Source organism: Cinclus cinclus, chromosome 26 (genome assembly GCF_963662255.1).
Source record: "Cinclus cinclus chromosome 26, bCinCin1.1, whole genome shotgun sequence".
In the NCBI taxonomy this organism is placed as follows: domain Eukaryota; kingdom Metazoa; phylum Chordata; class Aves; order Passeriformes; family Cinclidae; genus Cinclus; species Cinclus cinclus.
Genome location: NC_085071.1, coordinates 2,521,427 through 2,590,927, shown reverse-complemented (window position 1 = coordinate 2,590,927; position 69,501 = coordinate 2,521,427). Strand labels below are relative to the sequence as shown.

The 69,501-nt window shown below is 59.2% G+C and overlaps 1 protein-coding gene across 1 annotated transcript; it reads left to right on the top strand.

The window, feature by feature from the left end:
* Positions 1-26,202: 26,202 nt before the first annotated feature.
* FOXO6 (forkhead box O6) lies at positions 26,203-58,567 on the top strand. The gene is made up of 2 exons (XM_062509082.1): positions 26,203-26,631; positions 57,152-58,567. The coding sequence occupies exons 1-2, from the start codon at positions 26,203-26,205 to the stop codon at positions 58,565-58,567; spliced, it is 1,845 nt and encodes a 614-aa protein (XP_062365066.1).
* Positions 58,568-69,501: the final 10,934 nt, after the last annotated feature.

Genomic DNA, 69,501 nt, shown 5'->3' with positions numbered 1-69,501 from the left:
GGTTTACCTCTCATTCACATCTTCCCCAGCCACAGAAAACAATTTCTTTCCAGCTGGGTGGAGGTCATCCATCCTCTAATCCCCATCTCTGCATTTTGGAGCCCTCCCCATTTTTGTTTCTCTTTCTGAGGGAAGGGCTTGCTGCATGTATCAGTGGCAGGAAGATGTGTTGGGTTCTGTTCTCTGGTCCTTTCCTTCACTTTGCCTTCTGGGCCGTGGCTGGGTTTTGTTTCACTCTCTGCCTGCTTCCCTCAGAAGTAGGGGGCAATTTGGAGTCATCACAGAATCGTGAGATGATTTGGGTTGGAAGGGACCTTAAAATTCATCCTGCCACTCCCTGCCGTGGGCAGGCGCACCTCCCACTATCCCATGTTACTCCAAACCCCATCCAGCCTGGCCTGGGACACTTCCAGGGATCCAGGGGCAGCCACAAGTTCTCCATCCTTGCATGAACTTGTATCCTTTTTCCTTCCCATGTGGATTCCTTGTCTTCATTGGTGCTGAATTTTACCTTCAGTTTTATTTCCCAGCAGCTCATGGCTGGATTCATCCTATAAACCCCAGCAGCTCTGTGATCTCTGGCCACCCAGGTTTGCCCATGAGCAGTGGGAGAGCAGCATATCCAAGGCACAGCTCAGCTTGTCTGGGGGAAGCACCTCAGGCAGGGCAGCTGTGCCACCCCAGGGGCTGAAGGGTCATGACCAGCTCGGGCAGAGGCTGCTCTGCCTGGGGGACTGAAAAGGGGGCTAGCATCACCTTCTCCTCCTCCTCCTCTTCCTCCTCTGCGAGCAAGGCATGAGGCTCAGGATGGGTGTGATGGGAGGACAAGTGCTGCAGTGCTGAGAGCAGATTTCCAGCTTTGTGTGCTGAAAACTCATTCTAATAAACTGATACTGCAAATCCCCCAAACTTTGTATTCCCCATCAGCACAGGCCAGGCCCCGCTCTACTCTGTCTGCCTGGGTCACCTCCCTGGCCGTTCTCAGGAGGTGCCACCTCTGCCCTCCCCACTCCTGTGGCACCACAGGCAATCTTGGCTCAGTTGTTCAGTGGTTTCACCACTGAGTTCCTCAGACCTCCAGAGATAAATCCACCTGGTTCTGGTGATTCTCTCCTGCTTCTGATGGATGTTTCAGTTTGAAATGCTTCCCAGATCCCCATCCCCAAAGAACTGTTCTGGCACTGGGACCTCATGCAGCTCTCCCTGTGAACGATGATGCAGATAATTCATCTGTGTGACCTTTTCCTCACCGAATGTTTCTCTTACATCTTCACCATCTCTTGGCCCTGCAGACTTTTTGGCAGGCTCTTTGCCTCTGATGTATTTGAAAAAGCTTTTATTACCAGCTTTTACACCATTAGCAAGCTGCTCCTCCAAGTCGTTCCTGGCAGGATCTGCCAGGCTTTAATTTTTAGCTCACTTGCCTTTGTGCCATCCCATTATATGCACATGGAGGGGGGGGGCTGATCCCAGCTAAGCTCCCTCCTAGGCCTGCTCTCTCCCCACATCCCTGAACCACTGGTGGTCCTGGAGTAAAAAACTATGAATAAAACCTTTTTATTCTGTTGCAACATTTGGTGCCTTTCTTAAAGATTCCATTTCTGGAATCAGGTAACTTCCAGGAAAATTCTGCTTTTGTTGTCACTTTTTCCCAGTCCAGAAACAAGGAAACAGGGAGAGCTGACAGGTGAGTATAACAAGAGCTGCCTGGAAGCTGGCGTGGTGACCCAGTGCCTGGGAGCAGGGGAGACAGGGATGCTCATGGGTTCTGGGCTGGGGATCAGAGATCAGCAGGATTCAGCAGTGGAGGAGGATGTGGTATGGGGTCACAGGTATCGTGGGACCAACTGCAGCTTCACAGTAATGGGTAAAATCCAGCTGCTGTGGGATCCCCTCTTCTCTCCAGGCAGGTGATCCCTGCTCTGTGTGCAGCTGAGCTATTTTTCATGACAAATCCCCTATTTTGTGCAGCTTTCCTTGATGTAGACCGGTTCACAGGTTCAGGGTGGAGTCCTGGTAGGCTTGGCCCTGCACGCATGGCTTTGGGAAGCAGCTCATGGTGGTGGTTTCCAGAGGACATTTTCCTTCCCTGGCAATAGGTGACAATCACAGGATCCCTGTGTCCCGTGCTCCCACCATGCCTGGGCTGCCTTCAGTACATCACCCTGGTCTTGAACCCCTCAGTCCACCTCAGAGGACACCCCAGCCCCAGACAGCACCACTGGATGAAGCCCGGCAACATTTCAGCCCACAATGGCTCCACAATCAGCAGGGAGGGACCACTTCATGTCCCCTCCAGAGCTGGGAATTGCTCCTGGTTTAGTGTGCCAGTGACATCCTCCCTGCTCTGCATCCCTCGCCACAATCCCTGTGGAGGGAGGAGAAGGGCTGGGGAGCGAGGGGGCCGGGTGCAGGGCTTTGTCTGGATGGCTGTGGGATGCAGATGGCTGATGACAAGATGCTCGAGGCAGGCGCTGGCAGGAGCTGCCACCGGCGTTTGGCAGCACTTGTGTGACACTGCACAGAGCCACTGATTACCTGAGTCCTTCGGGGCACTGGGGGGTGGGGGGCCACGCTGCAGTCAATAAGCAGCTCTGGATATTATTTAAGAAGTCAACAGCAGCAGTTTTGGGAGTTCAGGACCCTCTGATCAGATAGCTGCGTGGCTGGGAGAAGTGCAGATAACAGCAGGGGGACCAGCAGGTGACAAGGCTCCCAGCAGCACAGCCCTGTGTTATCTGCTGAGCTGCTACCAGGTATCACTGTCAGTGTTTGGAGATTTTAACAACACAGCTCGTGAATGAAAATAACCCCTTCAACCCAAAATTTGCTGCCCTTTACAGTCTTGGAATTGAACTTTCCAGTATTGGTGAGGCACTAATCAATTTTTCACACAAATGTAAAAATCTGGACTGGCTTGTGCTGGGATGTGGCTGAACGCTTGGGCCTGCCAGGGTCTTTATGTAACATTCAGCCTTGGGCTGGCAGCAGAACAGATGTCTTGGAGACAGCTGGCATTGGATCCATTGGACATGGTGGAAGCTTCTGGCAGCTTCTCCCAGCAGCCTCCTGCTACCCCATGGAGCACACAAACCCTATGGAGCAGTGGAGAGCCCAGGGGTGCTGGCTGAGATGGTGGCATGGGATGGTTTCCTCTGAACGTGTCCAGAGCTGGGGCAGCCCTGGTTTGCTCACAGACACAGGGCAAGTGCTGAGAGAGCAGGTGGGAGCCCCAAAAGGCATCTCTGACCTCCTCCACCCAGTCCTTGCCTTTGCTATGTCCCCTTTGCCATTCTTTTGCATCCCTCTCTGTGCCTCTGCCTTCCTCATCTCCCCCTCCTCTCCTTCCTCCTCTCCCCCTCCTCATCTCCTCCTCCCTATCCCAAACTGTGCCTTCCATTGTTTGGGGCATCCCAGTCTTGTTTCTGGTCTGCCTTACACCTTCCACTGGATCCTCATTGCTCAAGGACACCCCAGAGCTGCCTCCTAGGCCCTCAGCACCCGCTGCAGGAGGAGCACTCCAGATTTGTTGTCTCTTCAGATCCCCCACAGCTCACCACAGCCTGGCAGCTCCCACTCACCCGGGGCAGGGGATGGACTCCACTGCTGAAGTCTGCTTCCACTCTGCCTCCACTGCCAGCTCTGATTTCCCTCCTGCTCCCTCCTGCCTTGCCTGCCTGTTTCTGACCCTCTTTAGGCTGATGGGGAGACCACAACCCACAGCCACTTGCCAGTCAAGTGGCACCTTCTCCTCTCCATCCCCACCCTGGCCTTGCCTGTCAGCTCCCTGTGAGAGGAGGGTTTTGTCTGCGCCAGACTGGGCCCAGTGCTGGGATGTGGGTGATTGTAGGATCATCCTTTGGAGCAGCTCTGCAGAGCCCACTCTCCACTGCCCAGCAGCTCTGATGTGCTCAACTCTTCCCTCCCATGGTCTGTGCAAACCTCGCCCTTCTCCTGGGGTGATTCCTGCATGGAGGAAGTTTTTATAGGGGAGTTTTGATGTCTTATCTAAGCTAGCTAAAAACAGAGGCTAGATAAAATTAAGGGAATAAAAAGAGGTTATATTTATTGAAGGCCTTCAGGTACGTTTAGGGCAAAGCCCCCCAGGGGCTACACCCAAAATGAACAATGGCTCATGGGTTTTCACACTTTTATAAGTTTGGTCCATTTGCATTTTGGGGGTTAATCTTCCAATTACAGCTTCAGGTAATGAAGTCATTTACCCCAAATTTGCTCCCCCAACTCACTTTTGTTTCCATCTCTGGGGGCCTGAGGCAGTGAGGTGTCCTTGATTCCCAGCCTGGAGAGGAATTGCTGTGTCTGACCAAAGTGGGAAAGCAGCAGCAGCTCACACTGGGTATGGAGTTTAGAGTTATGCACTAAAGAATTGCAGGATTACAAATATATGGAAAATATAAAAGCTAAAATCCTAGGGCACCAGTTTTGGGATGGAAACGTACCCCATGCTCAGAGCCACCTGCTCCTGACCAGTTGTGCCATCTCCAGTGACAACCTCCTGTGCTGAGCTGGTGCTTGGGATTCCCTGGGATTGGAAACCCAGCACTGCTGGCAGCTTCTCCTGGTGCTTGTGGTAAATTCAGTGCTCAAAATTCCCTGGGGCTGTGGTTAAACCTCCATGGTGTTATTTAGATGCATGTCAGAGGTTCACAGGGACATATCCTGGAAGATGAAGACTTCACCTCAGTGCCCTCTGAAGGGAGATGCTGATTTTGGGCAGTGCTGTGAACATTCTTCATCTGGACAATTGAAAAAAGGGATGTTAAATTCCAGAGGTCCTGATCCATGTGAGATTAAGTGAACAATCACACACACAGATGTAATTTTTTCTTCTTGGGCCTTTTTAGACCAATTTCCTCCAGAAAACACCAAATTTTGTCCCCTGGCTGATGCAGACTCTGAAGCCACCAGCTTTGTAATCTCTGGTGAACTTCAAACTGTGTCCTTGGTCCTGAAGAAGGTGGTGAATCCCCACACACCCACTTTGTCCATTCCAATTACCCTTCCAACCTGTTTCCTTCCTTGTACCTTCCTCTGCACTGCAGCTCTCTGGGGCTTCCAGGGTTAGGGTGACCACACCTGGAGCTGCTCTCTGGGGCCTGGTGGTCTGTGCCCTTGGATACTGAACATTCTGCTCCAGCTTAGGCTGTCAAGTCCCAGGGAGCAGTAAATGAATGGATGAACAGGATATTCCCAGGAGGAGGAGGAGGAGATGAGCCTTCAGCACAGCCTGTCTTTTCCCAGCTTGCTCCCCCATCTCCTGCTGCTCAGCAGCTTTGGGTGAGATCCCAGAGCCCAAATCCCTTCCCACCAGCTGTCCCCTCCCTGGCTCAGGGGAGCCAGCACGTGCAGGACTGGGAGAGGAGGAGGTGGGAAGGGGGGATTTGAGACAGGACAGCACCGTCCAGCTGGGGGACCCCTGACCACAGCAGGATCCCCACCTTGGTTTCAGCCAGGCTGAGCCCTGCTTGGCCCAGGGAGAGCCATGATCTGCGGGGCTGGAGGTGCCCAGGTTCTTCCCCAGCTCCATGAACCCTCCAAGGAAGGACCACGGGAGCTGTGCAGCCCCCACTGCCTGGCAGCAGCAGGAAAGGTCAGGGTTCAGCCCCATCACTGAGAACAGCTCCAAGATCTGTGGTTCAGATCTCCCTGGGATAGAACACATGACCTGGAACACCTTGGTTTGATGTGGGGAAGGAGGAAGGTAAGAAACAGCATCTGAGCCAGCAGCAGGGTGAGCCTCCCCTGGGAAGGCAGGTGTGGAATTAACTCTCACCTTGCTGCCATTCCCCTGCCAGGTGTTCCTGCCTGCTTGGGCTCTGCAAGGGTGACAGAGCCCTCAGTTCAGAAAGAAGAACAATTAACAAAATATAAAATACCAGTGAGCCCTGAAAATCACCTGCAAGATAATAAAGAGAAAACAAATCTACCCTTTTTCATTGAGAACTCTTCTTAGCTCAGCAGATTTATTGTTGCCTTTTTAAATTTTAACAACTTGCAAGGCCATTGCGCTGGCTTCCATTACATTAAAACTTTTGCTTTTTATTCCCTAATTCGGAGCAGAAGGGAAGCTAAATCACCAGGCAGTGAAAGGTTTGCAGTTGACAGGTGCTGCTGTGAGAGGAAATAGGTTTCTCTTTCAAGGTGTCCCACTGGGCAGCAGGCAATGAGAGGAGGGCTGCCTTCCTCTGCTTCCCATGGGGAGTGGGGGGAGCATGTTCCCAGAGTCTTTGGGGTCCCTGGAGTGAGACTTTGCTCCGAGGATCAGTTCCAGCATTACCACATCAGACAATGTGCATTTTCCAGAGCACACGCTGGTCTTGGGGATGCAGCTGCTGAGTGGCTGTGGCTCAGTTTTTGGGCAGTGTTGAGTGTTTTCTGTGTGTGTGGTGAGATGGTTCCTCATGAGACATGGGCATTGCTCTGTGCTCCCATAGCTGTGGGCTCTGATCCCTCCCAGTGGTGATGGGGCCTCGGTCCAGCAAAGACAAAGCGATGGAAGATGTGCTTGGCCACTCACCCGCCACATGACACTTCTGTCATGCTTCATCTCCAAGATGAGCCAGGAAAAATCCTTTGCCTTGAGTGTCTTGCAAGCTTTGCTCACGTGCCACTGTTTGGGAAGGACCTGGGTGGCCTCAGAAGGATGCTCGTGGTAGCTCCCACACCCTGCAGCAAGCACAGGGATACCACACTCCATCCCCCTGTGTGACACTGCAGTCACTCTGCCTGTCCCTTACACACTCTGGTGACCCAGGGCCCCATGGGCATGTGCAGCATCTTCCATGACCTTCAGAAGACCTAGGCCATGGTAGTGCACAGAGATATGTGAGTGCTGGAGCAGGATGGGCTTTAAGGTTCCTTCTAAGCCAATCCACCCAGTGATTTTACAATTCAGTGCTCCAAGGGGCACAGCCATGCTTGGGGCAGCCAGAACCACACCGGGGCTGTGAGTTCTGTGCTGCGTGTTGCTGGCTCTGTGCACTGGTTTCCTGTGGGTAATTTATGCAATTTGCTGATCCTGGTGGCAATACAGTGATTTATTCGTTAATGAGGGACAAGGACCTGTCAGTCTCTGCCAGTCTTACAAGCAGGAGGCATCAGATCAGCAGCCTGGGGCTGGCAGATGTCCCTGCATGCAGACAGGGGGCTGGCAGTGCTGTGCCCCCTAGGCTGTCCTATGTCCCCCTTGCCTCTCTACACTGCCCATCTGACCAGGACACCTTGCTCCTGCCAGGTCTTTGCTTTGCAGGCCAGTCAGACGTGTCCAAAACAAGCAGAGATGTTCTCACCTCCGGCACCAATGAAGCTAATTCCTGTGGGATTATATTTGGCCAGGATTCAGGGGAAACTCCCAACAGGGCAGGTTCTCCATCCTCCTACAGCCCCCACACTTTTTCCATGTGCCAGACACCAATGTGCATCCTGACACTGCCTTGTCCTCCTCCAGGTTCTCCCGCCCTTCCCCATAACCAACCTGCAGCCAAACAGCTCTAGGGCTCATCTGTGGGCTCTGCTGAGGAGTGTTCAGAAACAGGTCCTCTTTCTTTATACAGCAAGGATATTTCACCAGGGAAACAGGTTTTCCTGACCTGGCAAACCTAGTGGCCCCAGTCCTGCAGGTGTCTTCAGTCTGGCAGTACCCGCATGCCACGGGGACCCGCCAGCACCAGCCGAGGGTGATGCCCAGGCTTCGGGTTTCATCAGGATGGAAAGGGAAGCGAGATGGCACAGGCAGGGGTTGTGAAACCATGTGGAGTTACTCATGGTCAGATGCAGCATCAAGAACCTGCTTTTCACGAGGAACTTGACTTGCTAATGAGGCCTGAATCTGGGTCAGGCATTTCCCACACTGGGGATGGGTGGACGCGGGCAGTGGCAGCGCACCTGGAGACACGGGCAGAGCACCGGCCTCGTCCCTGGCTGCCACAGCCAGGGTGAATTTCTGCAAGGAGCCTCTTGGCTTCTGTCTCTTGCCAGTTTCAGCAGGCTGGGGTGTGTGTCTCTGCTGCCGCTCTGAATCTGGCCCTGAGATCATCACAGAAACTTGGCTTTCAGCTGAAGGTGTCTGATGGGGACAAGTCCCTTCAGGCCCTGGCTCCTCCTGACGACCACGGCCGCCTTTCTCCTGGGAGCAAAGCAAAGTCACTTTGGAGATGATATATTATTTTCAGCCAGACTGGCTGCTGCCCTTCCAGAGGTCATCCTGGGGTGGGGAAGAGGTTGACACCCACCACACCATGGTCCACACCCCAGAAGTCCTGCCAAGAGCAGGTCCTGACCCAGGAGAAGGAGCCGACACCTCTGAGGTGGCTGCCTGGGTCACCCAGCACTTGTCCAATGGTGCCAGGGTGAGAAATTTTCCCCTGACACCTACAGATGGCTGCTTTCCACATGCTCCAGAGGATCTGCCATCCTGGGGAGATGCTCAGCAGATTTGCTGAGTCCCTAGTGCTGCATCATGGGGCAAACACCCTGATGGAGGCTCCTGTGTAGGATATGGTTTGGGTGTTTTATTCCAGTGTCGCTCTGTTCTTTGACCAAAATTTCCAAGATTGGGCCCAGCAGCATGTTTCATTTGTATGCATGCCTGGGCTCTGGATGTAAATATGAAAATGGTGCAGCAAACAGAGGTTAAAGCCCAGGCAAGTGGTAATCAGATCTTACATCCCATGTGCCGACTGGGATGCCCTTGCCTGATTTGCAGGTTACCCTTGTCTTGTAGTCCTTTAATTCCTTGATCCAAGCAGCACATTCCATGAAAATCAATGTAAATAAGACCCTGTGGTTCTGCCTCTCGCCATCAGAGCCTGACACTTGAATCAGATGGTCCAAAAACTGCTCTCAGCCACTTATTTATTTTTTAAAATGAATCCAGCCTAGAGCAGGATTACATGGATTAGCAGCTGAGCATTCCCCTGCCTACAGAACATGCCCAGCCAGACGGAGACGCACTGATGGGAATCCTGTCCTGCAAATACGACATGTATTTCCATGGCCTCTTGGCTGCTGACATCTGAGTCCATCTGCTTGGCTGATCCAGGGTCTGCCCAGCCGGCTTGGCCCGTGGCCCTGGGCAGGGGTGCCAGGCTGGGGCAGGGGGTGCTCCAAGCTTCTGCCTGCAGGGAGGTTGTCCTTGCTGATGGTGTGGATGATGATGTGGGTGATGGAGCAGAGAGGGAAACCTCCTTGGAGCAGGGGGTGCAGGGAGGTGAGGGCTCTGGCAAGCAGCCAGTGCCTTTACTGGTCAAGCAGGAGGTCTTTTTTAGCATGGGGGCTCTCCCTGCTGAAAGCCCTGCAGGTTTGGGGTGGGGGATGGAGCAGGAAGCTCCCAGGACAGGAGTCATGGACTGGGCTACAAAATTTGGCTACAAAATCTGGGTACAAAATTTGACTGTAAAATTGGGCTACAAAATTGGGCTACCAAAACTATGCTGGTGTTTTTCCAGGCCTCAGAAGACACCTGAGCACCTTGTGTGGGAGCATCCCCAGGACATGGTGTCCAGCATGAGTGACTGTGGAAATGGGTACGAGACTCCCCCACACACAGAAAAATCCCAGTGTTTCCTACATGGAGGGAGACACCTCAGCTGCTGCAGTGACAATCAAGAGAAGATTCTCAATCCTGAGCAGCCTGCAGGGCTGGGTTGGCTCTGAGCCCCAAAGAAAAGAAAAGGAGCTAGAGCTCTCCTTACGGTGAACCCATGTTGGGTGACCCCTGGGTTCAGAGCCTTGTTCCCTGGAAAGGACCTGTCATGCAACCAGGTTTTGGGGGGGTGTGTGTGATACTGGGGGACCCAGCAGCAAGTGCTCTGGTTCCTGGTGGTGCTGGGAGCCCCTCACTGAGCTGGGCAGGTGGGCAGGGTCTGGTGGGCACACAGGGCACTGCAGGGAGGACAGGCAGGGGGTGCAGAGAGGGAGAAGCTCTTGAAAAGGGCATTCCCTTTGCTCCCAGGGTGATGCTGAGCACTAGCTGAAACACTTGCACTTGATAAAAAAAAATAAAAATCAATAAGTGGCAGAGCAGGCTGTCCTGTGATCCTCTGTCCCTGTATCTGCTGTGGGGAGCTGCCTGGCCTCGAGTGTGGGTCCCACATCTCTGCCAGGGCCAGCTCCCTCTGCTCCCTTCTGTGCCTGCCTGGCACGGGCCGAGGACCACGGCAAAGTGGGGAGGTGCCCAGCCCCATCCTCGTGCCAGGGAAGCCCGTTTGGCTAAACGAGTTTTCACTGACACCTTTTTTTTTTTTTTTTTTTTCACTTCAGTGGAAGCCTTCCAGTGATTTTTCAATTGCTCTCCGCTGAGTGGAGTGTGGCCAGCTCCCTGCCCGCTCCTGGCTTGGAGCAGACAGCTGGCTCCTGCCCTGAGCTGGCCTGCCAGGCACGGTGCCAGGCAGGCAGGACATGTGTCCCACGCTCCCACGCATGCCCGTATGGCGAGCGGGTGCCAGGCAGCTGCACAGCTCTGGCATAGCTGCCAGCCCCAGCCCTGGGACAGGCTCTGCCCTGCCAACAGCAGGGTCTGGCCCACGCCCTCGGCTGCAGCTGCCCTGGGTCCCCTCTGTGAGCCCAGAGGCCAAGGAGATCCTAGTGCCAGGTTCTGGTCACCTCCCTGCTCTGCAGTGCTGACCAGCACTGGGGGTCTGCATCCCTCTGCCCACACATCCACAGCCCAGCACTGCCCTACAGCCCTGTCCCTCTCTGCACAGGAGTTTCCCAGCACCTATCCCTGGGATTAAAGACTCGTTTTCTAGAGGAAGATGGGTGGGTGGAGCAGAGGTGAGAAGAGCAGAGGCTGCATGGAGGAAGGCAGAAATAATTCTGACACATCTGATGGTTTCCCTTGTCAGGACAGAGCTGGGGGTTCCTACCTTGCTCATGACAAGAGTGACACAGGATCCTTCTGCCTGGCTCAGCACAAGGATGGAATAGAACTGGACAGAAGGAATGGAACACCCTGAGTGGAAGGGACCCACAAGGAACATCCAGTCCAACCCCTGGCCCAGGCTCCCCAATAACCCCCCTGTCCATCCCTGGAGCGCTGTCCAAATGCTCCTGGAGCTCTGGCAGCCTCGGGGCCGTGCCCATTCCCTGGGGAGCCTGGGCAGTGCCCAGCACCCTCTGGCTGAGGGAAGAACCTTTCCCTGCTCTCCAGCCTGAGCCTGCCCTGGCCCAGCTCCAGCTTGGGTCCTATCAAGGTTTGGACATGCAGGATCCTGTGATTCACTGAACGAGCACCAAGGAAAAGAAAGTGTTGAACAGCTTTGTCATTCCAGACACATCATTCCTCCTCCACCGAACCAGGCAGGAGTGCGTGCAGATAATCTGGGATCTCGTAATTAAATACCCTGCAGTCTGAATATGGATAAGAAGGCACAGTTATGGTTTTGTGGGCTGTGTCACTTGTGGCATTTCTGTGGGTTGGAGTTGCTTTGCTTTGCAACTTAAGTGCTCGTGTAGCTGCTGCATGTGGCACACTATCAATCATGAGTGTGAAAAATCCCCCAAGCCACCAGAAAATGGAAACAATCTTGAATGCTCCTGAAGTGAAAGTGCAAAGCCATTCCCAAGACATTCTTTCAACAGTGAAATGGCTTTTTAAGGAATTCAGACAGAAGATATAATAAGAGAAAAACTATACAGAGAAAGAAAGTCACCCCACCTGCAGCAGCATAGCACAACAGGAAAATTGAGGGTGGAAGGACTCTGAAAGTCTCTTGTTCAACCTTCTGCTCCAAGCAGGATCACACCAGGCTGCTCAGGGATTTTTTTCCATGATCAGTCAGGTCCTGAAGGCCTCCAAGGACAGAGGCTGCACAGCCTCTCTGGGAAACTTGCTGCCAAGTTTGACCTTCCCCATGGTGAAATATTCCCCCCATATCCAGCCCAAAGTTGTTCTGGTTCATGTCTACTGCCTTCATTCTCCTACTGTGGACAGTTGTGGAGATCCTGGATCTGCCTTCTTGAGATTCCCCCTTGATGCTTTCTCATCCTCAATCTGAAGAAACCTCATTGCCTCAGCCTCTGCACACAGTGAAACACACTGCAGCCCATGGACCACCTCAGCGGCCTCCTCTGGATTCTCCCTGCTCTGCTGAAAGACCCAGAACCAGATGAGTTATCAATGAGTGTGAGTGGAGGGAGGTTTGAACTCTCCTAAGCACCTCCAGCCCTGTGGTCTGGGTCTCCAGGAATGCCCTCTCACCATGTGCAGGGGAGGACGTGGCCACTGAGAGCCAAATGGGAGATCCTGAGGACAACTGATGAAAATCCTGGTAGGAGAGAGCTAAAAGCACTATCCTGGAGGCTGGATGAACAAAGCAGCAACCAAAGGTATCAATGCCACTTCCAAAGGAGGTGACAGCTTTCTTACAGCTCCTCCTGAGGGGCATTGGAAGCAGAGCTCCAATCTCTGCTCCCTGGGACAGGGACAGCACCAGGGAACGGCTGGAGCTGGGCCAGGGCAGGCTCAGGCTGGAGAGCAGGGAAAGGTTCTTCCCTCAGCCAGAGGGTGCTGGGCACTGCCCAGGCTCCCCAGGGAATGGGCACGGCCCCGAGGCTGCCAGAGCTCCAGGAGCGTTTGGACAGCGCTCCAGGGATGGACAGGGGGATCCTTGGGGGGTCTGGGCAGGGACAGGGGCTGGAATCCATTATCTCTGTGTGTCCCTTCCATATCAGGATGTTCTGTGATCCTCCGGCAGTCCAGGGAGATTATTTGTCCTCTCTGGGACGGCACAAATATCCACAGCACCTGCCACCCCCCTGAAAAAATGCCCTGGGTAAGTGGGAGGAGGCAACACCATCCAGGGTGGAGATGCTCAGTGTGGGGAAATCAGCTTGGCTGCAGATGCTCTGTGGCAGAGAAAGTGCAGCACCACCCTCCCGTCCCCGGGAGCAGGGCCAGCACATCCCGGCACGAACAGGCAGCTCCCGGCACACAGGGCTGGCGGTGTTTGCTGGGGGACGCTGCTGAAAGCACCTGAAGAGCTTCCCCACCCTTTTGCACCTCCTTAGAGGTGTCTGCCACCACTGTCATTGCACCCGAGGGACCATGCCCGCTGTGGTGGCCGGGGACTCAAACTCCAGTAAAAGTGTTTGGGCAGTGTTTGCTCCACGGTCCCACAGGTACCACCAGGACTACGCTTTCAGCAGCTGAAAAAGATGGTCCAGGGGGTCAATGAACAGCCTTTGTCATCAATTTAGAGTTAATTTAGAGCTACTGCTGAGATTTCAGCTGCGGCTGTAGGGGGTGAAGTGCTTGTCCCCCTCTTCACTGTGCCATACACTGCTATGGGACCCCAGTGACATTGTCCCCCTGAGCCAGCACAAACTGGGCTCCTGTAACTCTGCTGAGTCTGTGAGCAAAGCCCTGGGAGTCTGGTGGCAGCTGTGCTGCAGACAGGGGCTTGGGGGGTATGCGCAGAGCTCTGCAGGGTGGAACACACTACAGTACTGTTCCTATCCCTGTCTGGGGGTTTGGGTGCCACCTGCAGCAGGTACAACCCCTTGTGTCTTCCTCTGGTCCTCTACACCTGCTGAAGGTCTGCAGATACTTGCAGAGATTCCCACTGCTCTCCTTCAGAACCCTCTGGGTCTCTGTGTTCCCTGTAACCCTCACATGATGAAGCAGATGATCTGTAGGACCTCTTGTTCCCAGTGCTCACCATTTGGACCCATGAAATGGTTCTGGCCACGTGCTGGGATCTCCTGGGAGTGGGGCAGGTCCTGCTGTGTAGGGACATCACATAGGTGTGAAATGGATTGCAAGGGAAGAGGACAGTACCTGTGGGGTGGGGTTCCTCCTCAGCTGTGGGGTGGGGTTCCTCCTCAGCTGTGCCAGTAACCCTAAATAAGGCTGCACTGGCTCTGTCAGATCCATCCTATTATGAGAAACAGGGAAATGGGTGGGTTTTTTGCTGTGCCTTTTGTGAGAGAAATGTGGCAGTTCTCAGATTGTGCCAGAAGATGTTCAGGTTGGATACTAGGAAAAGTTTCTCCACTGAAAGAGAGGTCAGGAACTGGCACAGGATGACCAGGGTGGAGTCACTGCCCCTGGAAGAGTTAAAAAAAACCGCAGATGTGGCACTTTGTTACATGGTTCAGTGGGCATGGTGGGATTTGTTGAAGGATGGACTTGATGGTCTTGGAGGTCTTTTCCAACCTGAATGATTCTGTGGTTCTCCCCTGGCAGGATGAGTGACCTCTTGGCACGTGCCACCAGCTGGGAGCTCCCATGCCTGAGCCCTGACTGTTTCCCCTGAGTGAGGACAGAGTTCACAGCAACCCTGTTCACAGAGAGGGATTTTCCTGTGGATTCCCTTCCTGAAGTTGTCTGACACAAATGAGGGAGCATGTGGGTGTTGGGGTGGAGGCACAGGAGGTGGAGGAGTGCTTCAGCCCATTTGCTGTTGAGAGTAGGAGTGGGGATGTTGGACCTGCTTGGTCCACGGCAAGATCACCTGTAGAGCAGGGGCTGAGTGCAGCAGGCCCAGATGCTGTTACAGGTGCTGGAGAGGGCAGGAAAGGCTCAGGGGGATGCTGGGGCAGGAGTCCTGGCATGTGCCTTCCCTGCCAGCTTCCCATCTCAACTGCTGAACCAGTTTGTCCACAGCAGTCCAGTTCCTCCCTCTTTGTCCTGGGGCAGTGGTGCTGCAGTGTTTAAATCCGCATTTGCCTGGCACAGAAACAGTTCATCTCACACTTGCTGGTGCTTCAAGAGTTCATAGAATCACAGAACCTCAGATTGATTTGGGTTGAAAGGGACCTCCAACCCCCTGCCATGGGCAGGGACACCTTCCACTATCCCAGGTTGCTCCAAGCCCTGTTGACCCTGGCCTTGGACACTTCCAGGGATCCAGGGACAGCCACAGCTTCTCTGGGCACCCTGTGCCAGGGCCTCAGCACTCTCACAATAAAGAATGTCTTCCCAGTATCCCATTCAAACCTACTCCCTGTCAGCTGGAAGCCATTCCCCTCTGTCCTGTCAGTCCAGGATGGTCGTGACCACCTCAGCAGGGCAGTGGCTCCATCACCCTGCCAAACCAGGAAGGGTTTCCCCATGGCTACACCCCTGGAAAGAGCTCCAGGCAGGGCAGGAAATGGTGACCATGGCACCCACATTTCCTGGCCCTTGGCTGGAGCCCATAACCCCAGAAATACCTGGCCACCAGCCCTCTGTGTGGGAGAAGGGTGGGTGGAGAGAGGAACACGGGCTCAAATCCAACAAGAAGGATTCCATCCGAGTCTGGCTGGAGGCAGCACTTCCCAGAGGTTGGGTCAGGAATCCTGGGTCCTTCTGACCCTTCCCTGGGCATCCCTGCGAGATGCTCAGGGTACATCTCCATGTGCCTCAGTGCCAGGGACCCACCAGGGCTCATGAGGGGATTGCAGGGGGCTGTGGCAGGTGTGAGGTGAGGAGGAGCTCCAGGGTGCTCTCCTGTCACCCCTCTGTGCTCCAGCAGAGCCCACCTCACCATGGCCCCCTGCACTCTCTTCCAAACTACACCAAACGTAGGCGAAACTGAGGCAGGCAGGAAAGAGGGGCTGGGGAGGGCAGGAGGTTTGAAGGGCTGCAGGCTGGATGCAAACAGCAGCAGCAGGAGCTGCCCCGGCCGTCCCCTCCCCACTACCACATCCCCCGCGTCCCTCTGGGCAGGGTGGGAGCCGCCTGCCGAGGCCGGGCTGTTTGCGGAGCTGTGCGGAGGAGCTGGTGGTGAGCAGGGCTCCGGCTCGGAGCCACGTGTCGGTCGGGGCGGGGGCCAGGCTCGCTCCGGGCTGCCTTTTCTTGGGAGGGGTTCGCGGCTGAGCAACTGGAGCAGAGGATGATGCTGGGAGCGTCCGGGGAGCTGAGCTCGGCTCCGGCGCTCTTGGACAGCTCGGAGTTTCCTCCTCCCCGTGGGCAGAGGCCGGGAACGGCACGTCCTCGCTGGCCGACCTCTCCGGCCGGGTCAGCAGGTCCCCGCTGGCCCGAGCCGCAGGAATGCTGGAGCACAGGCCGTTCGCATCCCGTGCTGCTTGACTTCATCTCATTTAAAAATATCCTCTGACAAATACCTGCACAAACAAGGGGAAAAAAAAAAAAAACAAACCCACCTCACACTTGTTAAAAAGAAAAAAAAAATTAAAATTCTGTAATTTTCCGCAGCACGGAGCCACAGCCTTTGGGTCTCCCAGTGCCTTGCCCAGCACCGTGGGGGTCGCAGCCCCCTGTGCCGGTGTCTTTGCTAGAGGCTGGGGTGGGAGCGTGTCCTGCCCAGCGGGGTGAGGCTCCGGAGATGGGAGCACCCGCCTAAGGCTTCCCGGCAGGCTCTGGCACCCGGCGGCGCCGAGCTCAGCCCCACCGCGCTCCGCTCCGGGCTCCGCGCTGCCCGGGGCTGCTCGGCCGTGCCCTCCCGCTCGGCTGCAGGGACCGCCCGGCTCCCCTGGGAACGGTGGGCTCCCTGCAGGAGAGCTTTGGGCAGGTGAGGGATTCTCCCCGGCTGGAGCCTGAAGCCCAAGTGTGTGGTATGGAAACAAGAAAAGCCTCCCAGCAGCACCACTGCCTGCTAAAGCTCTGGCCGGGTTCCACAGCACTGGCAGGTACAGAGGAGAAACTCCCCAAACATCCACAGGTTGCCCATCCAACAGGGAAAGGAGGGGAGGGAGTGGCTCAGCGCAGGGGGAGAGTGCAGCCCAGGTGGGGACCTGGGACGAGGCTGAGGTGCCCTTGCTCTGGGCACAGGATTCAGCTCTGTTCACTGAGCTGGAGGCAGCCCCAGTGGGGAGAATCCCCTCTCTCTGAACATGCCGCAGGCGGGGCTGGGCTGCACGCACCAGCTCGATGGGAAGGGCCCAGGGCTGTCCCTGCCATGCAACTCCTCACAGAGGGGTCCTGAGGCACTGGGAAGCCCCCAGCCCTCCCACACCCAGCCCTCTGTGCCCCCAGCTCAGGCTCAGCCCTGCTACAGGCTTTCCTGGCACCGTGGCCTCACTGAGTGCATCTTTGCCTTTGGAAGGACTCCCCCATCCACACCCTGTTCTGTCAGGAGCTCCTGCTTTCCCAGCAGAGCTGCCCAGGGAAAGTGGAATGCTCAGCACCCCCTGGGGGTGTGAGCATGGGCACAAACCCATTGCAGGATCCCAGGAGTGCATGGACCCTGGCCAACCTCCCCTCTGGTTTCTTGGGATCTGTGCAGTGCTGGTGTAAGGATGCTGTCAGCTCTGTTACCTCGGGGTCAGACTCACTTGGGTCTGGTGCTGTGGTCAGGCGAGACTCCCTTGGTCACAGCAGGAGCCAGGTTTGAGTCTTTGGTGGCAGTGACCTGTCCCTTGCAGCAAACTGTCACCTGGTCACACCAGGAAATGCCCCAAAATGGCTGGACACTGACCATGCTCATGTTGTCCCCACATCTTCCCCCACCCCTCACCCCACACACTGAGGGACACCACGTTCCCCCGCCACAGAAAGTGGCAGTCCTGCCTTCTGCAGATGCTTCGTTCTTGCCCCGAGCCCTTCTCTCCAAGGGGCACAGGGGCATGGCTGGGCTGTGGCTGGCACCATGTGGCACCTGGCCAGTGCTGAGGAGCAGAGGTAGCCCAGTGCACTCCTCCAGAGCTCTCCAGCGAAGCAACAGTGAGCCTTGGTCCTGTCTGAGTGGCCACAGGGCTGGCTGTCCCCATGCAGTGGTCAGTGTGGCTGGGAGAGTCCTGAGCACTGGAACTGGGTGCTGGATCCCAGCTTGTGCAGGGTTGGACAGGGCTGGATGGCTGTGGAAAGGCATGGCAAGACCTGAAGTGAGGGATCTTTGGGGGTCTTGCAGGATTTGGGACATTCCTGTCCTGCTCCCTACTGCTGTAGGGCACAAGGTGCTCTCTTGGAGCCTTTGGACAGGAGGTCTGTGCTTCCAGAGGGTGCCTCATTTGCTTCCAGAGGGAATTCAGCTGTTTCCAGAGCAGGGGTGCCTGGGGTCGACAAGCAGGACATCCTGGCTGGGAGGTGGAGTCTGTCCCAGCTGGGAGAGCTCTGTCCTCTGTGCAGGTGTGTGTGAGTGCTTGCATGGAGCATGGTGTGAGTGTGCATGGACAGGTACATGAGTGTGGGCACACCTGAACCCCCGGATGCGGGTGTCAGCAGGTGCCTGTGTGTGTCACACTTACGTCTGTGCCTCTGCCTGTGCTCCAGTGTTCTGCTCTCCCCCCTTCTGGGCACGGAGGCTGAGATTAACCTCCAGATCCTTCCTACCACCATGTGCTCCTGCTCTCTCCCTTGGAAATGCGGTTATTTATATGAGAAAATATGGAAGCGCCTTCAGTCCCTGCTCAGTGACCTTCAAAACCATCCAGCAAATTGGGCTTGGACGCCGAGCCCGGCCAGATGGCCCTTCTCAAACACGCTGGCCGTGCAAACGGGGTTTTACTCCTGGATCCTGCTCCTGCTCCAAGGCAGCCTCGTGAAACGGCGCATTCAGTCTGTGCTCTGGGAAGGCAGCCACGACGCCCCGTGCTGAGGAGGAGGCGCTGGGGCTGTGCCAGGCTGGGGTGGGGAGGGACAGTGCTGGCAGCCCAGAGGCTTCGGGCTGGTAATTGATTTGTGAAGAGTTAGGAGTTGAGTGGGGAGGGGGGTCCCAAACTGGAGGGGAGAGGGCCGGATGTGGGTACCTGAGGCTGCCAGTGCTGTGTCCAACTGGGATGGCTGTGGAGGTGGAAGGTGCTGGAAGACACCTCTGGTGCTGGTGGAGATGACCCCACAGGAGTGATGGGATGGCAGGGGACAGGGCCAGGCCAGTGAGGACTCCTGAAGCCCAGGAGAGGAAAAAGAAAACCAAAATACAGTGGGAAGGGAAGGGAAGGGAAGGGAAGGGAAGGGAAGGGAAGGGAAGGGAAGGGAAGGGAAGGGAAGGGAAGGGAAGGGAAGGGAAGGGAAGGGAAGGGAAGGGAAGGGAAGGGAAGGGAAGGGAAGGGAAGGGAAGGGAAGGGAAGGGAAGGGAAGGGAAGGGAAGGGAAGGGAAGGGAAGGGAAGGGAGGGGAAGGGAAGGGAGGGGAAGGGAAGGGAGGGGAAGGGAAGGGAAGGGAAGGGAAGGGAAGGGAAGGGAAGGGAAGGGAAGGGAAGGGAAGGGAAGGGAAGGGAAGGGAAGGGAAGGGAAGGGAAGGGAAGGGAAGGGAAGGGAAGGGAAGGGAAGGGTTAAAAGTCCTGTCAGAGCTGAACCTCTCTGGAAACAAGGGAGACAGCTGGAAAAGATTTAAATATGTCTTTGCTGTGTGTCTGGGAGCTGTGGGTGCCAGCAAAAGGTAGTCTTATTTCTGATAATATCTGGTCTGACACACTCAATGTGTTTAACAGTTTTCAGTTCACTCAGGCAGATGAGCCTAAGTAGGAAGCGACCACGCAGGGATTCCAGGATGCTTCATTAGCATGCAGTCTGAGGAGGAGTGCTCTGCCTCTACATGCAAAGGGAGGCTGAAGCTATTGCAGAAACTGTGACTGAGGGATCCATCTCCCAAATTCAGGGCTGACCAAGCCTCCGCCATGGATGCCATCCTGCAGGAATGTTGAGGACCCTGGTGCAGTGTCTGGAGGAGTGCTGGGGCTGAGGCCCCTTTGTCATACCCCCACACTGGTGACCAACAGCACCAACAACAACTCCCTCAGCCACTCCTGGTCTCTCACCAGTCACCTCCCTTGTCACCAACTTGAGGCACTGGGGGAGGTGGATGGTGCTGGTGGTTGCCTCCAGGTCAGCAGCACCAGCAACATGGGGCAACTCTTCCATACAGACCTGAGAAGTGAAGGGGGGTCCTGAAGGAGCTCAGCTGTTGATAAATGCTTCCCAATGGGATTGGCATGGCCCTGCTGGTGACCTGAGCCTCTGGCAAGGGTTTCATGCCCTCACCTGTGGGTCACCAGTGCAAGGAATCAACCACATCCCCTAAGGTCTGTTGCCCAGAAGGTCCTCCCTTGGCTACTGGGACTGTGACAAATGCCTGTGAGCTGTCAGGGTGATGCTGAGCCCACAGGAGCTGCTACAGCCTGTTGGTGTGGAGACAGGGAATGGTGTGCTGGGTTGCAGATTTCCCTGTCCTCATGCTTGGCCATGGTGGCTGTGCCAGAAGGGGAGATTAGAGGGTGAATGAACTTGTTGCACGACATGCACCATTTTCTATGCAGCAAAGGTATGTTTAATCACATGGAATTGCTGCCAAGAATTAGCATTGAAAACTATTATTAGGCATTGCTATTATTAAAGAACAGATTTCCCCCTAAATGCTGTTCTGGAGCAAAATCCAATACCTGGAGTGTGCACCAAAGGCTGATCGGAAATTTTCTGCCAAACATTGGTCAGCAATTTCTCACTCAACCAGTATCACATGAAAAATGAAGCCATCAGCTACATGAGACTATTCCTAAAGTTATCTGTATGTTTTTCAGCAAAACTCCAGCCCTTCAAAATGTAACAATTCGGGTTTTCTACTTAAAAAAACAAACAAACAAAACAAAAAACAATAACTCTTGACATTTTCCCAAATGAAAGTATGAAAATTTAATCCCACTGTCATGCTCTTGGTTTGTTGCCTTCCCTGGTACTGTTCTGGGGAGCAAGTTAAGTGCTGGTCTCACTTGTAAACCTGTTCTCTGCACAGGGCTGCAAGCCTCCCTGGAATGGTTTTCCATCAGAAAACAGAGGTTTATTGAAATCAAATCTTTCTCTGGGAACTTGTCGATCTTGCTGCCATTTTCCTGGGAAGAAGCCTTGCAGAATCACTTTGACTTTCTTGTTTCAGCAGTGTCAAAATGTTTATTCCAATAATGTCAAAACATGAAGTTCATTTCAGGAAAGTAAAAATATTTCATTTTGACTTTATCATTTCCTTCACTTAACTTCCACTTTATGTTCCATGAAAGTATTTTTTAATAGGCGAAGCTTGAGATCTCCTCACGCCACGACATCTTGGGGAGGAAGCGATGTGGGAATGTCACACGTGGCATTTCTGAGGCCTGAATTAGCATTTGGGGGAATTTTCATTTCACATGACATGCTGATCGTGAGGCTCTGCCTCCCAAAGCGAAGCAGGCGCCTTGCACACTGCTGAGGCTGTGTTGGAGTTTCCTCCCCTCCCAGCCCTTTGCAGGCACCCAACAACTGCTCTGCTGCTTCCCCCTGGGGCTCTGCCCTGCACCCTGGAGCTGCTGGGATGGTGAAGGGGATGGGGGCTTCAGGACAGCCCTCAGGTGTCAGTCTAGGGGGCTGGGAATGATAGAAGATATCTGCATGGGATGTTGTGGGAATCGGTCAGATGGAGATGCTGCTGGCCTGCTGGGATGGGATGGCAGGTGACACCAGCACCAGGTGAGGACACCAAGCCTTGGCTCTGCCCAGAGGTGCTGGGGGAGGGGGCCTCAGTCTGCGCTGCCCTCCTGGGATCTGCTCTGCGAGGAGATGGCTGCTCCACCTCTTGTCCTGCTACTCCTCTGGCTCCTAATTGAAAAAACCTCTCCCTTCAAGTAGTGTGGTGTGATCCCCCAGCTCTGCCCAAAGCCTGCTCTCCCAGCTCCCCCTGGCCCCTAACCCTCACCCTAACCCTAACACTGGGTGGCAGATGCTGAGGAGCTGCAAGTCCTCCTGTTCACACCATTCTGACACCATTCTGACCAGTTTTGCAGCAGCCAAGGTACTGAAGCACCCACCAGCCCACAGGCATTGGAGCATTGGAGCATCCACCAGTCCATGCATGCACTGCTGGTGGACACAGCTCCAGTGCTGTCTGGGGTAGAGACAGGGCAACAAGCCCCCTCCTTGCTGCCACGCTCACTGGCAAGGAGCAGTTCACAGGTGTGTGACAGGATGTGTTGGATGTTCCCATTTCATCCCCCCTGAGCTCCCCTTTTCCCTTTCAGCCCCATTCTTCCTACCATGGAGGTGCTGGGCACCTTACCAATGTTGGGCACATCCACGTCACCCCTTTTTTCCCTCTCCTGAATTGTGAACTTCACACAATAAACCAACGTGTTGAATGGCTTCATCATTATCAGGAACAAACTAGTTTGTGCCCCAGAGCTGGGGGACACAGGAGCCCCATTTCCTGGCCAGACGGGCAGAGAGGGGGAAGCACAGCACTCCAGTGGATCTTTGTCCAGTGCTGCTGGGAATGGAGAGAGCAGGGAGTTTCATCTGGCAAGGGCTGCACTGGCATGGGAAGGATCATAAAATCTCAGAATATCCTGAATTATGGACAGGGAACCTACAAGGATCATCGAGTCCAACTCCTGGCCCTGCACAGGACACCTCAACAATCCTGCCCTGTGCCTGAGAATGTTGTTCAAATGATGTTTGAACTCTGTCAGGCCTGGAACTGTGACCATTGCCAAGGATGTAGGGGATTTGTGTACCCAGACCCTGCAGCATCAACTGCCCACCACCTCCTTCACTGCTGCTGCTGCCCAGCCAGCTCTGCTCTGCTCTTTCCCTCTTGCCCTCTGTGCCCATGCTCATCTCCAGCCTCTGGAAAAGCAGGGCTGGAGCAGCAGGTGAGAGGTGTAGGAGGGTTTTGGCTCAGAAAGATCCCTGAAATTCCAGGTCTTACCCCACAGAGCCCCAGCTTCCCTAGTGGGCACCTGGAATCTGGGATCAGGCAGCTGGCGCCAGGGGGACCCTGGGCTCTGGGGGACAGAGGAGGCAGCTTGGTGCCCCCCAGCTCTGCCTTCTGTCCTGTCTGTCCCCACGGGGTGGTGGCTGAGCAGCGGGCTGCAGCTCCAAGGGCCCCATGGCAGGGTGCAGCTGGCTGATGGAGGTGCTCCTACCTGGTGCCAGCAGGTTCAGTGATAATAATTCAGCTGCTCGGGAAGGGGTGGCTGAGCCAGCCCCGTGTTTCTGCTGGGGATAGAGAATTGATCATCTCCCTCTGGGCATCCCAGACCTGTGTGTGCCTTACATGTAGGAATGGGGCCACCTGCACCCAGGAACATGAGTGAGGAGGTCAGGGATGAGCCTTGGGCAAGCCCGCGATGGGAGCACCGTGGGATGGGAGCAGCTTTGGTTGTGAGGAGCCACAAAGCTGTCCAACCTGTCACTTTTCCACCAGCAGCCATCCTGCCTGGAGGGGCTGGCCCTGCTGTACAGGTGGGGAAACTGAGGCAGCAGGTGAGCGAGACCAGCGTGTTTCTGAAGCATTGGGAGTTGCTAAAGCTCCAGGGTGACCTGGCAATGTGGGCAGGGAGGTCTGAGTGCCATCCCCAAGGGGTGCGGTGGCTGAGGGTGAGGGCAGGGAGAGGCACCTGATGCAGCAGAGGAGGAAAAGTGCAGCAGGGAAGAAGGGAGCAGCACCAGGAGGGAGAGGCACCCACGGAGCAGCACGGGAAGGGCTGTGCAGGCTGGGACCCTCTGCTTGGCTCAGCCCTGGGGAGCTGGGCTGGGAAAACAAGGCTGGGAGAGAGGGTGAGAAATGTGGGAGGGTTTTGACTAAGAAAGGCAAGACTGAGGGAAAAAACATCACTGGGCTCCAAGTGGGCAAAAGGCTACGAGAGAGGAGAGAACAGCGGGCCTTTGGGCATTGGAAGTAGGTCATGGGTGTAAACCACAGTGAGGGAAATTTGGGATAGATCCCTGGAGAAACGCTCTGGGGAGGATGGAGGCACAGGGAGATATGGGCGCTGGCACCACGCAGGGTCAGGGGATTTTGGGGTCAGGTCTGTCCTGAGGGTTGTTCTGGTGCCGGCCTGGCTGAGTGTCCCCAGAGCAGTGACACCAGGAGATGTGGGGCTTGGCCAGCAGGTCCCCAGCTGCCTGGCAGGGCATCAGGGAACACACCCCCTCAAGCCCCCAGCTGCTGGGATGTGCCTCCAGGGACAGCTGGAGCCTCTGCAGCCATCACTGCCGCTGTGGGCTGTGAAACAGAGCACTTGTCAAGTCCCGCCTGTATATTGTATTATATTTATTACATTATATTGTATCTATTAGATTATATTATACTTTATTATATTATTAGAGCTGTCAGGCCGAGCACTTCCAGGCTGGAACCATCAGCTCCTTAGTTGCTTGGGTAACCTCAGGCTGTCCCTTTGGGCCAGGAATGGGGCTGCAGGAACTGGATTGCACATGACTCTGGCATAAAAAACGCTGTTACAGGAACAACCGGCGACACCATGGGTGACAAAGACCAGAAGGATGCAGGGAACTCATCCTGGGTGACAGGTTGGTGTGCAGGAACAGGTCTGCAGTGGGGACGGGCAGAGCGGGCAGTGTGAGGCAGGACGGTCCCTGGGGTGGTGGAGAAGGGACAAAGGTGGGGGACACAGTGCTCCTGCAGACACCTCTGTCCCACTGCGTGCAGTGTTCCCAGGGGATGCACGAGGAGGAGGATGTTGGGGTACAGGCAGTGAGGTGGATGCAGGGAGCAGGGATCAGGCGAGTGTCCCCCAGTGGGTGCTGGGTGCTGCAGGTGGGCGCACGATGAGGGGTTTGCACCCTCCTGGGTGCCGGGCTGTGGGTGGCTGGGCAGCGTGGGCAGCACGCTCGAGTCGGAGGAAATAGCGCTGTCCCGCTGTCCCGCTGTCCAGCTGTCCTGCCGGGGCAGCCGGGCTGCGTGTGTCCGAGCCCACCACCGCGGAGACAACCGGCGGGTGGGCCCGGCGGGCCGCGGGCAGCACAGGCACCGAGGGGACTGCGATCGGGATTGGGATCGGGGTGGGGATGAGGATGGGGTTGGGGCTGGGGATGGGGATGAGGATGGGGATCGGGATCGCCCCCAACGTGGCCGGGGGCGTGGCCCGCGCGGAGGGGGCGTGTCCTCCACGGGGCGGGGCAGCGCGGCGGTGGGCGGGGCCCGCTCGGGGTCTCCCCGGCCGCGCTGCGGGGGCGTGGCCGAGGCGGGCGGGGGCGGGGCCCGTAGTAAAGGGGCGTGTCCCTCCGCGCGGCCGCGTTGCCCCGGGTGACGCGCGGATGCAGCAGGCCAGCCGGCACCCGTGACGTCACCCGCGGGGCCGCTCCCCCATTCATCCCCCCCGCGCGCGGAGCGTCCCGCCTGCGCCCGCCCAATCAGCGCGCGGAGGGGGCGCGGCCACCGGGCCCCTCCAGCCAATGAGGCGGCGGCGGCGGCCCGGGGCAACAATGGGGGGCGCCCGGGGCGCACGTGGGGCCGCGGCGGGGCCGGGCGGGGGTCGCGGCCCGGGCCGGGCGGGGGGAGCGCGGTGCCGGAGCTTTCCGCTCCGCTCCGTCCCGCCCCGCCGCTGCCCGCGAGGTGTGGGGGCACTCCCCTCCCCCGCCCTCCCCCCGCCCCTCCGGGCCCTCCCCCTGTGTCACGGCGGCGCCCGCATTCGGGAACGGGCACGGCGGAGGGGAGGGAAGGAGGGAGAGAACGAACGAGCGAGCGAGAGAGCGAGCGAGCCGCGGCCGCCCCAGCATGTGGCCCGCCCGCGCCGTGGCGGCAGCGCGGCGGCGGCGGCGGCGGCGGGCAGGTGCGCGGCCGCTGAAGCGGAGCGGGGGGGCGTAGGGGCGGGAGCCGCCCGCCGCCGCCCTCGCCGGCGCTGTCAGGTGCGTGCCGCCCGCCAGCATGGCTCCGCCGCGCCGCCGGACCTAGCGCCGGGCCGCCCGCGGGAGACTGCGCCCGCCGCGCCGAGGGTTCCCCACTATCTCCGTCCCGCTTCTCCCCGCTTAGGTGCCCCGCCGCTCGGCCCCGGAGCCCGCCGGTCCCCGGCCGAGGATGCCGCCCGCCGCCGCTCGCTCCGGTTCATCTGTTGCTGCGTGACCGCGCTGCCAGCCCGATGGATGCGGCCGCCCCCGCGCCTTACCCGCCCGCAGCCGCCCCGCTGGCTACCGAGCCGGGAACCGCTCCGGAGCTCCGCGGCTGGTAAAAACCAAACCAAAACCAAATCCGAACCAAAAAACACTCCCCCGCTTCGGCCCGGACTGGAGAGGCGGCCGCGGACCATGCAGCGTGTCCCCCGGCTCGGCGCTCCCGGCGCGGCGCCGGGCACAGCCGCCTCCTAGAGCCGCCGGACCCGGGGCTCCCCCGGACTCGGGGCTCCCCCTGCCAGGACCCGCGCACCGAGCGGCTCCTCCTTCTCTTCTCTCCAGCCGGGCAGGGAGCCCGCCTTCGCAGTCCTCTCCCTCTCGAGATTTTGGGTTTTTTGTTGTGTGTTTGGGTTTTTTTTTTTTTGGGGCGGAAACCGCCCGTAACTCCGGGGGGGGGCTGTGGGGTGGCAGCGGGGAGGCGACCATGGAAGAAAAGCTCCAGGCGCATCAGGTGGAGATCGACCCGGATTTCGAGCCGCAGAGCCGTCCCCGCTCCTGCACTTGGCCTCTCCCCCATCCCGACTTGGCGGCGGAGGAGGAAGATGGGGGCGCGGGGGGAACCCCGGCACTGGCGGCCGGCGGGGACGGAGCCGAGAACGCGGCGGCCCCGGTGGAGCGCAGAGTCGCCGCCGCTCCCCCGCCGCCTCCCGGTGCGGATGTGGGGCAGCTCCGCAAGGCCAAGACCTCCCGGCGCAACGCCTGGGGAAACCTCTCCTACGCCGACCTCATCACCAAAGCCATCGAGAGCTCGCCGGAGAAGCGCCTCACCCTCTCCCAGATCTACGACTGGATGGTGCGATATGTCCCCTACTTCAAGGATAAAGGAGACAGCAACAGCTCCGCCGGCTGGAAGGTACCTGACCCCCTGACCCCAACCCCAGCGCAACTTTGCCCTCTCTCCCGAAGGTGTGCCGGAACACGGAGGTTTCTCCCGGGGCAGCCGGAGCTTGGTCCCGGCGGGGAGGTTTGGAGGATCCCCGCCATCCTCACAGCTGGGGACATAAGGGCTCGGTCAAGTTTTGGGTAGAGCTGGTTCCTCGTGGTGCTGTGTTTTGGAACCGGGGTGAGCTCTTGTCCCTGTGTCCCCCGCCGCTCTCGGGCTGAGGATCGGAGCGGTGCCGCCATCCCCCCGGAGGTCAGGGCGAGGGTTGGCGACAAGCAGCGGGGTCGCGGGCAGCTCTCCCCGGCGAGCCAGCCCTGGGTTACAGTGAGTGCCAGCCCCAGGTACCGGGGTACAGTGAGTGATAACCCCACAGCCGCAGCTCTCCTGGCCCGGCCGTGGGGACCCCGGCCGTGCCAGGTCCCCGCGTGCCGGTGGCACGGCCGGCAGGACGGCCGTAGGGAGGGCTGTTCCCAAACATCTGCCTCCAGACTGGCTTTTACCCAGCGCGTCCCCGCTGTCTCAGCCTCCGCCTTCTCCGGGGCCGCGTCCCCCTCCCGGGGGGCCAGGCAGGCAGCGCACGGTCCCCGCGGCTCCAAGCTGGCATTCCCCGGCTCTGTGCTTGCCTGGCACTGTGGGCTCGTTAGGATTCCCTGGCGCAGGCAGTATTCCCTTCTCTGCCACTGCGAGCTGGGGACCCGTGGCACCGGCCATCCCAGCACCGGCGAGGGCACAGAGCGTGCTGGGTCTGCCCCTGCCCCTCTGGCTGGGCTCTGCACTGAAAAGGGGGAAGAGATCGGCTGTGTCCAGATGGTGTCAGTAAAAAGGAGCCAGTTTCTCTTAAGTCCTCCCCTAAGCCCTGTCACCTCCAGTGTGATTAGTGTGTTACCAGGCTCTGGGGGCTCCCACGCCAGCCAGTGGCCCTGGCACGCATGTCCTGGCTCTGTTGGTGGCAACCGGATCTGGCCCACCTCGGAGGGGCTCCTTCATGGGTGCAAACTGGGCTCTTTTGGAGCTGGAAGGCTGGACTGTGTGACACCTGTATCCAGGCTGTGGGAGCTGCTGTTGAGTGGAGGCTGGGCACCCACTCCTGATGAGTGGGCTGGGGGCAGCTGGTGTCCCCCCAGTGCGGGAAGGGCGTCAGGGCTGTGGAGGTGGCAGGAGGTGGTGCCTGTGTGGGGCCTCTCAAACCTCCCTCTGGGGTGAGACCTACACAGCCCAGGCATGTGCTGAGGAAAAAGGGTCTCTCAATGCTCACACTGATGGGGGCAGAAGGGGACATCCACTGATGGGGTCTGGAGATGTGTCAGGACTCTGGGCCCAGAGCTGGGAGGGCTGGGATGAGGAGTGAAGGGGTTTCCAGACAGTCGCACGTGTCATTGGTGGCTTCACAGTGGCTTCACATTGCGTGGTGTGCAAGGGGGGAGGACAGGCTCAGAGTCCAGCTGCTGTTGGGCAGCAGGGTCATTTTCAGGAGCTGCTTGCTCAGGTGGGCTCCCCTGTGTGCACTCTGTCATGGGATGCTCTCCCCTTTCCTGGCCCATCTCTGGCTTGGAGCGCCTCTGCCTGGGCTGTGGGCAGGTGGCTCTGCTGCCTGGGATTCACTGCTGGGGTTGCTTCCCTCCTGGCAGCCTGCCTTGCCCCCCGGTTTGCACTGGGATTTGAACCCTCTAGCTGTGCTGAGGGAGGGTGAAGTGCCCTGCCCACCCTGCCTGCACTCTGGGCTGGGCAGAGCGAGCTGCCCTGGAGCCTCTCCTGGTGCTGCAAGTGCCCAGTGCCCAGCTGGTGCTGCGAGGGCTTGCAACAGCCCAGAGTGAGAAGCAGAGACCTCCTTTGCGTGGTGGTTTCATCAGACACCACCATGTCAGGGGCTAAACACCTTCCCCGCAGCCCGCGGTCTCTCCTGGCTGTCCCCTGCCCAAACTCCCTCGGTGTCCCCTCCCCCAGGTGTCCCCAGGGCAGTCAGTTTTCCCTTTGGCCCCAGGCCTGGGAGAAGCATGACAGGGCTGCAGGTTTTTATTGCCCAGCGCAGCAGAGCTGGAGCGAGGTCTTGGCTGCTTCTTTGGTTGGTTCCTTCACAGCCTCTTGGTGCTGGACAGAGCAGGATGGGGGGGGGGGAGATCTGGTGGCCTGGCTGGGGGCCCAGAATCCCCACAGGCATTGGCTGTGCTGCTGCTCTGGAAGGACTCTGTGGGATCATGGAATGCTTTGAGTTGGAAGGGACCTTAAAGACCATCTCATCCCACCCCTTGCCTTGGGCAGGGACACCTTCCCCTAGACCAGGTTGCCCAGAGCCATGTTCAGCCTGGTCTTGAACACTTCAGATCCCACTCTTGACATCTCCAAACCCTCTCTGCATTGCTCCGGCACTGGAGGGACCTTCAGAGCTGGACCCTTCCTGCATCCAGCTGGCAGTGGGGATGCTGATGGCTGTGGTGTCTGATGTGTCTGTCAGGAATGTGTACCTTAGGCTGGTGGTTGTCTCTTGAAAGGGAAGGCTGTTGGCAGGGGTTGTATTTTGGGGTCAGGCCTCTCCTTTCCCACCAGGCTGTGCATTGCATTACATGGTTTCATTAAATCGTAGACTCTTGGAATGGTTTGGGTTGGAAGGGACGCTAAAACTCATCTCATTCCACCCCCTTCCACCAGCCAGGGACACCTTCCACTATCCCAGGTTGTTCCAAGCCCTGTCCAACCCGCCCTTGGTCCTTTCCAGGGATGGGGCAGCCACATCATTCACGGTGAGGTAAACTGAGGGACAGAACCCAAACACCTCGGCCATGCCCAGCCAGGACTAGGACCTGTCTGGGTCTGATGAGAACACAGTGGGGTGCTCTGGCTGCTGATCCTTGGGGAGTGCATTCCCCCACAGGCTGAGCTGGCTTGTTGGGTTTGTGCACCAGGAGCTGCTGCTGCTTCCTGATGCAGGGCAGCGGGTGCCCGCTGACTGACAGTTCTGCTTAATTAGGGAGTTGTTATTTTATCAATTCCAAAGCGCTTGAAGTTTTCTGCTCCAGCTCACGCTTTCCTCTTGTTAATGGGAAACCAACACCCTCCGTCAGAAAGGCAGCAGCACTGATGCATTTAAAAGGGTTCTGCTTGCTCCAGTTTGACATCCAAAATATAACAATCAAGCCATCAGCTGGTGGATGCCTGTTTGATGCGGCTCTGACAGCGCTGAAAACCTTAATTTCCCAGCCCTCCCTCCACCTCCTCCTCCTTTATATTGCCGGGTTGGTAGCGTGGCGGCCGTGCCTGGCATGGGGGCCGGGGCTGCCATGCAGAGACACCCCCCTGCCAAGTGCCAGCATCCTCCTGCAGGGCAGAGCAGAAATGAATTTGGGGGAAAAAGGTGTGGAAATGGTGTGTGAGTGGGAGTGTGGTCAGAGTTCTCATCTCTCTCGTTTTCTCATTTCATTTCCCAAGGATTTGGGGTACCAGGCTGCTTCCCCTCCCTGCTGCTCTGTGGACCCCTGAGCTGTGGCCAAGAGGGAGGGTCCCACTGGGTACTCCAGAGGATTTTTCCAGGGAGCAGCCTCTGGCTCTGTGGCTCTCTCACTGGTGCCACCCCCTGCCCTTCCCTTCTTGGATGGGGACAGTGCCTCTGGAGCCTTGCCCGGTGTGTCTGGAGAGGCTCCATCCGTGGGGATGACTCTCCCCTCACGGAGGGCAGCCCGAGTACCACGAGGGCGTGGGTGTTGCCACTGGGGGTGGCACAGCAGTGAAGGTGCAGTGACGGGGAGGATGGGGTGACCTGGCTCGCTCCCGTTTGTGCTGGGATCGGCAGTGTGGCTAACACCGGCTCGGGGGGACTCACCAGGGCATGGCCCCGGGCTGAGCGTGGGCTGGCTGCTCAGGGCTCCCCTTGGGCCAGTTCGGCTGGGCTCGCTCACAGATCCCATCCTCTCCATATATGGAGATTTTTCCAGCGGCGGGGAGAGCCTGCTACTCCCCGGAGTGCTGCCCTGGGCTGGGAGCAGAGGGGCTGGGAGAGCTGGGTCAGCCCGAGGAGCATGCAGGGCCGGGAGGAGCTGCTTCTCCTCGGGGAGCGCCTCTGCTTCTGCTCCACGCAGCTCCTGCATAAACTGCCCTGGCTCTCCTGTTCCCACAGGTGCAACACCCCTGGGATCCCCTTGTGTGAGGGGACCCCCTCACCCTTTCCCACAGCACGGGCAGGGTCCCTCTGGATTGTGGGATGGGGTCTCTGACCCTTCAGTACCACGAGGCTGGAGTGGGGGTCTCCCCACCTGTCCCCGGCTTCGCCCAGGGATGGGGGAGCCCACTCACATCCCACTGATGTTCTGCAGTGCTGCTACTGCTGTGGCTGGGAGGAATCCCCTTTCCTCCTTCCCACCTCATTTCGCTCTGTCCTTTTAAAGGTTTTCATCTTCTAATTTTTTTTCCCCCCTCTCTCCCTTCTTCTGGAATCGCTTCTCATGCAGCGCTAACTGCTGAAGTAACACAAACCTGCTAAATGGTCCGGCTTTATGATAGCATAAAAATGATACTACAGAAGCGAGTGGGGCTTTATTAAACCCCAGGGAAAGGCTCCAAATGAACAGCTTGCTCTGCTCTTAGCTTCCTCCCCCCACTTCCCCCTTTATTTTTAATAACCACTGGAATATAAACTACGGTTAAGATCCTGTGGACTAGAAGAGCACTTGCAGCCTGGCATTCTCACCATCCTTTCCCCCATGGATCCCTGTGTGCATTCCTCCCTCCATTTCCCAATACTGGGATGGGAAGAAGACCACCATCCTGGGCTAGGAAATGGATTTCGTAATTAAAAAACCTTGTAAATATTTTTAAGGGAGGCTGTGGATTGGGCCAGGTATGTTTTGGGAGTGAGCTGGGGATCCTTGGCCAGGCTTCCCATCCCAGTGGGGCCCTCACTGGGATGCTGCTGGCAGTGGGAGGCCCTTGGGGCTTAAGGAGTGAGGCTGGACTCCTGTCACCTCTGGGTCCTTGCATGGAATTTGTAGGAACAGGATGAATGTCCCCTCTCCATGCATCAACAGGGTCTGGGTATGGTTGGACCCCCATCCTTGGGGCCCATCCCAGGCCTCACAGCCACTGTGTCCTCGGGGGTGCTCTGAAGCTGAGACTGGGTCTCCCCTTGCCCTGACACCCTGCTGCACCCCGACCCTGCCTGTGGAGAGGCAGCTGCTCCCCTGTCCCCTGCACCCACCACGGTGGGCTCCCTTCTCCCAGCTCACATTACTTTTAATTATCCTGACACTTCCCGCCGGCTCCAGCGTAGGTGCCTGATTAGTGCTGAGGTGAAAGGCACTTTGGGTTATGGAAGGACACGCGGAGGCTCGCCTGTCTGCTGCTGAGGCTCATTTTGGACAGCATCTGTTCATTATTATGTGGTGCCTTGGCCTGGTGCCAGCCAGGGGAACTGAAAGCCCCGGCACAAAGCTCGCTTTCACCCGCTGCGGGGAAGAGGAGGAGGAGGAGAAGAAGGAGGCACCCGATGCTGGGCGGGGAGTCCGGGCACCCCCCAAGGGAGGGAGGCTGGTGCCTTCCTTCCCAGCAGGGATGCTCCAGCATCCCAGGGCATCCCGAACTGCTGCCTGCTGTGAGGTGTCACAGAGTCATAATCAGACTGGTTTGGGCTTGAACATCATCTTGTTCCAGCCCCCTGCCGTGGACAGGGACAACTTCCACTGGGAGATGTCCATCCCTGAGACTGCTGCTGTCCTGTGGGGTGGCAGTCAGCAGCACAATGGGGTGATATTGGGGTCTGTGTGGCTGGTGTCCACTTTTCAGCAAGGAACTCCTCCTTCCCCTCCCAGGACCCCCGTGCCACTTCGAGCATCCCTCCATGCCCAGCAGGGCTTGGAGCAGGATGGCTCTCAGGCTTTTCCACTGGGGTTGATGGCACTTGGTGTGCACTGAGCCAGGGATGCAGCAGTGATGCAGCCCAGCTCCTGCTCCCCGGGGCCTGTAGGGCCGAGGAGGTTTCCCAAACAGCCCAGGATGCTGGCAGTGGGATGGCTCCACCCGGATCCCCTGGTGCTGACAGACACCTGCCTGTGGGGCTGGGCAGATCCCAGGGGTGCAGGCAGTGATGCTGCCAGGCACCTGCAGTCTCTGTGGGCATGTATTCCCTCACACGTTCCCTTGTGTGTTCCCTCTTGTGTTCCCTTGTGTGTTCCTGTGCCTGGGGTGTGCCAGGCTCCCCACGTATCTCAAACTCACACCTTGCAGGAGAATGCAGGTCGGGTGTGCCAGGGCAGCACAGGAAGGACCCTCAAACACTTCAAGCCAGCTCCTACTGACTGCTGCACCTCCCTCCTGGGAGCATGGGCTGGTGACAGTGTCCCCCTGTCCCCGGGGACCTTGGGGGACAGCATGTCCTTGGGGACACAACATGAGCGTGCTTTGGGGTGCAGGCACTGGGGGCTTTTGAAGGCTGTGGCTGCATGGGTAGGGGCAGCCCAAGCCAGGGCACCGAGCAGCCGCCTTTGATTTACTTGGGATGGGGAAAAAAAAAAAAAGCCCCACCAATTAAAAAACACACAAACCACCCCACCAAAATAAAAGAGGCAATGGCACGGAGGAGAAGAAAGGCAGGGGTTGTTCGCAGGCGCCTGGCGCGGTGCCAGCGCGGGGACGCTCCGGAGCAGACATGCCAAGCTGTAATTGCAGACAGGCTCATTTTGAGAGACGAGACGGTTATTTTTAACTCGCGTTAAGGTAATGCACTGATCTCCTGCCTGTGGGTTCAAAAGTTCACCCCCCCCTCCCCCAAGACCCCCTTTGCTCACCCACCCCGTCGGGGTTCCTCTGCTCAGGCTGTGAGTGACCCCTGGGCAGCACATGCTGGTCCCCACAGCTCCGCTCCCGGGCAGCCTGGCACTGCCCACGCCTTCACCCTCCTCTGTAGTGTCTCGCAGGGAGTCCTGCTCATCTCCTGCAGGACTGGGAGGAGGCTGTGGCCAGGCTGGCCCTGGGGTGTGGAGGAGACGGGCATTCGTGGTGCTGTGCCAGCTCCATGCCCAGCTCTGGCACTGCTGTGATACCCAAGGAATGTGCAGGGGATGGGTGCTGTGTGCCAGGGTGCCAGATCCTGCTGGGAGCCTGATGGGAAAGCCTTGCACTGCTCTCAGTGGTGGCACTGTCCGCTTTCCAGGTCCCCAAGCAGTTTCCAGTCCTGGCCACACGCACTGGTGACTGTGCTGCCCTAGGGATCGCTGGCAGACTTGCAGGAGTGACAGGGCAATGTGGAGGTGGTAGGACATGGGTTCCCCCCTCCTCTGCCTCACTGGGTGCCCACAGGAGCACTGAGCCTGCAGGTCATTCCTCAGGCTGGAGCAGCCCAGGAACTCTCAGTGCCATTCATTGGGCTAGGCTGAGGATGTGTGGCCACCTCAGCTCTGTTTTTTCCCTTAAAATACATTGCACAGTGCCACGAGGGCACTGGGGGCAGCTTTCCTGCCCTGGCACAGGGTGTCACCGACACCCATGCAGTGCCAGGCTGGGGAACCTGGAGACGAGCCTGGCACCCCAACCCTCTGCCCAGACCACGTGAAGGGAAAGTGGAGCAGGAACGCCCCAAAACGTGTCACGTTTGGACCTGTAATAGCTGTGATGAATCCTTTCCCCCCTCCCCAGCCGCTCCCAGGAGCTCAGCAGCTGGGAGCCGGCGGGAATGCGGCCCCGGGATGCTCCCGAGCAGGAGCAGCGTGTCCGGCCCCCTGTCCCCAAACGCCCTCTCGCCCTGCTTGGTGGCGTCAGCAGTTTGCCAGACGGCCGGGAACTCCCTGCACGCTCGAGATGGCTTTTGTCCTCGGCTGTCGCATGGCTGGGGCCGCCAGCTGCAGGTGCTGTGCTGCTTCTCGGCTCGGCATTTCCCTCCCCTCTCACGTCGCGCTGAGCTGCGGGGTTTGCGGGAATCCAGGGGGAGCTGAGCCTTTCTGAACGCATTTCGTGGCATTTCGCTGCTCGTCCTGGCTCACTGCGGCCGCCGGAGCCGATAAATCAGGGAGCAGAGCCCGGCTGCGCCCGGATGAATTGCGGTGCCATTATCCATAATGAGTTCAGGGGGATGGCACGGCAGGAGCCGCGGGGAGCCTGGCACAGCCTGAGCCGTGGGAAGCCTGGCCGGGTCATTCCCGGACTGTAACCCTGGCAAAGCCGGGGGCATCTGCCGGGCTGGGAGATGGCCGCACGCTTTTTGTGCAGTGCCAGGAGATGGGAAGGGCTGCCCGGCATCCCCGCACAGGGACGCGGAATGAGGGATCTGGGGACACCACTGGCTCCATGCTGGCATCTGTGAACGCTGGGGGACTGGGCACAACACCGTGGCACGATGAGGTTTGGAGCATCCCCAAAGCCTGCCCAGGCTGTTGGATGTGTTTGATAGCACAGGGTTGGAAACATCCAGTGTGAGCTGTAAGGATGGAAGAGCCAGGGAGACCGGGACTGTGACCGTGCTTAGGACTCTGGTTAGGACTGTACTGTGATCTCCTTTAGCAGTGGCTGCTTCCTGTCGTGGTTGCAGGGCACTGGGAGCCATCCCATCCCATCCCATCCCATCCCATCCCATCCCATCCCATCCCCAGTTGGGGCTCTGGTGGCTGCTGGGAGTGAGTTCCAGCAGGATGAAGATGGGCAAGTGCCTGTCTCTGCCCAGCTACACCACCAAGTTTGGGCAGCCTGGACACCAGCCATCATCTCCTCCCTGCATCCTGGCCAGACCCACCCTCACCTCCCTACCCCAGGTGCAAATGTGTGTGCGGGATGCAGGGGAGGGATTCACAAGCTTGTGGAGCGACAGACTTATCAATTTTGGCTTTTGTTTCGAGGCTGTCAAACCTATGCCTGTCCCAGGGATGTAAGACAGCATTTTATTGCTGCCTGCTTGATGGTTGTTCCCTTCTCCTCTGTGGCTGTGATTTATCTCTGCACTTTGTGCTGATTGGATTAGAAGTTTAAATGCTAAGGGTGCATAACAATATATTTTTCTTATTAATATTAAAAAATCATTATTGGATTTTTTATAGTTCTGTTTTGAATTGAATCCCCTTGCTTGATTTATTTTCTCTCCCAGAGTAGAATTTAATGCTAATAGGAACAATCATTGCTTTGTTTTGAATCTTTGACTGTTTGGAAAACTTTCCGTGCAAAGGGAAATTACAGCATTATTAAGAGTCCATTAAAAGAGGGTTTGCCCATTCCTCGCTATTACCTGTAAGCTGGAGGGAAAACAAAAAAGCCAAGACAAGGAGTCTCTTTTTCAGGGTTTCTGCTCACACCCTTGCTGAGGTGTAAGACAGTGATGGCGCTGGTTGTTAAAATTTGCTCTGTTCTGTCACAGGGATTAACTTCAGGTCCTGTTGGGTTGGCGCTGGTTGGTGAAGGTGTGTGTGGCAGAGAAGTTCACAGGTGAAAGGCAGGAGCTGACTGTGGGACTGGGGGTAGCTCTGCTTCCCACCAGATTTCATGTTTTTAAGGAAAATAGTAGGAACAGGACAGCACTCCCGGCTGACTCAGCGTGTCCCCAGCACTGCGGGTACCAGCGATGGAGGATGCTGAGTTCCTCCCTGTTCTACCCTTTGCCTAGGAATGCTAAACCCTCTGCCCATGCATGGGGACCCCCCAGTGCCCACCCAAGCTCTGGGACCCACCACCTCCTTGTGGTTGTGCCCATTGTGCCTCACATTCTGGCAGCCACCTGGAGCAGTGCTGGGCAGAGCCCCACGGGCAGCCCTGGGGAGCAGGGCCAGGCAGGTGGGATGGGACAGGGGCTGGGCACACGGTGCCAGGCAGGTGGGATGGGACAGGGGCTGGGCACACGGTGCCAGGCAGGTGGGATGGGACAGGGGCTGGGCACACGGTGCCAGGCAGGTGGGATGGGACAGGGGCTGGGCACACGGTGCCAGGCAGGTGGGATGGGGCAGGGGCTGGGCACACGGTGCCAGGCAGGTGGGATGGGACAGGGGCTGGGCACACGGTGCCAGGCAGGTGGGATGGGACAGGGGCTGGGCACACGGTGCCAGGCAGGTGGGATGGGGCAGGGGCTGGGCACACGGTGCCAGGCAGGTGGGATGGGGCAGGGGCTGGGCACACGGTGCCAGGCAGGTGGGATGGGGCAGGGGCTGGGCACACGGTGCCAGGCAGGTGGGATGGGGCAGGGGCTGGGCACACGGTGCCAGGCAGCTGGAAACATGCCTGGGGCAGGCGCAGCAGCAGCGGGGAGCTGTGCCAGGCTTGGAACGCAGCAGCAGGGCTGGCAGGGCACCACAGCCTGCCTGGGCATGGTGGGGCAGGCCTGGGCACCCACGGCCCTGCAGCACCGGGGGAGCAGGAGGGTGGGGTGTGGGGTGTGGGGTGTGGAGTGTGGGGGGCATAGCTGGGAGCGGCAGGAATGTCAGCCCCAGGCATGCAGGGGCTGCGTTGTTGGCATGAACTTCCCTGCAGGGCTGTGCTGTGCCAGGCCACCACCCTGCACCCCAAAAACTGTACCTGGCACCCCTCACTCTGCTCCTCAAAATCTGCATTCACTATCCTGCAGCTGCTCCCCATGCTATCCACTCTGGTCCCCAAACCTGCACCCTTAATCCTGCACTCTGCGCTCCATGCCTTGCTCCCCAGACTCTGCACCCCAGAATGTGCATCCTGCACCCCTCATTGTGCTCCCCAAAGCCTGCAGTTGTGCACCCCAGAACTGCACTCTCCTCCCTTCAGCATGCATTGTGCTTCCCGATCTCTGCTCCCTGCTCCCCTAAACTTGCACACTCTACCCTGCAGCCTGCCCCCCAAACCCTGCAGCCTGTACCCCACCTGCCTGGACTCCCTCCCACATGCACTTCCTGCCATCCTGCACCTGCTTCCCCTGTGTACCCCATACCCTGGACCCACACACAGAGAAAACCTCCTGTGCTTTCTGGAAACCCCATACCCACACTCATTGCCTCTGCCCCACACACCTGGTCCTGGGAGAGCTCCACACCTTGGACTCCAGACTGGGGCACTACTCCCTGCCCCTCGGGGGGTTTCCCAGTCAGCCCAGTGCACTGTGAGCACTGGAACACTCTCTTTTGCTGGGACTCTGTGCCAATGCCCACAAGTCCTGATGTGCTTGGCTCTGCCTCCCAGCCCCTCTGTGCTCTGTGGGTTATGGGGTGTCATTAGGTGGAACCCCTGACCCCCTGGCCCCATGGCACACTAGCAGCAGTAGTGGGGATGGATTCCAGATCCATCCAGACTGGAGGTGCAGTGCCATTCCTGTTCACTGCAGTGCAGTGAGGTGAGGATTCCCAGATTCCCAGCAAACGTGTTCTCAGGTGTCCTCCCACGTGCCAGGACTTCCTGGCAGAGATTTCCCACTGCCCATTCCGGGCCAGGCAGTTCTGGGATCCCGGCAGGATTCGCTCATCCCCCCGTGCAAATTTTTTGGCTGACCCTCTCTTGTTTTCCCTCTGTCCTGGAGCCTGAGTGAACCAGCCAAGGAACAGGAGCCTCCTGCCAGGCTCCCATGCCAGTGGTGAGACTGTCACTGACTGGGGGACTTTGAGGTGGGGACCAGTGTGGGGGAACATGGGGTTACCACCAGGATGCAAGGTGGGGTCTGGGCAGGTACCTGTGTGCCTTCCTGAGGTCAGGGACAACTCTCTCCACCCATGTGGGTCTCAAGGGATGACCCCACAGCTGGGTTTTGGGCAGTGAGGTGGGGAGACGTGGGGTGCAGTGCTGTGGGAAGGCTGGGGTGCAGGGCTGGGAGATTTGAGATTTGCAGGGCTGGGAAGTGGCTGCGTGCAGGAGGGCCAGCCCCAGCCAGGCTCCCAGTTTAACCAACAAGGTCCCAGCAAGGTACCCAGCTTCGGGGGTCTGGGGCAGGACCCCCCCAGCCAAGATGCTGAGGTGGCTCCTCAGCAGGGGACAGATGCCCAGAGTCCCGTCCTGCCTCACTGAAGCACCCCCATGGTGACACAACCCCGGGGAAACAGGGCCAGCTATGGTCCCTGGGACCCCCCTCCCTGTCTCCAGCCCTCCCCACAGCCTAAATCCTGCTCCTGCACGTGGAGAGTGAGTAGAACCCGGGGCTCCAGCAATTATGCTTGTGCCCTGAATAATTCATGGCTTCAGCAGAGCCTTTCCCTTCCTGCTGGCCCCAGCTGCCCCCCCCAGCATTGCCTGGCTTTGGGGGTGCTGTGGGTGGGGGTATAGGCTGGCTGGAGCAGTGGGCTGGGACAGAGGGAGGGTTTGTCACCTGCAGTTTGCTGCCAGGTGCTGGGGATGGGAGGGCAGGTAGCCCCCGGACCTGCTGCTCCCCCACCCCTGTGCCTCAGTGTCCCCCTTGTCACTGTGCCAGGGATGGGGGACTGAGCTGGTTTTGCTGCCTGGCTCAGGACACCCCATCTTTTAGGGGATCTCTGCACAAGTGCAGCTCTTCCTGCAGGGCTGCATTTGCTCCAGGGCAGGTCAAGCCCCTCCATCCAGGATCTGGCTGCGGGGTCGGGAGCAGCGAGGGGTTAAATGCACTAAAGCCAGTGTGAAACTTTTGGCTGGGGAGCTGCAGGCAGAAAGTGCATTTGTAGCCGCAAGTGGCTGCCTTGAAGACGATCCAGATTTGTCTGGGAGCCGTCTGCTGCTAAAACCCTTTGATCCACTTACTTCTCCCCGGGGAGCTCCCTGCAGCTCTGGTGCTAATGCCCCCGTGGCGACAGGGGCTGAGCTGCCAGACGGATGCAGGGGAGACCCCCTCCCACTGCCAGGGAAGAGAGCAGCTGCAAAATAATTGGGGGGGGGGGGGCAAAAATAGAGGGGCTTGAGGATACAGGAGTGATGCCACCAGTCTTAATCAATGAAGTGTAGGGACTGGGAGAGGGTTTGGCTATTCCTGGGCTGTGGGAGGGATGGAGGATAGAGGGATGGGGGCATAGAGAGTGAAGGGATTCAGGGATGGAGGGTTGGAGGAGGTTTGGCTATTCTCAGGCTGTGGGCAGGGCTGGGGGGAGCGTTGCCAGGTGGTTCCCAAGATGCCAGGGCTTGGGGGGATGGTGGTGGTGTTGTGGGGAGGGTTTGCATCGTTGGTGTAACCCGAGGACTGCTGATCTGGGGGTTCCTAGCCTCAAGGCAGACGCCCCAGTGCTCAGTGGGCAGATCCTACTTGGCAGCCTGACCTGCTGGGTCAGGGGACTCGGGTGGTAAAAGTGGCTAAAAGGGGAAGGCAGGAGGAGGGAGGCAAATCCAGTGGGTTAAATGGGATACTGGCAGTTTGGGATCATAGGGACTCTTTTGCTTTTATCATAGGAAATGTTTAAAGATTGGGAAGCTGAAATCAGCTTCTGTACTGGACCTCAAATCACAGATTCCCAGATGGGTTTGCATTGGAAGGAATGTTAAAACTCATCCAGTGCCACCCTCTGCCGGGACACCTTTCACTATCCCAGGTTGGTCCAAGTCCCATCCAGCCCAGCCTTGGACACTGCCAGGGATCCAGGGGCAGCCACAGCTCCTCTGGGCACCCAGTGCCAGGACCTCCCTGCTCTCATAGGGAGTAATTTCTTCCCAGTATCCCGTCTATCCCTGCCCTCTGGCAGTTGAGTGGAAAATTCCCGTTTTCCAGTGGGTGTCAGGACTGAAGATTGTGCTCAGCTCTCCCGTGTGAGCAGCTCTGTCTCCCACCCTCCCCAGATCCCTACTGTGGGTGGGTGTCACCCTGTGGCTGTGGGTCTGTGCGGGTCCTGGCAGGACAGCAGTGCTGTACAGCTGGGACAGCATCAGTGATGGGGCTGGCACTGCGGGGGGACATCCCCCCTGCACCCCCTTAACACCCACGGGCGAGTTACGGACGGACCATCACCACAGGCTGCCAGTCTGTGCCCAGAGCAGGATGGAGCTGCGGGCAGGATGAGGAGGAGGAACTGTGACCTCCTCCCTCCTCGGGCTTGGCATCTGGGAGCTGCTCCGGAGGGGTTCACAAGGCGCTGCCAGCAGCCATGACCGCGCTCGTGGGAAGGGGAAAATCCCATCCCGGCGCTGGAGGAGCCGCAGGAGAGGCCAGGGGACGGTCAGGGCTGGGGACAGCCAGGGCTGGGGACGGTCACAGCCGGGTCCCGAGGGCTCCGGGAGGGTTGCAGGGGTGGGATGGAGGTGTGAAGGGAGGCTAGCGAGGAGCGAACAAAAGCTGCATTGAGTGACAGAGCCGGGGCCGCCAGCGGAGCAGGAGCCCGGCCAGGAAAAACAGGGTCTGGATCGGGGAGCAGCACATCGTGTCCCTGGCTGCGGCCGCCGCGCCTCGGTACATTGTGTAGCGGAGGAAGCTGGCGCAGGGACGGGCTGGCTCGGGCTGCCAGGGCACAGCTGACCCCGGGCACGGGCACGGGCACGGGCACGGGCACGGGCACGGGGGGCTCCCCTGCAGCCCGGGGCCGCGGGGCTGGGAGCCCACCGGGACCGGCCGGAGCCCGGGAGCTGCCGGCTCTGGGTCAGCGCTGGGAGAGGCGCTGGAGGGGGTCGGGATGCAGACAGCGAGCGGGCGCCGTGCCCAGGAATTCGAGGATGGTTTGCAGGCGGCGCTGCCCGGGCAGCAGCGGCTAATTCAGGCTAATTTAATTACAGCTCCGTGTCACGGAGCCGGGGGCCGGCGGTGCGTGGGGGCGGCTGGGGGCCCCCGGGTAGGGGTGGCCACTGAAGGGCTACCCCCGGGCATCGGTGGGATATGGGGGTCCTGTCGTCCCCACCTCTGCCGAGAGACCCTCAGGCAGGGTGTTGTAGCCAGACTGGCACCACAGGCAGGTGCCCAAAGCCTGGGGACCCCCAACTGGGTGGTGCTGAGGTGTGACCACGGGGGCTCAGACTCCTCGGGGTAGGATTCCGGAGGGAAAGACTCCTGGGAAGCTGCTTTCCTGCAGGGATGTGGCTTCCTCACTTCCTCCCTGTGCCTTGTCATCCCCTGTCCCCTGCCCTGGCATCTGCTCCAGCCCTGCTGCAACCCCCACCTCCCAGGAACACCCTAAAATTAACATCCAGGGGGGCTGTGGATGGGTTCAAGCTCCTGGGTCTGGCTTGAGGGTACTGTCACTGCAGTCTGGAGCTGGTTTGTTCTGGTGCTCTGGGCACTGGTTCCTACTGCCTGTTTTGGGGCATTTTGTGACACCCTCCTTCCCAGACCTGCCTGGACACCCTCCTTTTTTTTAAATTTTTTTTTTATAGTTTTATTTCCATGTGTCTGATTCCTCTGACTGACACACAAACCCCCAGTGGCAGTGTGGACCTGGGGAAGGTCCTGGGGCATGAGCTCCTGCCACAGTGATGGCTGATCCCACAGGCATCGCTGCCAGTTTGTAGGGGCCAGGTTATTGGGGGCTCTTGCTCCAGAGAAACCCATCAGCAATAAAAAACAGTCCTGAGGGTGCTGCAGGGCCTGGCCCAGAGCATCTCCTGTTCCTCCTCACTGCAGGAGGGCAGCCGGTCCCATTGCTCGGGAGCTGAGTGGCCCCGTGGGACGGTGGCAGTGTGGGGTGGGTCCGGATCCTCCCTTGAGCAGGACTGGGACCGGCTGCCTCTGCAGCTCTGGCTGATGTAATTTTTGCTATTACAGGTAAAACTGCTCTGCCCCGGGTGGCAAACTCCCCCAAGGCAGGCAGGAGAGGGTTGTTGTGTTCCTGTTGCTTTGCAGCAGCCTACAGAGATCCTGCTGCCTCCCCAGGGTGGTCCCAGCCTGCTTCCTCTCCTCCTCCTCCTCTTCCTCCTCCTCCTCAGGCTGCCTGTGCTGGCTGAGTCCTTTGCAGAGCCGTGCTTGGGGGGGTAGAGGCTGCACCATGAATGCCCCTGCCCCAACAGCCCCCCGGGTTGTTGTTCCCCTGGTCCTGCTGCGTTTGTGCCTGGTCTGGCAGCATTCCTGCATCCTGCTGCCTGCCCGTGGGAAGCATCCCTGTGTCCTGCCTCAGCCCGTGCAGGTGTAGCGCAGGGACCACCGCAGTGGCTGAGGCTTTCCTGTCACCCTGTGTGATCAAACAGTGCTCAGAGGGAGGGGTGACACCCTGCCCACGGTAATAGGGCATCCCTGGTGGTAGAGTCTGGGACACTGGGAAAAATCTTGAGGTGTTCCTGGTGCTTCTGAGCCCTTGGAGGGAAAAACAGAGGCTGTGATTGAGCTGAAGGTGGCATGGGGATGCAAATCCCCCCTCCATAGGGTGGGCTCACTGTCAGCCCCTGTCCATGGGCTGATGGGGGGAGCAGCAGGCTGGGGAACGTGGTTTTGTGGAGATCCAGGAGTAGGGGACAGGGAGCAGAGTGCTCAGCCAGTGCTGGGGCGCAGCTGGGGCTCCTCTGTCCCTGCTCCACCAGCCCAGCAGAGCAGCCCCAGGTGCGGTGGCAATGTCCCCAAGGGGAAAGTCCCCTCCTCATGGCCTTAACCAATGCCCCAGGGGGATGGCAATGGGAGAGCCAACCTCAGTGCCACGGGGCACAAACCCCGACCCGTTGGACTGCAGGCAGGTGAAGCTGGGCTGTGCTGCCAGGCCCCCACCCCAGCACCCACCTTACCTGCAGGATGTCGCCTGCTGTTTCCCTGGCAACGGCAATGGCATCCCGCACACCTCGGGCAGAGTTTCCCTGCATCCCCTGCGATGTCAGCCCTGTTTCCCGGGTAACCCAGCATCCAGGAGCTCTAGCAGGAAGGTAGTGGGGGTCCCCAGCTGCCTTCTGCTGTGCCCAGCCACTTGCCACCTGACAGCACTGGTGGAAGGGCTGTGCTGGTGTGGGGCCCATGGTGGCCTTGGGTGGTTGGGGACAAGATGACAAGTCCCAGAGCTGCTCTTTCTAAGGCAGGGATGGAAGGATGAGGCACGAGGCTGGCAGATTTGGGAGAGCAGGCAGCCCTGCCTGTCACGACAGAGCTCAGGTCACACTGCTCACTGCAGGTGCCTTGTGGGTCTGCCAAGTGTGGGGAGCCATGGGCAGCTCGGGGGTGGGAGCAAAAGCAAGGCTTGGGGACTCTGTACCTGTACACAGGGCTGGGGACTGTGTCTGGGCTTGTGGGCAGTCGACGTTCCCAAGGGAAGAGTAGCCAAGGGATGCTGGCAAGTGTCCAGGACAGCTGGTCATTCCTGAGCTTTTCTGGTCACCTCAGGGTTACTGGTCTTGGCAGGAGGGCACTGGTGAGGTGGGCTAAGCATTCCAGCACAGGCTGGAGTTGGAGTGATTGCCTGCAGCTGATGATGCCCTTCATGCCATGAGCCCATCCAGGGGTGAGTGTCAAGTGTCCCCCATGCTCTGTGCACAGCTTTGCCCCCTCCCACTCCCAGTGGCCTGTCCCCCACTCTCAGTGCATGTCTTGGGGTGACCAGACACCCCCTAAGCCCCAGGGTTCAGATCCCAGGGCAAGGGAGGTTGGGAGCCTCCCAGGATGGGCAGTTCCAAGTGCTTTCTCCAGCAGTGGGTGCAGAGCCAGGAAATTCCCTTGTTGAGGCAGCAGCACTCAGCCCTGCCCAGGGAATGTTTGGATGAAATTGGAGCCTGCAGCGCGGCACTGGCCGGGATTTTCCCACAGATCCTGTGCTGTGCCCTGTGTGCTGGGCTGGGAGCTCCTCTGGGGTGTTTCTGGGGAGCCACAGCCCCGCTGGCAGCCAGCCCCTCTCCTGCACAGAGCCCTTGGGAGCAGCACCTCTGCCAGCACCGAGGGGATGGCTGGATCCCCGTCCTGCTGAGCCCCCTTTTCCCACCCATCAGTGGGGCTGTGCTCACAGGGCACAAATGAGTTTGTTGGTGATATCAGCAGTCTGTGGGGTGATACCAGGAGCCCAGATGACGACAGGGATCTGTGGGGTGACACCAAAGATCCGTAAAATGACACCAAGGGTCCGTGGGCTCAGCCACGGGAGTCATGGGCACAGCTGAGCTCAGGGGGTGCCTGGAGATTGCTGGGTGCTGGCACTGCGTGACTCTCCTGCCCGGGAGGGCTTTGTCCCTTTATCCCTGGCACAAGGCCCTGCACGTTCTGGGGGAGGGGGTTCAAGCCCACCCTTGGGCAGCTGCTGAACATGGGGGAAGGCTCCCCTCCTCCTCCTCCCCTCCTGCTCCTCCTGGCTCCCTGTGCTGTGAGTAAGCACAGGCTGGTGGGACACCAGCCCAGAGCTGTGGGGGCGGTGGGGGGGGGGTCTGTCATTAGCAGGTGCAGAGCAAACGAAACAAAAAGGGGTCAGCTGAGTCAGCAGGGGCGGCAGGGGACACGGGAGGGGGGCTAGGGATGGGGGCAGGGGAGGGGGTACAGGGGGGCTGTTACTTTAGGTGCCTGTGTGCAGGGTAGTGCACGTTGTCCCTCGAGGGTGTGACTAGAGTGGTGTGTGACACCCCACTGCATGCTGGGGACATCCTGGGCAGGGCTGTGACCCACCCGGGCTGGCACAGGGCTGGGGCTGTTCTTTCATCCCCCTGGGATGGTTTTTACATGTCCTTGTGGACATCCCTAGGGCCTTGTGGTCACCTTGCTCCACTTGAGTCCCTTTGGCTGGCGTGTGTGTGCTGGGGGGCTCTGAGATGTGAGGGGTGTGTGCCATGGGCTGACAGCATGAGGGGTCTTTGTCACCCCCCAGTGTGTCACTGCCCCTCCCAGCAGGGTCTGCATGAGGCTGGACGTGCACACAGCAGCCCTGGGCACAAACTGAGTGACACAAAATCTCAGCCCTGCTGGGAGTGCCCATTCCCACACATCTCACCCCAGGGTCTGTGTGGGTGTGAGGCAGCTGAGCCCCCCTCTCTGTGACACCACTCTGGGGACTCTCTGTGAGGGCCTGGCAGACAGAGGGACCCAGGGGACAGCACTGCTTTCCAGGGGGTGCTCTGGGGTGTGTGATGTCCCTCAGACACTGTGGCAGAGGGTGCTGCACTCGGGGGCATCTCAGCTGTGACAGCATCTCTGGCTGACATCCCCCTGTGGGGCCGTGGCACATGGGTCGGGACCTTTGGGCCAGCCTGGGCCAGGAGGGCCAGCAGCATGAGGCCATGTCCCACTGTGTTTCTGGCCATGCAGGGATATGATGACACCAGTGACAGCTCATGCCACTGCCTCCTTGTCACCCTCCCTTGCCAGCTCCAGGTGGGAGTGTTTGCCCCTCTGTCAAGGGGGTGATCCTGGGGGTCTCCACTCCCTGCAGCAGCCAGATCCTGCCTGTCCCATGTGGGCTGTGCGGGGGACATGGGGCTCCTGCCCTTCCCTTTCCTGTGCATAAGTGCAAAAATTAAGGTGGAAGTGGGAAAAAGGGGAGTTATGTGGGGTTTTCACAGAATCATGATTTGGGTTTGAAGGGACCTCAAAGCCCAACCAGTCCCACCCCCTGCCATGGGCAGGGACACCTTCCACTAAACCTGGCTGCTCCAAACCCTGTCCAACCTGGCCTGGAACACTTCCAGGGATGATTTGAAGGATTTCGGAGGGTTTCAGTGTGTGCTGGCATGGGGGGCCCTGGCTCAAGGGCTGGCTGGGGACAGCTGGCCCTGGTCAGGGGCTGAGGGATGTGCAGTCCCACAGGGCTGAGTGAGGAGGGGGCTGGTGCCAGCCCACTGTGTGTGTTGCACAGCCCACTGGGCTGTCAGCACTGAACAGCAGCTTGGGGACAGCAGGGACAGCACAGAGCCTGCTGGGGTGCCATGGGCTTGACTACATGGACTCAACCCCACCATTGGCTGGAAACGGCTCCTTATTTTCAGAGATGTTTTTTAAATAGTTCTTCTTGCCACATTTCTGCACAGCAGGTCCCTGTGGTGAGGATTTTCTCCCTTGGAAGCATCACTGAACCCTCCCCTGCTCCACCTTCTGGGCCTGAAACCTGCAAACTGGTACAAATATGTGTTTGCTTGAGCAACTGGGATTTTCCATTTTTCTATTAAATAAAACTGTTCCATGAAGAATCTCTCAGCCAAGGACATTTGGTGGCAGGGATGTCCCTGCTGTCCTGGTCACCCCTCTTGTCCCCTTCCCCCTCAGGGAGGGCTGAGAACCTTCAGTTCTCCCAAACCTTTGCCATCTCTGCTTGCTGGTGGTGGGATGAAATCTCTTGAAGGAAGAAATTCCTCCCTGTGAAGGTGGTGAGGCCCTGGCACAGGTGCCCAGAGAAGCTGTGGCTGCCCCTGGATCCCTGGAATTGTCCAAGGCTGGGTTGGATGGGAGCTTCCACTTGGGAGAGCGGAAGGTGTCCCTGCCCATGGAAGGGGATGGAAAGGGATGTGTTTTAAGGTCCCTTCCAACCCCAGACCATTCTGGGATTCTCTGTTTGAGAAGCAAAAGGCCTTTCCAAGCAGCTCCTCATCTCCAGGAGCTGCCCTGAGGGCACAGGGAGCCCATTCCTGCTCCAGCAGCCAGCACCGTGCTGTGGGAGTCCTGGTGGGACACAGTGTCTTAGAGAGGGCTTGGCTTTGCTCCATGGCCCCTGGAAAGCTCTGTGGCTGCAGGCCACAGCACAGAGGGACTTGGGGCACCCCTGTGGGACTGCTCCCAGGGGTGAGGTGAGGATGTGGGGTGGGCAGGGAACCCCTGGAGCAGAGCGAGTCCCTGGGAACACGTGTGCTCATGAGCTCCCTGCCCATGTTCCCGCTCTGCTGGGAACAGCCCAGCTCCGAGGCAGCTCCCAGGCTGGAAACCAGGACAGCCCCATGGAACAGACAGGGGAGGGTGGGGCTGGACTCACCAGCCCCAGATCTGGGGTTCCTGCTGCTTTCCAGCTCGGGGGACTGCATGCTCAGTGCGCTCAGACAGGATGGTGACACAAGGGTGACATGTGGCTGTGTCCCTCCCGGGGAGCCAAGTGACCCAGAGATGGTGTTTGATGGCACCACACAGAAGAGCCACCTCCCATGGGTGTCTGAGCATTGCTGTGGGTCATGGGATGATGCAGGCTGAGCCCTGCTGCTTCCCTGTTCCTCCCGCAGGAGGAGGGAGGAGGAGCTGGGCAGTTTCCCTTATGGGAACAGGCAGCTTCTCTGCCTGCTGGGGTTGGAACCCCCCTCGGGGGCTCAGCATCCTGCTGGGGTGCTGGGCCTCCCTCGGCAGGATTTGGTGTCCCTTGCCTCGAATTGAGAGCAGCTTTGGGTTCTCTCAGTGTGGGTACAGACAGGAGTGCCTGGGAGCACTGGGGCACCCGCTGTCCCCAGTCAGCCCCAGCCCCAGTGCCAGCAGCAGGGGGGGCAGCCAGCAGGGAGATAAAGTGGTACCCATGGAAAAGGCAGTGCAGCTGCTTTAATGATTCGGCTGTGGTGAGAACTTGGTGTGGAGGAAATTGAACTCAGGGGAAAAAATCCTGTAATTTCATGCAAAAATTACGTGGCAGCTCTGGGTGATTTACTGCGGCTATTTTGGTGGCCAGCTCTGGGGTGTCATTAGAACATTACAGGGTAAGTGACTGCTAGTGGATAGGGTCTTCCCAAGGCATCTGACCTGGCCTCAGCTGTTGGAGGGGGGTCAGGGTGGGCAGGGAGTGCTGAGGGTGGGTTTTGTCCCCAAAGGTGGAGGCTGATGTCCCTTAGCTGGATGTGGGCACCTTGCAGAGCAACCCTGGCTGTGGTGGCACTTCAGGCAAGCTGGGCTACTGGGCCTGGAGCTCCTGCTGTGAAAGGAGGGACAGAGTCTGACACTGTGCTCCCCCCTTGCTCAGCACCCCACTGCCCCATGGGAGTGGGGCATCTCTGTGGGGCTGGCTGAGAGCTGGGCGGGCAGTGGGATCTGGAACAAGTCTGCAGGGCAGTGCTGTGTCTGGTGGCACTAAAAGATCCCCTGGCCAGCTGCCCAGGGCAGGTGGCTCAGCTGCTTCCAGCACTGAGGGTGAGTGGGTGCCCATGCCAGGGCCACAGAGCTGAGATGGGCAGCACACCAACTCAGCTGGTCCCTAACCCTCTTCCCTCTGGCAGCATTCCAGGGCAGGGATACAGGACACAAGGAGGGCAGACAGGAGGTGGGCAGGGAGTCCCAGGTCCCAGGACCTGTAGGTCCTGGCTGTCCCTACAGGAGGGACCCCATAGCCAGGGAGGGTGTGGGGCCAGCCCATCACTGTGCCACTGGGGCCGTGTCCCTGGGATGTACCTGGTGCTAGAGTGTGCTGCAGCTGGGTCCTGTGTGCCCACAGCTCTGTGGGGCTCCTGTCTCCTTGCAGGGAGTGGGGAAAGGCTGGACTCTCCTGAAACATCCCCCAGTCCCATAGTGGGGTCCCCAGTTCCCCAGCCCTGCCCATGTCCCCAGAGGGAAGCGTGTGCCTGCTCGTTATCCACAGCCCTGCTCTGATCTAATGAGCCCTTTGGGGAGAGCCTGGGGCAGGAGAGGGTGCTGGGGGACTGGCAGAGGTGTGGTTCTACACGCAGGGTGCACAGGGATCACTGCCTTCCTCATCATCCCCGGGCTCCTCTTCTGCCCCTTCAGGTCACTGCTTCAAGGGTGGGCAGCACAGACCCTCGGGGTGGTGGGGCAGGACACTGTGGGGTGATGAGATCTCTCCTAGCTGTGCTGGGACCAGTTCTGCTGGACCCTCCTGTCCTGAACCAGCTTGGGAACTGCTGTGGCTGGAGGAGAGGGTGCCACATAGAGCCCCAGCACAGCCGAGGCAGGTTTGGAGCTGTTCTAACCCCATCAGGAGAAGCCCAAGGTGCGGGGTACCTTTGTGCAGGCTGTGGTAGCTGGATTGACAGTGCAGGTGTTCCCCCAGTACTGAAATCACCCAATACCAGTCCTAATTCTGTCTCCATCCATCCATCCATCCATCCATCCATCCATCCATCCATCCATCCATCCATCCATCCATCCATCCATCCACCCATCCCTCTTTCCCCTGGGCTGCAGTGCCCAGAGTTCTGGGAGCATTTGGATGATGCTCTCGGGCACAGGTTGGGATTGTTGGGGTGTCTGAGCAGGGCCAGGAGCTGGACTTGATGATTTTAGTGGGTTCCTCCAAGCTTGGGAGATTCTGTGGTTGTTTGACACATCCCCTGAGCCACTCTCACTGGGACCCGGTGGCTGGCATGAGCCCCTCTGACCACAGAGAAGATGCTGACACTGTGTCTATCCCCTCTGGGCTGCAGGGAAAAGCCATTCCACGGGGATGGGCTCTACAGGTGCTCCCTGGACTCTCCCCAGGGCAGGGAGGATGCTCCTGGTTTTGAAGGGGACATGGAGTGATGGTAGCTGGCTAAAATAAAGCAGCTGCCATGGCAACAGCAACGGTCCCATGGCTAGGAGAGGGGTGCTGGGCCATGTGTGCCACCTCTGCCACGCACACCGGCACTCTGGTTCCAGCCTGGGCATGAGGAGTGTCCCCATGTGGCCAGTGTGCCCTCTGACAGCTCCCTCCTGGCTGGGGGGGTGCAGGGGGTCTCACTCCTGAGTGCTGATCCAAGCACCCCCCACGGGGTGTCCCCCTGGGACTTTGTGCCAGGCTGGGGTACAGGGGGGCTGCAGTGTGGGGGTGCCCTGGTGTCCCTGGGCAAGGGCTGTGGAGCGAGTGCTGGGGGCCATGGGGGGCTGCTGGGGGCCATGGGGAGCCGTGGGTGTTTGATGGCTCTCAGTCATGTCTGGTGAGCTTGGGGACTGCTTGTGCTCAGCAGGGGAAGGGGGGCACTGGGGCTACTGTGGAACAACCTCAGCTGTCAAGTGCACAGAGGGGGTGAGGGGCAGCACTGGGAGGTGCACTGGGGGCTGCACCGGGGCTTCAGTGGGGTGGGACCCGCTGAGAACCACCAAGATGTGTGGTGGAGATGGGCCAGCACCAGCGTGGGGCCAGGCAGGGAATGGGCCTGTAGTGGTTCTGAAACCAGCCTGGAGCCCAGGCAGCCACAGCCAGGCGCTGGCTGGATCTGGGGGTCGGGATGGGGCTGGCCAGTCCTGGCAGAGGGTCAGGGTGGTGGTTTCCTACTTGGACCTTCTTTTCCAGGAGAGGCTGGTCCGGGACACGCCATCCCCCAGCCCCGGGAATGGCAGAAGGACGTGGGCAGGGGGTGGCACAGCCTGGCCCCACCGAGTGAGATCCCAGCCCCGCTCCCGCATTCCACAGCATGGAGCCACATGGCATCGTGGGTCTGCGTGCCCCACAGAGGCAAGGCTGGACCCCCGGCTCGGAGAGGGGCCGGGGGATGTTCAGGGAGGTTTCAGGCCGCAGCACGCCAGCCCCAGCTGTCCCTCCGCTCCGCGCACACCTCGGGGGTGATTAGCGGTCCCTAATGAGCTGTCGGCGGCGCTCGGAGCGCGGGGGGAGGCGGGGATGCTCCGGCCGCGCTGCCCCGGGGCTCCTCGCGTGTCAGACACCTGCGCCGGGGCCGGGCGGCCGCGGCTCCCGGCGCCTCTAATGGGCATTTGGTTCAATTAGCAGCACGTCAGCCCCGCTCTGCTCAGCCGGAGCGCTGACCCGAATGCGCTGCCTGCGCTCGCCGCCGCCGGCGAGACCCCCGCGGCGGGGGGCGGGTGCCTCCCCCTGCCCCTGCCCCTGCTCCTGCCCCTGCCGTGCCCTTTCCGGAGGCACCGAGCGGCCCCTGCCCGGCTCCAGCCCCGGGCAAGGACGTGCCGGGGAGGGGTGACAGCCCCGGCTCCCGAGGGGGACGTGGCAGACGGGACCTGGGCATCAGCTGCTGGTGGGGGGCTGAGACAGAGCAAGGGGCTGGGGGAGCTTAGGGGGCACTGCAGGGTTTTGGGCCATTGAGGGGTTTGGAGGCTTTATGGGGCATTGAGCGGGTGTGGCTGTGCGCTGCCATAGGGCACCAAGGAGCGGCTGAAGTCGTGCAGGGGGCTTGCTGTGAAACGCTGTGGGGCACAGTGTGGCTGCTGCGGGACGCTGCAGAGGGCTGGCATGGGGGTTGTGCACGGGGCAGTGCCAAGGGCTGGCCATAGGGCACCTTGGAGGGCAACATGGTGGCTGCTATGAGGTAGTGACACCCTGACAAGCTTGTGGGGCATGGCAGTGCCCAGGCTGCATAGGAGCCCTGTGCCGGGGTATGCCCTTGCCCAGCAAGGCGCTGTGTGCCTTGGGACCACAGGGACGGCGGGAATCTCACAGGGCTGCTCACAGCAGAGAGGCTGGTGGGGTTCCGTGGGGCTGGAGGAACCCCAGCAGACATTGGGCTGGATTTACAACCACCCTCTGCCACCCCCTGCCTGGCTCCATGGGCTTCCCCTTGCTGAGCTCACCCACCCGTGCAGGGAGACCTGGTTTGGGTCAGGATGGTGTGGGGCTGGTGTGGTGTGGGGTGGGCTGATGCCCCAGCAGACACGGTGGGGTCTCGTGCTGCTGCCAGCCTGTGGCACAGCACGGGGCTCCACTCCTGTCATCATGGACCATCCCTCCCTGTCACGAGCATCCAGGGTGCCTGCCATCCCCAGCATGTGAGCAGCACTGCCACATGTGCCAGCTGCCACCTGCTCGCCAGACAGGCCAGGGCCCCACTCGGGGTGGCTGTGCTCAGCCACCGGCTGCTCCGGGCAGGATGGTGACACCAGTGCAGGGAGCAGGGCTGCCAATGCCCAGGGGATGCTGCCAGAGGGTGGTTGGTGCCCACAGGCAGAGCCGTTTTTTTGGATGAATATGATGTTTTTGGTGATGTCACCATTGATTGTCCATGCCACCACCCTCCCTGTACATCATCCCCGGGGATGAAGCCCCATTGAAGCTGTTGCCTCTGCCCTCTGGAATATTTCACCCAGAAGTGGCAATTTTTATGTGCAAGAAATGAATAAGCATGAATTAACCCCTGGAGCCGTCCTTGTGCTGCTGGCAGAGCTCTTGTTGCCCTGTCCCTGTCCCTGCTTCCTCCTGTCAGCGGTGTGAGAATTGCTACCAGGTAACAACCCCACGGGTGCCTTTGCTGGATGGCCCAGCAGGCTGGACAGACAGACAGACAGACAGACAGACAGACAGACAACCCCTGACACACCAGACACGGGGGTGTATGAGAGCAGGGCTGTCAGGTATGGGATGTGTGGGGAGCAGCTGGGATTGGTGAATTTGCTTGGAAAACCCTTGGTGCTGGACAGACAGCACGGAGGGGTGACAGCTCCGGGGCAGTGGTGAGGACAGCAGAGGGGTGCAGGGGATGTGACAGGGATGGGGAGTTCCACAGACACCTTGTTTGCTCTCCCAGCTCTAACGAGGGCCTGCTCGAATTGCACCCGTCTTCCTCCACCCTCTCCTCAGGGCACGCAGGGGGGAGTTCAGCCCCACTCCCTGCACCCCGACACTCGTGGGCACCCCAAGGCTGGGGTGGGACCCTGGGAGCTGCTGCTGGGGTGGGGATGGGCAGCGCTGCCTGTTTTGGGGTCGGTTACCTGTCTGGGGGGTTCATCTCGGGGTCCGAGGTTCATCTCGGGGGTCGATGCTCATTTAGGGAGTCCGGCCTCGGGGAACGGCTTCGGGCTCCCACCGCATCATCATTATCATTACCATCATCATCGTCGCTGCCAGATGCCCATTAACAGTCAAGTCACTCTCCCAAACAATGGGTCCGGCTAATCCTTTTACAATGGGACTAATTGCTAATCAGACCGATTTCACACTGCCTGTTCCCCTGACAATGAGGCTCGCCGGAGGAGGGCTGGGGGGGGGGGGGGGGGGGGTGAGGGGCTCTGTGGGTGCCCACAGCCCCCCCTCAGGCCCCGCAGCAGGACCAGCCCCCAGCAGACGGGCACCGGCATGGCACTGGGGTCTTCCAGCTTGGCAAATCCTCCGGCAGCTGGTGGCTGCACGGGCTCAGCCTCGTCCTGCCCTGGTGCCAACCAGGGCTCTGAACAGGGGGTCCGGTGCACCTGCAGCCCTGATGCCACCTCCAGCCCTAATGCCACCCCAGAGCATCCCCGTTCCCCCAGCAGAGCTGCGGGGGAGTGCTGGGGTCACCCCTGGCACGGGCTGGGGTCACCCCTGGCACGGGCTGGCTGTGAGCTGGGGACCGATGCTTTGCCCGGTGTTGTTTGGGGTTTGGGTACTGGGGCTGCGAGACCGTGTGGGGCCGGGTTACCAGTGAGGGGCTGAGCCATCGGAGCGGGCTGGGCTGGCAGGGGTGACACGGGTGACGCGGGGTGACACGGGGACAGAGGGGGCGGGGAGGGAGGCACGGCCAGCTCTGCGGTGGTGCAGGTCGCTGTAAGAAGTGCTGCAGGGCAGGGACTGGTGTCAAAGGCGTCGTGGGGGCTCTGGGACTGGCACCATCCTTTCCTGACCCCAGGGCTCCCCTGCCAAGGCAGCTGCTGTCACGGTGGCTTGCCAGCCCTGCTGTCCCCTGTGTGTCCCCACCTGTGCGTCCCCGCCAGCGGGGCTGGGGGCTGCGGGACGCTGGTTGCCCGGGGGCTGCCGGGGTGGCCGTGGGTGAGGCAGGTCCCTGCCTGGCTGCTGTTAATCAGCTCCTGGCCCGCCCCAGCGCAGCCCCCCGCCCTGCTCCGTGTGCCCCGAGCCGCGGCCAGCCGAGCATGTCGGGGTGCTAATGAGGAGAGAGCCGGGTGTGCTGCACCTTGCACTTAATTGCTGCTGTCTTCTGGCTCTTAATGAAGCTCGGCTGCAGGAGAAGCAGCATCCTCCCCTTCTCTCCCCTCCCTCGGGCAGCCTGACCCTGCCAGCCCTGTCCCCTGCCTCGGGGGGGATGCAGGGTGCCCTGTGCTCCCTCTGGGGTGGGAGGGGGCTACAGCAGAGGATGCTGAATGTCACCCCCATCCAGCTGTGACATCCCCAAAGCCCATCCCCTCTTCCTGTGCTCTGCATGGCAGCTCCATCCCTGCTGCACGTGCTGCAGCATCTCCTGTGCTGAGCAGACCTGGCAGTGCTGGCAGGGAGGGACCGTGGCCATGGGGAGTCCCCACTCCTGCCAGGGGCCCAGCAGAGACTGGGCATCACTCCAGCAAGCCCAGCTTTGGCATCCCCAGCTCCCCACTGTCTGTGGGTGCAGGGCAGCACCGTGGGGCTGAGCTGGCTGGTGGCCCCGGCCCTGCCAGGGCAGTGACAACCACGTGCTGTGCTTCTGTCCCTGCTGCTTGAACGGTGGCTGGGTCGTGGATGGGAGTTTGGATCATCCTGTGGCTTAAGGAGAGGTGCTGGAAGGGTCAGGGGACTCTCTCTCTGTCAGGAAGGCTGGCCAAGGCTTGACTTGTTCTGCTTCAAGGTGGTGAGCATGGGTTGGGCAGCTGTGTCCCAAACACCCCCTGGGCCCCCTCCACAGCCATGCAGGGAAGGGGTTAATGGCTGGCCCATACCTGCAGTTGCATTTTAAAGATGTGAAATTAAAGCCCGTAATTTATTCTCCCCACACACGAAGGAGCAATTAGTTCTAAACACGGCTTAATCAGTCAGTGCGAGATTGATTTCTGTAGACTTGGATTTGGTGGCTGCTGGCGAGGAGCCAGCCTGGGAGCAATCTCCAAATAAATGAAGTGCAGAGAAGTAAGCCATTACATAATATGATAGATGAGGCTGGAGCTCACTTGCCTCTTCATTAGTATTCCACTGTACACCACAACAGCACCAAACTTTCTCCCCTGTACCGTGGGTTCCTCCCTCTCCTCATCCTTCAGCCCCTCCTGCAGCTGGGAAGGCTCTGGGGAGGTGCCCCGAGCCTTGGGGCAGAGCTGAGGGAAGGATCCCTGTGCTGCACACTGGGGCTTTTCCCTGGGCTCTGAATCTTGCCTTCTTCCTCTGGGGAAACTGAGGCACAGGGATGGTATCCCATGAGCTGCCTGTCAGCAGGGAGAGGCAGGTGTCAGAGAATCCCACACTGGCTTGTGTTGGGAGGGACCTCAAAGCCCATCCCATCCCATCCCATCCCATCCCATCCCATCCCATCCCATCCCATCCCACCTCTGCCATGAGCAGGGACAACTTCCACTATCCCAGGCTGCTCCCAGCCCCAATGTCCAAGCTGGCCTTGGGCACTGCCAGGGATCCAGGGGCAGCCACAGCTGCTCTGGGAATTCCATCCCAGCCCTGCCCACCCTGCCAGGGAACAATTCCTTCCCAAGATCCCACCCAGCCCTGCCCTGTGGCAGTGGAAGCCATTCCCTGTGTCCTGTCCCTCCATGCCTTGTCCCCAGTCCCTGTCCAGCTCTCCTGGAGCCCCTTCAGGCCCTGCCAGGGGCTCTGAGCTCTCCCTGGAGCCTTCTCCTCTCCAGGTGAGCACCCCCAGCTCTCCCAGCCTGGCTCAGGAGCAGAGTGGCTCAAACCCTGGGAGCATCTCCATGGGCTCCCCTGGACCAGCTTTAGCAGGTCCATGTCCTTCATGTGCTGGGGATCGCAGGGCTGGAGGCAACTCTGCAGGTGGGGTCTCACCAGAGCCAAGGGGAAGAATCCCCTCCCTTGCCCAGCTGGCCTCTTCTCTTTGTTGCAGCTCAGGAAGAGGCTGGTTCATGTCCAGCCTCTCACCCACCAGAACCTTCTCTGCAGGGCTGCTCTCAACGGGTTGCTCTCCCGCTCTGTACTCATGTCCTTACCCCCTCTCTTCCCCAGGCCAAAGCTGCAAGTGTGCATCACCCTAGGGTCACCCCAGCCTGTCACCCCGTGGAGCAGGGACAGCCAGGGATGCTTGTGTTGGGATGTGCCCCCCTGCTCCTGCCTCCTGCCAGCCCATCCCTGCTCCTGCCAGGGAGCTGCTCAGAGCCAGGGCTGCCAGCACAAGCCCAGAGCAGTGAGTGCTGCTCCCAGCAGGAAACTCCCTGAGGTGCTGGATGTGGATGAGGGAGCCAGAAGTGTCCAGGGTGGAAGCAGCCCCCAGCCAGTCCTGCTGTGGGCAGTGTGGGTTGCAGAGGGTTTGCAGACCCGCAGTGCTGTGCTACCCGAGCCTCCTGGGCAGGGGATGTGTCCGTCACCAGAGCCAGACATGGAAAGAGCCACACCCTCCCCCTGTGAGCTCCCAGCCCTGCTCACAGGGGGTGGCAGGTCTTTGGGGACAAGGTCTCACATGGTGCCAGCAGGTTGTTTCGGGCTGTGGTGGTGCTGATGTGCCCTGCATAGGGCACGTGTCAGTGCTGAGGGTGGAGGGGAGCACATCCTGAATGGTGCCAGGCAGGGGAAGGGGCTTGGAGTCCACTCCAAAGGGTCGGTGCCCAAAGGGATTCCCTCTGCCTGTGGAGCTGCTGGGCTGGGATCCCCACAGAGGTGCTGGCTGCGCTTGGAGCATGCTGTGGGATGTGCTGGGTACATGGTGAGTTTGGGCTGGGAGGGATGGAGAAACCCTGAACCTGTGTGTGGTCCTCTTCACCTTGTCCCTTCCTGCCAGGGAAGGAAGGTCCCCTTAGAGCTGGCCCTGGCTGGTGCAGTCCCTGGGACACGTGCTAGAGATTTCCTGTCCCTGCCATGGCTGGAATTGTGCCAAAGACAGAGCTGGGAGGTGCAGCAAAGGGCTGTGACCCACGGGATGTGGGAGCGACCTGCCAGCTGAGCTCTCCCAGCCCCAAACCCTCTAGCTCAGACATCCCAGGGGATGGAGCCCAGGTGTCCCATGGTGCCCCATGAACCCCCAGCCCTGTGGGCATCCCTTTCCTTCGGGGGTGCTGTCCCTGCTGCTGACCCTGCCCCTGTCCTTGCTGTCCCCGCAGAACTCCATCCGGCACAACCTGTCCCTGCACACCCGCTTCATCCGCGTGCAGAACGAGGGCACCGGGAAGAGCTCCTGGTGGATGCTGAACCCCGAGGGTGGCAAGACGGGCAAGACGCCGCGGCGGCGGGCGGTGTCCATGGACAACAACAGCAAGTTCCTGCGCATCAAGGGCAAGGCCAGCAAGAAGAAGCAGCTGCAGGTGACGCAGGAACGTGGGGAGGACAGCCCATCCTCCCAGCAAGCCAAGTGGTCGGAGAGCCCCGTGTCCCACGCCAGCGATGAGTACGATGCCTGGGCGGACTTCCGGACGCGGGCCAACTCCACGGCCAGCACGCTGAGCGGGCGCCTCTCGCCCATCATGGCCAACCATGAGCCGGACGAGCTGGAGGAGGATGATGGTACCCCCTCATCCCCACTGATGTATCCCAGCCCCTCCAGCACCATGTCTCCTTCCCTCAGCACCCGCTGCTCCGTGGAGCTGCCCCGGCTGACCGACCTGACCGGCACCATCAGCCTGAACGAGAGCCTGGGGGAGAGCATGCTGGAGGACCTGCAGGATGGCTACAGCATGAGCCCCTCTCAGCAGCTCCCCCCGGCCGCCCTGCGGCAGCGGAGCTCCAGTTTCACCTTCAACTCCAAGTGCTCCAGCATGGGGGCCGCCTCCAACACCTACTGTGGGACCATCTACAGCCAGCCAGCCATGAGCCTCATGCGCCGCCTGCCCATGCAGACCATCCAGGAGAACAAGCAGGCCACCTTCTCGCCCGTCAGCTCCTACAGGAACGCCTCGCTGCAGGACCTGCTCTCCTCCATCTCCTACGCGCACAAGGAGAGCATGGTCCCTGGGGGGGACCTGCCCCTGCCGCAGGCCAGCCCCATGGTGCCGGCCCGTGGCCACAGACACAACCCGCTGCTGTGCGGGGGCGGGGAGCAGGGCTTGTCCTCCTACCCACCCCACCCGGGCTCTCTCATGAAGAGCAACGCGTTGTACCACCCGTCACCAGCCGCTCACCACCCTGCGGTCAACACCAGTGCCTTAGCCAATCCCGTCAGCCTTATGAGCCTGCCCAGTGACTCGTGCAGCATGACGGCCATGCCGCACCACGGGCACCTGCATTCCTACGCTAATAACCAAGGGGCACACATGAGCTTGCTGGATTCCCTTCAGGGCCCCTACCCGGGGGCCATCCACCCCCCCGTGTTGGGCCAAGACAGGTTCCCAGCAGATCTGGACCTGGACATGTTCAACGGGAGCCTGGAGTGCGACGTGGAGTCGATCATCCTGAATGACTTTATGGACAGCGATGAGATGGACTTCAACTTCGACTCGGCCCTCCCGCCGCAGAACGGGCTGAACGTGCCCGCGCTGCCCGGGGGGCCGCAGCCCACGAACCAGAGCTGGGTGCCCGGGTGAGCCTGCCCTGGCACGGGCTCGCCACTGGGAAGCCACGAGGGGAACATTGAAACTAACTTTTTTTTTTCCTTTCTCTTCTGCCTTTGTTTGTTAAGATGGGCGAGAGCCATCGGTCTGAGCTTGAGGTCGAACACGGAACACAAACGGGAGGGTCAAATATTGAGATGGGGGAGGACCCCCAGCCCCACGTGCGCCCGGTCTGCAGGTCCTGCCAGCATCCTCTGGAGGACACAGGGCAGCTGGGTGGGAGAGGCAGCCAGAGCAGATCCAGGGGCGGAGCAGGCAGGGAAAGCATTTCCAGACAGTCCCAGTGCCCCATGACAATGGTGCCGGTTTGATTTGCCCTTGGGCTGTGTGACAGAGTGGTGACAGCTGGTGGTGTGGTGGTGTGGGACCCTCCCTGCATGGGCATCCCCCCTGGCAAGGGACTCTTCTCTGAGCCACCTTGGGAAATGAGTCTTCTGGGTAGAAGTGTCTGGGACCCTGCCCCAGGGCAAGGGGGGGCTCATGAATCCTCAGTCCTGGTGGAGATCAGAGCTCTGCCGAGCCCACACCCCCAGGTCACCTCCCCTGCAGGTGTCCTCTTGTGGCTCCAGGCAGGTTTTCTTCCTGAGCAGTGACAAGGGGGTGAGGATGATGTGCAGGCAGCAGACCTGGGAGCAGCATCCTGGCAGCCTCCAGGGCCTGAGGGTGCCAGGGCAAGGCTGCAGCCCCTGCCTGGGACAGGGTGGGCATGCTTCGGGGGGGAGGGGGGGTCCTGCTGGAGTGAGGGTCTCCTGAGCTAGAGGCTCAGGGGCAGCTCGCAGAGGCAGGGAGGGGGGCATATTTATTTGATTTCATGCACTCTTTTGCCATTGAGTTTTTGCATTGAAGGAAGAAAGGGTTGAGCTTAGGGAGAGGAGAGAGAGGCCATGGGCAGTGCTGATGGCTGTGTCCCATCACATGGCTCATCTTGGCTTGGCCATGGGAGGGTGTTGGATGGTGGGGTGAAAGCTGGGGGGCTGTGATGTGGGTCATCCTCCGGGAGGGGCTCTGTGTGTGTGAGGAGGCGAGGGATGTGGCGGCCGGACCTCTGGATGCAGTGTAGGGTCCATCCTGCTCCAAGCTTGGGTGACCCACATTGCTAAGGGAGGTGCCACAGGGCCCCCAGCCAGGGCTGTGGGGCTCCTGGGGGGGGGTCAGTGCCACCATGCCTGTCCCAGTGTCTCACTGCCCACCCCTGGCATGCCAGGAAAGCTGATCCAGGAGCTGTCAGCAAGAGGGGTGCACCCACCTGCCAGGAGCTGGAGCTCTGTGGGGATGGGGATGATGGTTCACACATGGTCCTGCAGTGTGTCAGGACCTCAAACTGACCCCGCTGGGGTCAGAAGTGGGTCAGGGATGTCCTGGCCATCCCACACAGCTGCTAGGAGCAGCAGGGTTTTGGAGGGGTTCAGGCTGGTGGTTAGCAGGACCAGTTGGTCTGGAGATGATGGAGAGGCTGGGAGGAGGTGGTAGGAGCTGCTGCTCTGTCCCGTGGGGTCTCTGCCCTCCCAGGCACCACAGGCTCTCTCTGACCCCCAGCCCCTGGCTTACAGCAGGGTCAGTGCACTGAACCAGCACATTTTTCCAGCCCAGCCCTTCCCTTCTTGCCCCAGCACCAGCCCCTCTGCCATGGAGCAGGTGCTGGGTCCCAGCCAGCCACAGGGACAGCACGGCTGCCCTGAGTCAGGGCAGGGGGACCCACGGGTGGCACCTCCTGCTCCCCTCCTGACCCACATGACTGTGGCAGAGCGTGACAGAGGAGCCCCATGTGCCACTGCTCACCTTTACCCAAGGCACACAGCAGGCACGGTCTCTAAAGACATTCTTACAAGTTAATTAATTATGTTTACATTATTTGATCATGTACAGAATTTAATATATTCTATTATATATAATCTTTCTTGAATGCTTTTTTAAAAAGGATTATTCTTCGGTCAGGATCATTACCGCATTCTTTTTATACACCACCTCTCGTTTCAGGCATCTTTCAAATCCTTGGAAACTGATTGCAAATGGCTATTTAATCCCCGACCCCCCAGTTCAGTACGTGGGTGTGAGGGACCCAGAGGCAGGAGGGCAGCTGTGGCTGCCCTGGAGGAAACAGGAGCCTCTTCCCCCCAGGAATGGGAGAAAAGGAAGGGGTCCTGGCTCTCCCAGGCATCTAATCTCCAGGCACAGATCCAGCAGCACACCAGCATGCCGGGCAGCAATCAGGCATTTGGAGATGGGATTCTCCCACGCAGGGGTCCCCGAGCCCCCTTGGGTGTCACGGACACGATCACCGTGCCGGGGGAGCCGCCCCAGCAGCAGGAGGAAAGTGTCCCCTTGTCCCGTGCCCGCCCTATGCCCCCACGCCCCTGCCCCGCTGCGTGGGCACGGCCCCTCGCCAAGCTGTCGTCGTGGTTCGTGACCGTGGGGTTGTCGTGTGTGCGGTGCAGTCGTGTTGGTAACGTCGTGTGTTCTGTCGTCGTGTGGGGCGAGGGGTGGCGGGGCAGGCACGGACACCTCCGGAGCGGCTGGGACTCGGGGACGGGGGGGCTGCAGGGGCAGGTGGCACAGGTGGCACCACCGTGGGACCCAAGGACCTGGGGATGTGGAGCTGTGGTGTCCGGGTGGGTGGTGCTGATGGAATGGCGGTGTTGGGGCTGTGCCTGTGGGGTCCTGGGGGTGGCTGGCGTGGCTCTGCCCCCCCCTGCGACTGTGGGTGTGGGGAAGGGGACGCCAGGGCTTTATGTCACTGTCTGGGCTGGCTGAAGCTCCAGGTTCCCTCTCTGGAATCAGTGAGGCCACCTCATGTTCCAGCTCACTGAGCTCCATCCTCCCCTCTCCATCACCCCCTCCCTCCATTCCCCCACCCCACAGTGTCCCTCTGGGGACCATGAGCTCCCTCTGCTCCCACCCTGCTCCCTCCCTGCCCTGCCCTGCCTGGAGCCAGGGTGGGGGGACACCGAAGGGCCCCCCTGCTTTGCTTCCCCCGGCGGTTTTGGGTCTGTCCTTTCCCTCTATTTATAACTGTACAGACTGGGGGGGAGGGTCTCGGAGGTGTCATCTCTCACACGCATCTATCGTAGGCAATGGTAACTTTCTTGGTTGTGCTATTAGAGTTTGTGTATGTGGCAATGTAAAGAACTGTGTATAGTGCATTGTACAGCATATTTTCATGAATAAAATTGTTTTAAATATTACAAGGTGGGGCTGCTGCTGCTGTCAGTGCTTGTGTGTCTGGGCTGAGATGGGGGGGATGGTGTCCCCAGGGAAGCTGGGGAACCCGGGGAGGAGTTACCAAGGAGGAGATGTTGTGTTTGGTGAAACTGAGTTTGCACCCAGGGTATGGGGGTGGTTGGGCTGTGGAGGTCATAGAACCATAGAATCACAAAGAAAAGTCCTCTAAGACCAGTGAGTCCCATTCCCCCAGCACTTCCAAACTCAACATGAACCCATGTCCCCAGGTGCTACATCCACACGTCTTTTAAACCCTTTCAGTGACTCCACCATTGCTCTGCACTGCCTGTGACTTACAATCCTTTCCATAAAGAAATTTTCCCTAAAATCCACCCTGAGCCTTCCCTTGGCCCAGCCTGAGGCCGTTCCCTCCGCTCCTGTCCCTGTTCCCTGACCCCCCTGGCTGTCCCCTCCTGTCAGGGAGTTGTGCAGTGAGCAGTTACAGTCTCACATGGACACAGACCTCTGGACTTTGTCCTGAGAAGTTTATAAATAAATGTATTTACTGACTTCTACCTCAGGATCACTGCTGCCCAGTGCACTGGTAGGGGACACTGTCCAGCTCATGTGGGTGCTCAAGCCCTGCAGCCAGTGCCCCAAGCCCCCTCACTTCCTGCAAGGCTCCCTGGGCATGGCCCCTAGCCACTGGCCTGGAAATAATCTGGAAACCCCCTTCTCCATCTGCTATTGGAGCTGTTTGAACTGAAACTTCCTTCATCTGGCTAAATTTATTTCCTGCCCAACCTCATTCCACCCATCCCTGCCATGGGCAGGCACACATTCCACTATCCCAGATTGCTCCCAGCCCAATGTCCAACCTGGCCTTGGGCACTGCCAGGGATCCAGGGGCAGCCACAGCTGCTCTGGGAATTCCATCCCAGCCCTGCCCACCCTACCAGGGAACAATTCCTTCCCCAGATCCCACCCAGCCCTGCCCTGTGGCAGTGGAAGCCATTCCCTGTGTCCTGTCCCTCCATGCCTTGTCCCCAGTCCCTGTCCAGCTCTCCTGGAGCCCCTTCAGGCCCTGCCAGGGGCTCTGAGCTCTCCCTGGAGCCTTCTCCTCTCCAGGTGAGCACCCCCAGCTCTCCCAGCCTGGCTCAGGAGCAGAGTGGCTCAAACCCTTGGAGCAGATCCATGGGCTCCTCTGAACTCTCTCCATCAGCATTACCAGCCCTTTCCATGGTGAACTGATGTCTGGTGCTCCCCTCTCTGCAAATCACACCTCCTCCAGCAGCACCAGTGATGTCCCAGCAGAACCTCCCAGTGAGGTGCTGGGACACTGCCCGGTGTGTCCTTCTCAGCACTGGTGGGACTGGCCAGGGGAAGAATTCCCTGCAGGGTCAGTCTGTGCCCACTCATGTGCTCCTAAATGTGGTCCTAAACTACCCACACCACATGCCTGGTTGGGTTTTCCTCTGTTTATAAGAAAATACACAGCGTTGAGGTGATCTGCTCCTCTTCCCATGTCCACAGCAAACCTCACTTTGCTGAAGAAACTTGTAATCCTGTTTAAAAAAAAAAAAAACAAAGAAAAAACCACACACACACAAAAAGAGGAAAAAAAAGAAAAAAAAACAGCAGGAAGAAAGCTGTCAAGTTGATTTAACAGGATCTATTTTCCATAAATCCCTGTTGATTGGCATTAATTATATCACCCTTTTGGATTCTTTATCCCTTGCGTTCAGGATCAGCCATTCCACTATTTTCACTGGGATCAATGTCAGCCTGACAGACCTGAAGTTACCCACGTCACCTGTTTCCCCCTTTGAAATATTGGGCCAAGCTCCACTTTTCTCGCAGGGCCCCAGAAATTCCCTTGCCCCCTGCACCAGAGCCTAACTCAAGGGCAGCACTCCAGGACGATGTGGTTCTGCTCCCTGCACTGCAATCCCCCCGTGCTGGGTATCTGCAGAGAGCTCCTGAGCAGAGCTGATTCCTGCATCCCATGGTTGTCCTCCCTGCAGAGGCTCAGTGGAGCTGAGTGCTGACAGCCTGTGCCCGCTCTGCACGCACTGACCTTCTCCCAGTGCCATCTCTGAATGCCACCACGTCCCCAGGAGCCCGCCAGCCTCTGCACCCACAGCCCTCATGAAAGCACAGCTGGCAGCTTGTTGCCAGGGTGGGATTTGATTTGTGCCAAGAGGTTGGGCAGGAGAGGTCAGAGGCTGTTCTGGTCTGAACTGTGGTGGGAATGCAGCCTGGCTCAGGGACAGCCTTCCAAAGAGGGGCTGCTCTCCTGCAGCAGGGCTTGGAGCAGTCTGGTTTAGTGGAAGGTGTCCCTGCCTGTGGTAGGATAACTGGATCGTCTTTAGGCCCCTTCCAACCCAAACCATTCTGTGATTTGCATCCCACCAGTACCCAGTCGTGGATATCCAGGATACAAACAGCTTGTAGCACATTTAGGAATCATGGCTGCTGGTGAAGCCCTGGTGTCCTGCCCTTTGGAAATGCCTTCCCAGGCATGAGCCCAAAGCCACCCTGCCAAGCCAGCAGGCAGACACAGTCCCCATGTGGCTGCAAAGATGTCCTGCTCTGCACATGTCCCACCCTGAGTCCTGCTCTGGGCTTTGGCAGGAAATGGGGGAGCAGCTGCAAGGTCCTGAGCCAGGAACAACTGCACACAAGGTGCTGGCAGTACCCCATTGCCAAGGAGGTGCTGGTGACTGCCACTCTGCCAGCTCTGCTCGTGTCCCACTCTGCCAGGATGCGCCGGGGAGGTGCTCAGGGGATGGACAGCAGGTGGAGGTGGCAAAGCTGGGCAGAGACCTGGGCTCCAGGTCAGCTCAGGTCCTCAAGAGGAAAGATCTAGAGGTGCAAAAGGAGGCTGAGACATCAGGAGCTGATCCAGATGTTTTGTCCAGGTTACACAGGACTGCCCTAACTCCCACTGAACCCTTCAAGAGGTTGCACAAAGCCCATGAGGGACTTCCCTCCCCATCCCATCTGCCCAAGACAGCTGGATGAAGGCAGCAGGGCTGAGCAGGGCAGCTGGCTCAACTCATGCCTGGGAGACTCCAATTAATGGCACTGGAAGGGGATGTCCAGGACCTGTTCTCCAAAGGATGTGTCCAAACATCTCATCAAGAAGGCCTCCCCAAAGAGCAGGAGGTACCTGCTGTGGACTCAGAGCATCCATGCAGAGCTGAGGGATGTGGGGAGGTGCTGTGAGGCAGCAGGAGAGGGACTGGAGCAGGTAGGGGCAGGAGGAGTTTGGAGAGTTCCTGGTGATCTCCTCAGAAGAGAAATTCCCTGACACGGGGAGCTCTGGGGTGTGAGGAGCTGGGGATGGAGCAGCCCAGACAAGGACTCCTGGTTCCTACTGACCCTGGAGCCTTGACCCTGATCACAGCTGGCCTTCACCGGGCTGCACTGGGTGCTCCAGGGGAATCCAAGCACCCACCGTGTTCACACCCCACTGCAAGGCACCGTTACCCCATCCCATCCCTACAGACAGAGCTGGCCCCGTGCAGCAGCACAGGGAAAGAGAATCTGGGGGCTGAGGGAGGCTGGAACACGCAAGCAGAATCCCAGGAGGGTTCTGCCTGTTGGTGGGAGTGGGTCAGTGCCTCAGGAAGCACTGCCTGGTGAGATGTGCTGCTGCTGAGCAGGGGGGACTGGCTCACCCCACAGCAAAGCTGAGCCCCCCCAGGCACTGCCGGTGTCCTGTCCCACCTCAGCAGGAGGACAGGGAGCTCAGCATCTCCAACAGGACCCAGGGAGCGGGGAGAGGCAGAGATCCAGCATCTCCCCTGCTGGCCCTGCTTTCCTGCCCCGTGCCAGCTCCACTCTGCCTGCACAGCGGGAACATCCCTGAGGGACAAGGGACACATCTGGAGCCAAGGAGATTTGTCTTCATTGACAGGCTTTGCTGGGTGAGCGGGAGGGTCTCTGGCAGCGGGGGCTGTGCCACTGACCCTTCACACCCCGTCCCACCAGGACACAGCTGGCTCATCCCACAGGCACTGGCTGTGCTCTCGTCCTGAGAGGATCCTCTGACACATTTCACTGTTCTGTGAGATAACTCTTGAGAGGCTTCATTGGAGAGCTGCAAAGCGTGCAGCTTTCTGCCTCTCTGAAGACAGCAGTCCCTGTGTGGCCACTAACGCTCTCTCTGCTGCACCAGCTCCCTCTCCATCTCCCCTTTGTTCTGGGATGAGCCGGAGGGATCCAGCCCACAGCCACTGTGTTATCCCACAGGTCCTGAGTGCGACAGGAACTCCCTGGGCCGGGAGCCAAGACAGGGTGCAGCATTCCCTTCCCAACAATCCCATGGGCAGATGTCCCCACAGCTGCCCCTGGAGCATGTGGAAGAGGACAGGGACAGAAGGGTGCAGGCAAATAAGGAGGAAAGACTTCAGGAGCATGTGTCTGTCATAAGATACTCCCTTGCAGAAATCTTGGAAACCTTAGAAAGAGTTTTTGCTCAATGTTATTAATTAAGGCAAAAGAATCCCCATATGGAAAGAGAAACAGTCAAGTTATATTTTTGCTAAATACGCTGCACCATATGGTAACATACAGAAAATTGGCCACATAGGCAGCCTAGAATATATGTTACCATATGTTCATATGTACTTTGTAATTTCTTTGTTTTTGAAAAAGGGCATTGTCTTATGGGGCAAAAATGAGCAGCCCACCCCAGGGAGGAGGAGAAACAGCGCAAGCTGCTTGTGCTGAACGGAGCCCAAGGAAGCAACCCAGCCACCTGGCCTGGGGGCTGCCAGGAGGAGCCAGCACAAGGGCAGGCAGAGCTCCTTCCCTGCTCCTCATCCTCCATGGCACCCCCTCGGCACGGGCTGCATGGCTGACACACCGTGCGCAGGCTGGGGACACCTGCAGGTGGTGGAGGAGGAGGAGGAGGAGGAGGAGGAGGAGGAGGAGGAGGAAGAGGAGGAGCTGTCCCCAGGAAACCTTCATTTCCCTGCAGCAAAAAAGAAAGAGAGGGAAGGATCTGCTGGGGAAGTGCAAAGATCCTCCATCCCCAGCGTGAGGGTGCAGCACTGCACCCCATGTGTGTGTGAGGGCTGTGTGAGGGGTGTCACGGCTGTGCACACCCCTGTGTCCCGTGGAGGTGGCTCTGTGTGTGTTCTGCACAGGTGTGGGTGAGTGTGCACCACACACACCCTGGGGCTTGGTGACCCGCCAGCTCAGGAGGAGCTCGCAGGGAATGCAGCTCCAGCTGGAGCCTCTGGCACCAGGTGCTGCTGGCCGAGTGTGCCACAGCTGCAGTGGTCTGCACAGGGGGGCTCTGGGGCTGTGCCCACCTCTGCTGAGCTTGTCCCCCCGGATAACTGGGCAGAGGGTTTCTCTCGTGTGTTTGCACAGGAAGATGTCATTTCCTGCTCAGGGGGTTGGCAGGATGTCCCCAAAAAACACGTCTTGATAGAGCAGAGTCCCAGATGTCCCCTGGGGTGGAAGGCCCAGTGATGCCTCTGTCCAAGGGACTGGTGGGCAAAGGTGTCCCTGCATTTGGCCCTGCTCAGGACAGCCCTAATCATTGAACGGGGAATGGTCTGGGTTGGGAGGGACCTTAAAGATCATCTCATTCCATATCCTGTCATGGCAGGGACATCTTCTGCTGTCCCAGGCTGCTCCAAGCTCTGTCCAACCTGGCCTTGGACACTGCCAGGGATCCAGGGGCAGCCACAGCTGAATATCCCATCTAACCCTGCCCTCTGTCAGTGTGATGTGCTGTCACTCCAGGTCCTTGCAGAAAGTCACTTCTATCTGCCTTTTTCCCCACTCCATTTTCCCCTCCATCTGCCCTTCATCTTTTTCCAAGGACAGGCTGGAGCTTTGTCTTTCACTGCCCTTGCACAGCCTCAGCCCCAGCAGCACTGCTGGCCTTGGAGAGCAGCAGCAGCTCCTCAGGAATCCGAGATTTAATCCCAGCCCCAGAGCAGGGACTCAGCACCTGTGGCTGCTGATTAACAAACGGTCCATGAGTCTGTGGGATTCTGGCTTTCCTGAGTGCCCTGGGGGTTCTGGGATGCTGCAGGAAGCTCTATCAGCCTGGGACTGTGCTGAGCACTGCAGGTGATGCTCTCTGAGTCTTCCTCTCCAAAACCATCAGCACCAAGCTGGACCCTCAAAAATCATTCCTTGGTAGGACCTGGGGTCCACCAGGGGCCACAACCAGGTGGGCAAGGCAGAGGTCTCTGCTAGCAGACACCTCCTTGGCTCCTGTCTCTCCCCTTGGTGCTAGGTGACATCCCAGGCTGGGCTCTGCTGCAAACACACCTGGCAGGTGCTCAGCCCCTGCTGGGATCACAGAGCCCCTCTCCCTGCTGAGCACCAGCTCCTCTTCTTGGCCCTCCTGGTGCCACCTGCCCTGCCCTGTGCATGGAAAGGACTTGATGACAAATATATCTCTTGGTTCAAGGAAGGTGAAGGCTGCAGTGGAATTCTGTGTCCCAGCAGGGAACAAAGGCTGCTCCTGTCAGAGTGTGAGCTGAGGGAGGGACACCCAGTGTCCCCATCCCGCCCAGCATTCTGAGGGCTGTCCCCAGCTTTTGGGGCTTTTCTCCAGCCATGTGTCAGGACCAGTGCAGGAGTCCCTCTGTCCAGGAGCATCTCATGATCTATGCTATCTCATGAGGAGCTATCTCTTGATCTGGCACCTGGTGCTGCAGCTCAGGGGGTGCTGGGGAGCTGCGGGAACTCTGCCCAGCCCTTCAAAGGTTCTGACAGGTTTGGCTCATGCAGGGGAGTGTGCTGGTGCTCCCAGATCTGCTCTGCACCCTTTGTTCTGCGGGAGGTGCCCGGGGTGGGTGTGAATCCCAGCCCCGAGTGATGTAGGATGAGGACGGAGATTCCCCTGCCCCACACCCACATGGGATGTGTTTTTATGGGATGAGCTTTTCCTCACTGATTTCCCAGAAAGAGGAGGGTGGGCTGTGCCTGGGGGAGGGGGGCTGGGGCAGCACCTAGGGCTGGGGTGCGAGGAGCACAAGGAGCCTGACCCTGAGCAAGGCAGCTCCAAACCTGCAGCCCTGCCTTGATGTGGGTCCCTCTGGGTGGTCCCAGCCGCACCAGGGAGGTGGGAAGGATTCTTGGCAAGAGGAATGGGTGAGCACCCACCTCCCCAAAGAGAAGAGATCCTTTGGAGGGGGAAAAAGCAGGGTGCAGACAGAGCCAGGGCTGAGCAGAGCCCAGACCATAGGCAGGGTGCCTGTTCTGGCAGGGCAGCAGGACTTCCAGGACCTCCCTCCCTGCCCCTCCTGGCACGGGCAGCTGCGAGGGAGCCCCTTGTGCGAGGGCTGGGGGGCTGCGGCCACCCAGCCAGCCCAGCTCAGTGCCCTCAGCCCAGCCAGACCATCCCAGTGCCGTGCCAGACCATCCCAGTGATGTGCCAGCCCATCCCAATGCCCAGCCAGACCAGCCCAGTGCCCTCCCAGCCCAGCCAGACCAGCCCAGTGCCCAGCCAGACCATCCCAGTGCCCGGCCAGACCAGCCCAGTGCCCTCCCAGCCCAATCAGACCATCCCAGTGCCCTCCCAGTGCCCAGCCAGACCATCCCAGTGCCCTCCCAGCCCTGCCAGACCAGCCCAGTGCCTTCTCAGCCCAGTCAGACCATCCCAGTGCCCTCCCAGTCCAATCAGACCATCTCAGTGTCTTCCCAGCCCAATCAGACCATCCCTGTGCCCTCCCAGTGCCAGACCAGCCCAGCCCAGTGCCCTGTCAGCCCAG

What these genes read in the sequence shown, in the direction of transcription:
- FOXO6 (XM_062509082.1), top strand. Translation starts at nt 26,203, where the DNA reads ATGGAAGAAAAGCTCCAGGCGCATCAGGTGGAGATCGACCCGGATTTC. An exon ending in ACAGCTCCGCCGGCTGGAAG is followed by an intron (nt 26,632 to 57,151) that starts GTACCTGACCCC and finishes CTGTCCCCGCAG; the next exon opens with AACTCCATCCGGCACAACCT.